This window comes from Hordeum vulgare, chromosome 7H, assembly GCF_904849725.1.
Source record: "Hordeum vulgare subsp. vulgare chromosome 7H, MorexV3_pseudomolecules_assembly, whole genome shotgun sequence".
Lineage (NCBI taxonomy): Eukaryota > Viridiplantae > Streptophyta > Magnoliopsida > Poales > Poaceae > Hordeum > Hordeum vulgare.
Window position 1 is genome coordinate 620,084,212 of NC_058524.1, and position 72,089 is coordinate 620,156,300.

The following is a 72,089-nucleotide window of genomic DNA, read 5'->3' on the forward strand; positions in this document are numbered from 1 at the left end:
AAGTCGGATTGAGGTGATCTTTATATCGTTTTGGTGTAGAATTTCGTGTAGAATACGATTTAGCAACTTGCATATTTATTTGATGTCGTTAACGCAGCGTATGCCGAGAATAGTGTGCTGCCTATATTGTTTTTGCCCGTAGTTTATTTTTTCGTGCGTATCCGGTTTGCCCGAATGCCGTTTTATAAAAGTCCACGTTTTAGGATTCATTTTTGCATGTATCTTAGAACGGTCACTGGTATTTTTGCGTGTAGGGAATTCCCTCTAGTTTATTTTTCCGTATATAGGTTATTTTCCCGCATTAATGTGTGACATTATTTTGTGTTGCAAACCCCACATATTTTATATGTTTCCGGGGTAGAAAAATCCCATGGATTTTTCTGTGCAATTAGTTTTAGCTTTTGAGTAAGTTAATTCACGCGATATTTTGCCGTGATGCCCTTTTGTTTAATTCGTAGGTTTTATTCCGGGCCTCGTTTGAATAAGTTGTCAACTAGGGAATTCTTCTTAGATGTTTTGTTTAGCCCCTGGTATTTTTGGTTGCAATAGAAATGCATGTTTAGGTGTGTTTTGATTGTCCTCAAGTTGCTAGAAATAGTGCTGTTTTGGAGGAGCTGAAATATTTCTAAGTCTGGAATCTATTATTTTGTTGCTGTCTTGTCTTGCTTGCATCTTGTGATCTGTAGCTCTTTTGGGGTTGGTCCAATGGAGTTAGTTGTACCCCTTATGTTTCTCTAGCATGCTGTTAAGTTTCATGTTATTTGGAGACCTTTAGCTTAGGTTTTTGCTTCTGTCAATATAGCTTCAGGCTGAAAACTGCACTTTCAGGAGGTGTTATTTTCACTAAGTCTGAAATAGTGCGTGAGATGTCGTTTTGTGTCTTCTTTTCCTAGTGCTCCTTGCTCCCATGCTAGTTGTTGTTAGTTGTTCGTAGTAGTGCTTCTTGCCCTCTTCCGTGCCATGATTTGCTTGGGCATATCGGAGTTGTGTAGCCGTAGTTGTGGGGCATAGAAGATGCTATGTGGCTGATTTTGGCAGATTGTAGTGTTTTCTTGTTTTGCTTGTAGATGTTGAACCGTAGCTCCGATTTGATCGTGTCCTATATGAAACTTGCTTAGAATCTCGTGTAATTTCATTTTCCCTTGCTGGTTGGATGTTTTGAAGTGCTCGTAGCCGCCGTTGCACGCATTTTGCATTCATGCCATCATATCTTGCGGTGCTTGTATCTTTTGATCCATAGCTCCGTTGGAGATGTTCTTTATGTGTAGATTGCTTGCCTTGACGCGTAGAATCACGTGAACCTATTTGTTTTGCTGTTTAACAACTAATTAAAGGTGTTAATTCAGATCTGGACAGAATTGTAAACTAACATGTGAGGTCGTTTCGGAGGTGCTATATGTCATTTCCGACCTCATTTAAAATGCCTAGATAGGTAGTTTAATTTACGCTTCACCTCTTGCATGTTTGACAACATTAATATTGCCGCGTAGATAACCGGGAGTGAACTAAATAATTAACGTGGAGTTTCGTCAATATGCAACTCGTGCATAATGAACTTCACTTAATGTGTAGTGTTTGATTGTGTGTTTTGCCATGCCGTGACTTGCATGTATTCAGTAGCTCATGCACCATATGTGTTGTGCATTGTGTGGTGAATTTCGTGTGTTGATTTGTGTTTCCGGTTTGCTTCGTCTCGATAGAGTTCCGCAGCGTGCCGGATTGTGAGGACCCGTTCGACTACGTCGGTTCGTCTGCTTCACGGAGGCATTCTTCTTCCATGCGGGATCTCAGGCAAGATGATCATTTCCCCACATACCATTACTATCATTGCCATGCTAGTTTTACCATTGCTACCGTTTATGTCTCGTTGCCTACCACATGTTAAATATCAGCCTCTCAACCATGCCATGTTAACCTTCAACCTGTTCGACCTAGCAAACCACTGATTGGCCATGTTACCGCTTGCTTAACCCCGTGGTAGCGTTGCTAGTTGCAGGTGCATTGCTTCCATGTGAAAACATGGGTTCCTTGTTATATCACCATATTTAATGCTATTTAATTTAATGCACCTATATACTTGGTAAAAGGTGGAAGGCTCGGCCTTTCTAGCCTGGTGTTTTGTTCCACCTTTGCCCCCTTTAGTTACCGGCTACCGGTGTTATGTTCCATAAATGAGCGCTCCTAACACGATCGGGGTTGTTATGGGGACCCCCTTGATAATTCGTTTTAGATTAAAGCTGGTCTGGCAAGGCCCGACTTTGGTACTACATTTGCCTAATAACCTAATTATAATGCATAGGGACCCGCCGGCACCCGCGGACTATTTTTAATCAACCCCCGGGCCAGTGCTCCTCATGAGTGTTGGTCCAAAACAGAGCAGCTTATTAACGGTACCCGGGGCAACTCGGCGTTTGGGGTGGTAACCATAGCTCATCCATCGTGTCCTGAGAACGAGGTACGCGACTCCTATCGGGATCGTCAACACGTCGGGCGGCCTTGCTGGATTAGTTTTACCTTTGACGAGATATCTTGTGCATCGGGATTCCGGTGATGCTTTGGGTAATCTCAGAGTTGAGGTTTTCCACTAGGGAATCCGACGAGATCGCGAGCTTTGTGATTGAGGATTTCTATGCGGCTTGTGGTAATTTGTGATGGACTAGTTGGAGCACCCCTGCAGGGTTAAATCTTTTCGGAAAGCCGTGCCCGCGGTTATGTGGCAACGTGGATACTTTGTTTAACACTGGTTCTAGATAACATGAAGTTAACTTAATTAAAATGTGCCAACTGTGTGCGTAACCGTGACTGTCTCTTTCGTGAGTTCCTTCTCCGATCGAGGACACGGTGGGGTTATGTCTGACGTAGGTAGGTGTTCAGGATCATTCATTTGATCAACAGTAGTTCACGTCCGCTATGCGTAGATCTTCCCCCTCTTATTTCTTGTACTCGTAAGTTAGCCACCAAATATATGCCTAGTCGCTGCTGCAACCTCACCCCTTAACCATACCTCACCCATTAAGCTTTGCTAGTCTTGATACCTTTGGAAATGAGATTGCTGAGTCCCCTGTGGCTCACAGATTACTTCAACACCAGTTGCAGGTGCAGGTAAGGGTTACTTGACGCGAGCGCGTTGATTGTTCATTTGGAGTTGCTTCTTCTTCTTCTTCTTCATCGATCTAGGATGGGTTCCAGGCCGGCAGCCTGGGATAGCAAGGATGGACGTCGTTCTTCTTTTGTCGTTTATTTCCGTCCGTAGTCGGACCCTGCTCTTACTCTTGATGAATATGTAATGTACTGATGTGACTCTGATGTAGCTAGTGGCGAGTGTAAGCCAACTCTTTATATATCTCTTCTTTTCAGTACATGTACTTGTAACGATATCCATTCTTGCGACACGACGAGATGCGCTTCTATCCCGGACGAGGCCTTCGTGCCAAATTGAGGATAGGGTCGCATCTTGGGCGTGACAGAAAACCGTGTCTCCAAAAGCCCAAAAGTGCCCACTATATATAGGGGGAGGGAGGGGTTGCGCCCCCTTGAGGGTTTCCCTCTCCTGGGAGGGGTGGCATCCCTAGATGGGGGGAGGTGCGGCGGCCAAGGGGGGAGGAGGGGTGGCGCACCCTTCTAGTGGGCCTTAGGGCCACCTGCGCTAGGGTTCCCCCCCCCTATCCCTTCTTCATGCGCCATGGGCTGAGTGGGGGGCGCACCAGCCCACCTAGGGGCTGGTTCCCTCCCGCACTTGGCCCATCTAGCCTCCCGGGGTCATTGCCCCCTTCCGGTGGACCCCCAGGGCCACCTCCGGTGGTCCCGGTGGTCCCGGTACGTTACCGGTGACGCCCAAAACACTTCTGGTGTCCGAAACCATCTGTCCTATATATCAATCTTTACCTCCGGACCATTCCGGAGCTCCTCGTGATGTCCGGGATCTCATCCGGGACTCCGAACAACTTTCGATAACCTCGTATAACAATTCCCTATAACCCTAGCGTCATCGAACCTTAAGTGTGTAGACCCTACGGGTTCGGGAGACATGTAGACATGACCGAGACACCTCTCCGGCCAATAACCATCAGCGGGGTCTGGATACCCATGGTGGCTCCCACTTTCTCCACAATGATCTCATCGGATAAACGACGATGTCAAGGATTCAATCAATCCCGTATACAATTCCCTTTGTGTGTCGGTATAGAACTTGCCCGAGATTCGATCGTCGATATACCTATACCTTGTTTAATCTCGTTACCGGTAAGTCTCTTTACTCGTTCCGTAGCACGTCATCGTGTGACTAACTCCTTAGTCACATTGAGCTCATGATGATGTTCTACCGAGTGGGCCCAGAGATACCTCTCCATCACGTGGAGTGACAAATCCCGATCTCGATTCGTACCAACCCAACAGACACTTTCAGAAGTACCCGTAGTGCACCTTTATAGTCACCCAGTTACGTTGTGACGTTTGATACACCCAAAGCACTCCTACGGTATCCGGGAGTTGCACAATCTCACGGTCGAAGGAAAAGACACTTGACATTAGAAAAGCTTTAGCATAGAACAATACGATCTAGTGTTATGCTTAGGATTGGGTCTTGTCCATCACATCATTCTCCCAATGATGTGATCCTGTTATCAATGACATCTAATGCCCATGACCAGGAAACCATGATCATCTATTGACTAACGAGCTAGCCAACTAGAGGCTTGCTAGGGACACATTGTGATCTATTTATTCACACATTTATTACTGTTTTCTGTTAATACAATTATAGCATGAACAATAGACGATTATCATGAACATGGAAATATGATAATAACCATTTTATTATTGCCTCTACGACATATTTCCAACACCCACCTCCAGGACAAACAAAGAGGATCCTGGAACCTGATGAACCTGATAGAGTCACAAGGCAGAAAGCAACTATGGCGGCTGCGACGGACCATGAGGAAAGTCAACTGGGCATGGACTTTGAGAGCTCGGTGGAAATGCGTGATGAGTTTTTGTGAAGTTGTCAATTATTTAAGTGATTAGTCATTCTGGTGATGAAACAATGTCTTGCTCTATTTGACCCTGTGAACCTGATGAAGTATTTTGTGAAGTTGTGCACCTGTGAAGTTGTCAATTATTTAAGTTTTGTTTGGACCATTTTGTTTCTGCACTAAAGTTAGTTTGGACAGCAAAAAGGCCGAGGCCCAAACAAGAAATAGACTAAGAAGGCTTGGTCCTAAAAAAGAGTAGGCCAAGGCCCAAATTAGAATTTGTCTAAAAAGGCTTGGGCCTAAAAAAAGAGTAGGTCAAGGCCCAAAAGAAAAGTGGACTAATAAAAAACCTGTTCAGTAAAAGATTCTATCCCAGAAAATAAAAGGCCAAATTATTGGGCCCGACCCATGTAGACGACCGAAATGGACCGGGTTGAATCTTATTTACGACCTTTTCATTTGGTCATAATTCTGCCACATCAACCTGCCACGGTGGATCTGACGTGGTGCAGGCAAATTGCTAGTGACCAAATCATTTGGTCGTTAAACCTACGACCTTCTGTTTGGTCATAAAATCCTACGATCAATCGAGAAAAAAGGTCGTTATAGTTCATTAAAGACCCTCAGCTTTAGACCTTCTGTTTTTGGTCATAAAAATGTCACAAATGGAAATCAATGACCATTCAGTGACCAATATTGAAGGTCGTTAGTTGACATATTTCTTGTATTGTTACGTCGGATAGATCTCCATGAAGATCATGGAGAACTTTGTATTGAAGATCCAAGAGAGAGAAGAAGCCATCTAGTTACTAGCTATGGACTCGTAGGTCTATGGTGAACTACTCACGCATCATCGGAGAGGTCATGGTGTTGATGAAGAAGCCCTCCGTGTCCGAATCCCCCCTCTAACAGGCCACCAGAACGTGCCCCAGATGGGATCTTGCGGAGATAGAAGCTTGCGGCGGCGGAAAAGTACTTTCGATGATCTCCTGATTTTTTTTGGGAATTTTAGGGAATATATAGGCGCAACCCCTGGGTCAGGGGATGCTCAGGGGGCCCACAATCCTGGATGGCGCGACCTCCCCCCTGGCCGCGGGGTGGGGGCTTGTGGGGCCCCTGGGGCTCCCCTGCCTTGGCTCCCAAGCTCCCCGATCTTCTTCCGTTCCAGAAAAAATCTTTTAGGGGATTTTCTTCCGTTTGGACTCTGTTTCAAAATCTCCTCTAAAAGGGGTCAACAACATGAAAAAAAAACAGGAACTGGCACTTGGTACTGAGTTAATAAGTTAGTCCCAAGAAATAAATAAAGCATGCAAAACATCCAAAGTTTGACAAGATAATAGCATGAAACCATCAAAAATTATAGATACGTTGGAGACGTATCACACTCCTACACTAAAACCCACAAACTACACTACTTCTAGAGCATTTGAAATGAGCTAAACTAGTTGTGCGAGATGAGTATGAAGCTGCTAACTTTTTTAGAACACTTGGATAATTGGTGCACCGTCAAACCTAGACAAATCTTGGGGGAAATGGAGCTTGGAGGTCGACCTTGCAGAAGAGAGAAAGGTTATGTGTAGATCGGGCATTTCATCGAACACCTCATGTGCATAGGAGGTGAGAACAGAGTAGCACACACGTCCCACACGCTGGCCGGCCAAAAAACTAAGGAGTGTGCGGGCAGGGACGAGCATATATATAGGCATTCTCTTAGTCCCGGTTGGTGTCTAGAACCGGGACTGAAGACTGACCTTTAGTCCCGGTTCCAGATACAAATCAGGACTAAAGGGGTTGAGCCAGGAGCCAGGCCCCTTTAGTCCCGATTTGTGGCTGGAACCGGGACTAAAGGTCCCAGAAGAACCGGGACTCGTGCCCGCCGAGGCTCGACCGACGTCCTGGCCGCTCGAACCGGGACTGATGCAAGCATTAGTCTCGGTTCGTAAGTCGACCACGATTGTTGCTCTCATCTAGCAAAAACCAAAGCCCTATTTTCTACTAGTGATATTCTTACATCTATATGCTCTTGCCATGCCTATATATTCATACTATATGCTCTTGCCATGAATACATATTCATACATCTATATGATGGTGATAACCCCTGATATATCAGACTTCACTACAACGGGCAAATATACATTTTTAGAAACGAGGTTAATCCTCACTAAATGTTTACTGGTACTATTTTCAGATCGTAAACCACTTCTTTGGTTGGACGGAAGAAACTCCATTGCTGCTCTTGGTGGTGAGTAATTTAAAGGGCTTCTCTGAGTCTTATTTTATTAGACATGGTATTTTCATATCGACTATCATGATGAAAATGACCCCTTAATCCATTTCTTTATTTACTTTCTTGTAGCAAATGACCCCTTAATCCATTTCTTTATCTATGTGATGGCGATAACCCCTCATATATCATGGTGATAACCCCTGATATATCAGAGTTCACTACAACTAGCAAATATCCATTTTTCAAAATGAGTTTAATCCTCACTAAATGTTTTCTGGTTCTAATTTCAGATCGTAAACCACTTCTTTGGTTGGATGGAAGAAACTCCATTGCTTCTTAGGACTTGGTGGTGAGTAGTTTAAAAGGGCATGCATTGGCTTTCATGTAACTGGTCGCTGCTCTAAGTCTTCTTTTATTAGACATGGTATTTTCATACGACTATCATGGTGAAAATGACCCCTTGATCCATTTCTTTAATTACCTTCCTATAGAAAATGACCCCTTAATCCATTTCTTTATCTATGTGATGGTCATAACCCGTGATATATCAGACTGCACTATGTAACACCCCAAAAATCGGGTTATCGATTTTTGTGCTATTATTCCTTCCTAGCTTTTCTCTCCCGGATTTTTCCTCTGGAATTTGGCAAATGACGAGGTGAACCCAATCTATCCTCAACCTCTCCGTGCTTTTCCCATATCCTTGTGCCAGTTTGACCTTGCTGAGAAAACTCTGAACCTCTTGGAAACCATAGCTCCGAAATATTGGAACTGGGAATCCTGTCTTTTTGTTTTCAAAGGAGCCATCATTTCCCTTGCTCTGTTGAACCTCCAAGTCTTCCCGGAGATCATTATTCCCTCATAGACCCCATATGTGCAAAAATATTGCCAAGTCATATGCAATATTTCCCCTTCGGAATTAATTCTTGTTTCTGCTTGTCTAAGGAATTAAATCCAAGAAAATAGCTATCCTTCTCCAATGCTCACGAAATCTTGTAGAGATATTCTTTGTGATCCCATAAAATATTGGCCATCATAGAATAAAGGGAAATTGCATTTTCCTATTTTATGCCAATATAGCATTTTGGGGCCTTTCCAAAGGAACTACCATTTTGGTAGCTGGGAAAAATCCCAAATAAATTGTGGATCTTATCATATCCATATAGTAATCATTTCCATCAAAATATCAAGTTTGCCAATTCAAAAATTGAGCACAATGTCCCTTTGCAAATTCTGTCCAGATCTTCTGTTTGTAAAGGAAGTGCTTGATTCCTTTTTCCTCTTGAGTTGAAATTTGGCATAGTGGTTCATTATGTTAAATCATCTTTGTCCACGAAAACGTAGCCCATTTCATCATCCCATTCTTCCCCGACAAATTATTTAAGAATCTATCCAGAATGAAGCACTGTGAAGGAAGTACCATTTATATTTGTGAAAATGGTATGAATCTTTGCCATTGCCTTCATATGCCTAACTCATGAGTCTCCTTCAAATTTCAGCCATTTCCACTTAGCCATTTGACCCCAGCATCATCTTCTTCATTCTTGGTAAGTATGCCAAGTTACAAAGGAAGTCCCCCATAGGCTTATTGGATTGTGATGCATTTTGGCCAGTATGGTGACCTTAGTGAGTGGTCAACATCAGCCAAATATCATGCCAAGAGGTGCGCTGTGGTGGTGACACCACAGCACAAACACCTTGCTGTTAGAGACTATTTGACCTTGGTGTAGTCACCTCATTGCTCCTCATGGGTGTGTGTTGTGTCATTTCACCTCAGTACAGTGTGTAGATAAGCTTAGACCAGGTTTGACAGCTTGAGGGGCAAGGCAAGGCCATGGCCACGTGGTGACCATGGGCAGAGCATGCCAAAACAGAGCTTTGTGCGTTCGAGTTGTCGTAAGCTCGATCACAGTGGATTCTATCTTGTCTTGAGGTGTCGGCAAGATCCCCACTGCTCTCCCGCACACTCTAGAGCTTTCTCCCCCTCGATTCCTTGCCAAGGAAATCGCTGCCATGGTCCCGGAGTTTCGGCCGTCGTCGTAGAGCTTCGACCACCACCGCAAATCTTCCTCCTGAGGGTATTTAAGCGTGCCCCGAGCCCCTCCTGTCGAGCAGCAAGTTCCCTCAGTCCTACCCCCCCCCTCCTAATTGAGCTCCTCGAGCTCTCCATCTCCTCAATGGCAGAAACCTCCCGTCGGACCTCCATGGCGATGTCAGCCCCAAGGCCCTTCCCCTCTCCCCTCCCCATGGTCAGAGCCCCTCCTAGCAGTGGTGAAGCCGCCGCCGCCCTCCGCTTCTCCGGGGAAGCCCCGAGACACCGGCGCCACGGGCGCCCGTAGACCATCGCGACTCCTCCCGCCGTGGTGGTGCTGTGGGACGCCTCCGGCCACCCTGAGACCGCCCTCGTGCGTGACGAGGGCGCCCGACCCCCTCAGCCCACCGGCCGGCGCTCCCACGGCCGCCAGTCATTGGCTGGCCAGCGGCCCAATCTCCCCTGGTCCCAGCGGCGAGAGGAGGGAGAAGGCGTCGGGCAGGAGAGAGGAAGGAGAGGAGAGGAGAGGGATAGAGGGGTGGGCCCAAGTGTAAGTGAGAGAGAGGAAGTCAAACCCCGGACCCGCGCATTTTAAGTGGTAGCGCATTTCATAGAATACGTTTTCCCCGTTGGAAAGCGTATTCTGGCCGAGGGCGCGTTCGGTTTCAGCCCCAAGGACCTGTTTGTAGTTATTCTTTTTATAGATTAGTCCCTCGTGCTATAACGAGCGTATCTCCGCAACCGTAGCTCCAATTAAGGTAAAACCAGCGCCCACGTCTTCGCCTCATCGAGCTCGTTTCATAGTATTATTTTCATGATATGTTTGTACCGTAGAAATGACCATTTTTCCCTTGCCTTTGTTTGAGCCTTCCGAGAGGGAAACCCTCTCCGGCAAATCTTTCCGGAGTATTCGTCAACCCCCAGGCAAGCCAACCTCTTACTATGAGCTCTGGACCTGCGTGATAACTTTGCTTGCACTTTGTGTGTTTATCTGTATCACCTATTAGCCTGCATTTGCATATAACTGTGATGACATTAATAATAGTTGCTAGTACTACTTTTCATCCAACATACACCCTCAGATGTTGCTCTTATACATTAAATTTATAATGCTTATATCTGAGTACATAGTGAGGTGTTGTGTGTGACGCTGACGAACCCTTGCTCGCATTGCCTTCAATACTGGCACCATGCCTGAGTCTGTGATGTGTCCGGTCGTCCGGGGTGGATGCCAATTTTATATTTCTTTTGTCAGCAGTTGTCCCGTGTTCTGAGCTGCCTTTCGACCGTCGCGGGAAACTGTTGAATTTCTTTCCGTAGCAGTGACCCTTTGCTCTGCTTCGGCCGTCTTAGGGAACTGCTACATTCTTCTTATCAACACCGTCTCATGCTCTGAGCTGCTTTCCAGCCGTCTTGAGTCAGAGTTGAGTTATTCCGGTAACGCCCCAGATCTTTGTTGTAAAGACTGTTCTGGTGGCTACCGATTTATTTGCTGATTTTGTGCGAGGGTTCCGAAGGTCCCACCTACAGTTATAATCGGTTAGGTAATAGTTTGCTATTTATATTATACTATTGAGATTACTGTTTATGATTACTTTGTGATTTATTCGACAGTTTATGAATGTAGTTTAACAGTAGTGGCTTAATCTTATTAATTATCGGATTGCGGTGACATCGTAGTGTCAGTCATGTCAGACATATTATTCGGAGATAAGATACCTAGTTGGTTGATCAGAGTCACCTGTCCGGGCCCATTCGCACAACCACCTCTTGCCGATATGGGACGACCGTGACTTGAGTTGATCGTGTGATCTCTCACCGGTGCCTCCAAAGAGGGAGGATTATGCACGCGCGCTGACCCTGATCAGGTAGGCGGTGATAATCCAGTGAGCCCAGTAAGTTGAGTTGGGTACCCGTCCCTGGTTGGGACAGTTTTGTTTGGCCACGATGGTGGCAGGTGTCATGAGGACACAGGGCCACCCAGGGTAGGACTCCGGAAGGGAGTGGTTGCCGGTGGTACGTTGAGAGAGTCACGGGTCAGGAAAGTTTCGTTGGAGCAATGCTGGTCCACCCAAATGGGATCATGGGGTCAGTGCTCCAGAGTGTGGGTAAAGTGTGCAACCTCTACAGAGTGTAAAACCTATTCGAATAGCCGAGTCCACGGTAATGGATAGCCCGATCAGACCTCAGTAGATGGTCAACCATATTGATGATAGTAATGATGGAAGAACTCGTCTTGTGTGAACATCAGAGGATGTTGATAACATGATGTGGTAGCCAAGAGAAGGCTACATGATGAGCGGTCAGATGACCGTGTGATGTGATCCATTCAGGTTGGATTACGAGTATGTCAAGGGTTGTGGTACAACCCAGAAGAGAGTAAGTTGATATTCAGTAACAGTAAGTTGGTTAAGTAATTGTTGTGATCTTTGCCATGCTAGTGAGGTAGATTACATGTTTAGTCCATGTCATGCTATGATTATTTATATGTTTTCTGTTAATACCATGCCATGCTTAGAATATCTATTATATATTTATTATGCTTGCTTTGTTATCTACTTGTTTGGATGCCATGTATTTGGTTGTCTTGCGAGTACATTCAAAGTACTCACCTGGCCTTGCACGTGACCAGTTGCAGGAGAAGACTCGTCATGCTAGATCGTAACCAAGCCAGTCCTTCGAGTTATGGAGCCCAGCCAGGGACGTCGATGCCATTGTATCAAGATCTCTGCTCCCATTTAGTTAGCCTTGGAGTTGTGTAATATTGTTGTAAGCAACAGTATTGTAACACTCCATCATATTAATAAAGCCATCTTTGCCTGGAATTTCTGTATCATGCTCTTGACGTGCGTCTGGTCCTATCCTGGGGACGGACGTGTGTCGGCCCTTTATCGGGGTGCCACACACTACAAACTGGCAAATATACATTTTTCGAAATGAGGTTAATCCCCACTAAATGTTTTCTGGTTCTATTTTCAGATCGTAAACCACTTCTTTGGTTGGACGGAAGAAACTCCATTGCTACTTAGGACTTGGTGGTGAGTAATTTAAAAGGGCATGCATTGGCTTTCATGTAACTGGTCGGTGCTCTAAGTCTTATTTTATTAGACATGGTATGTTGATATCGACTATCATGGTAAAAATGACACCTTAATCCATTTATTTATGTAACTGGTCGCTGCTCTTAGTCTTATTTTATTAGACATGGTATTTTCATATCGACTATCATGGTGAAAATGACCCCTTAATCCATTTCTTTATTTACTTTCTTGTAGCAAATTGATTTCCGAATTACAAAAACATTATTTGTATTTTTTAGTCCGTGGCAACGGACGGGCAATCAACTAGCCGTTGGGGATATTTTGACTTTATGTAACACATAGGTTGGATATTTGCTTATTATTACTTGCACTTCTTCTCGCGGTGTGGTATGAAATTTAGAGACGAGGGATCTTGTTGTGATTATTCGAAATTGTTCAAACTTCAGGTGCCCATGCTTGTGCTAATTGATTCTTCTACTTAGCGGTATAGCATATTTTGTTGTAAGTGTAAAATTTGGAGAGATGTGAGGATAATTCCGTGGCACTAGTTCCTCTGATATTTGGCAAGAAATCTTGAAGCCGAGATGTATCAGATTTCAGCGTAAATGAATAGTGTTATAGAAGTTAATCTGAATGTCTGCTCGGTATTACTTATCTGGATGAACATCATGTTGATCCTTGGTCGCTTTTATATAAAATTGGTGACCCCTTACTATACTCTCGAGTTTGATCGGAAAGTTTGAGCCTTTAGCCATTGATTACATGAAAGGCCAAAATTGGCTGTGAAGCCTCAAAACTCAGTTCATATAAATATGTGGCAACAATAGGTAGCATTTCTAAACCTTTATTTTCCTCATTATCTAAATGTTCTGCTCTTACAAACGTATTTCTTTCACACTCATGCTAATGCAATGCCTCTGTGATTGTCTATCAGGCTACAAAAATGTTATTTTCCAAACATTAAATTTTCAATTGTTAATGCTGAATATGATATCTCTAACGTTCTGCACAAATGTTCTTCTAAAAGGAAAACAAATACTGAAGGTCATCTCAGTTCATACACATTATTTGAAGTAATATTGTGAAGGAAGTCAAGCAAGTTTCTGTTGGGAAATTTTACTCGTTATGAGTCATTCAAGGGACAAGTGTGTTTACTGAAATTATATTATAGTGATATTACTTATTTTCGAGAAGGGCATGCTTAGTGATATTACTTAGTGATGCATCAAATGCTTAACGTGAGCTGAATGTAGAAGATTTCAGTTTATCAGTTGTTCAAAAAATACTAACTACAGTTGTCTTCGATAGTCACGACCATTCATCAGATGTGTAAGCTGCAGAAAACAAATGGAGGCAGCAATCCTTTCTACACACCTTCTTATATACTCATCATAGCACTTGTGTGTGTGGGTCTGTCCTTGTATAGAATGCTGATGATGATTTAAATGAATTGGTTTTAGGTACATTCTGAATTATAAATTATGCACTTCCCATCAAATTTTCAAGACTAATATTTTATAATTGGATGAGAATTGATGTGGTTGAAATGGTATCAAAAAATTTCATGCATTATATTATGTTTAACTAAAATATATGTTGGAAAATCCGTGTGTTGCACATGCATGTTTACTAGTTACAAAAATGATTATCGATCTTGTTATCGATTGTCTATGACATTTTTGCACAGCATACCATCATTGTTCCATACTCACTATTTGTAATATATTGTTGTTCTGAATTTCTAAAAGAATCAAGTGAACATTTTCACATTTTACAAAAAAGTTCATGATTTTATTTTTTTGCAAATATAAAAATTTCTTCATCAAATCAAAAAGTAGTTCAAAATTTGTAAAATTATTTGCGGATTTGAAAAAACCATCACGAATTTTAAATGGTGCTTGAATTCAGAAAAGTTGACGATTTGGAAGAAGAGGTGCGGTTTTGAAAAAGAATATTTAAACTATCAGAAGAAACATCAAAGTAAAAGGGAAAAGAAGAAACACAAGGAACCTAAATAAAAAGAAAAAGGAAAAACGGTTTCCAGGAAGCTATCAGCGGGTGGAAAACCATAAATGGCCGGCCTTTCTTGAGGTAGGGATCGCGTCCTGGGTTATGCATTACAGTGATGCTCCAGTTTTGACCCAAAGCCCAAATTCACCTAAACATGAGGGCCCAATCAGGGCCTAAAAACATTGTTACCATGTACGCAAAAGATATTCAATTTGCATTTGACAAAATGTTCAGCATGTAATTTGAAAAAATAATGTTCAACATGTATTTGTAATACAAATCCGCACAGGTATGTAGAACCTTCACAAGCTCCAGTGAGCCGACAACTAACCAAGTGCCAGAGGCAAGACGTCTTGTAATTGGAGAGACATAGCTCCCTACCCCGTAGAGTCGGTTCATATTTTGCGTGGCGTGTGTACCACGCGGAATAGGAGTTGCGGAGGTGGGAGGTCCTATTGGACGCGCTTTGCGGCAAATTACCGCCGCGACGCACACATGGAGTGCTGAGTGGGCCAGCCCATTTACGTGTTGTGGCGACATAAAAATCAATCGAGAGATAGGTTAAGGTGGGATTCAAACTCATTATCTCCAGCTCTAGAGCCAATAACCCTTGCTACTCAGGCTGACGTGCGCTAATGAAAATTATATAATGCGAAACCTAAAAGAAAATGCAGGCGCGGATCCTATTTTTTCAAACTTTTTCGACCATTCTTTTGGAAAATATGAGAAACATTATTAAATATGTGAGCGATGTTTGAAATCATCCAAAGAATTTTGAAATGCTGAAAAATCTGAACACTTAATGAATCATGTGAACACATTTTCGAACTCGAACACAACATAAAAGCATGAACATATTATGGAAAAGGCAGAAAAATCTGATCTTTTCTGAATTTGTATTAAAACTCAAACTTTTATTTTAAAAGAAAACAAAAAAAATAAAAACACGAATAACTTTCCGAAACACAAAACATTGTTTTTGAAACATGAACATTTTATTAAAATAGCAAAAAATTCTAAAACCTGAACAAATTATAAAAATAATGAAAAAAATGAATTACTGAATATGTATTTTTTTTAAATATGAACGATTTTTGAAAAAACATGAAATACAAATTGAATGAAAATTCATCAAAATTTGAACAATTAGTTTTTTTTTATAGAAAATGAGAAATTCCAAAAAAATTTCAAAAGCACAAAAAAATTGTGAACAACTTTGAAAATGGGAACATTATTTGAAACGGGAACATTTTTTAAGTTCCAGAACAGAAGTTGGAAACGGGGACATATTTTGAATTTTCAAACAAAATTTATAAACACAAATATTTTTTAAATTTGTGAATTAGACCTTTTTTTGAAACACCTAAATAATAAGAAACGATGAACAATTTTTGGAATTTATGAACAAGTTTTCAACTTGTGAACAAATTATTAAAAAACAGAAACATTTTTGAAATAGAGGACCAAATTTCCCAAACAATGATCAACCTTTTAAAATGGGAATATTTTTTCAAATTCCAGAAAAAAGGTTGGAAAAGCAAACATATTTTGAAACTTCCAAACAAAATTTGGTAAACCCGAACAAATTTTTAAAGCACGCACACTTTTTGAATCTTGAGAATGAATTTTGAAATCAGAAACAAATTTTGAACAAATTTGGAAGTGCGAACAATTTTTAAAACACAAACATTATTGGAATCTTAGAACAAAATTTTGAAACAGAGAAATTTTTTGAAAAAACCAGAACATATTCCGAAGCGAGAACAATTTTTTAAACACGGGTATTTTTTGAATCTTGAGAACAAATTTTGAACCCGAACAAAGTTGCAAGGGCGAACAATTTTTCAAAACAAGAACCTTTTTTGAATCTTGAAGACAAATTTTTGAAATGGAGAGTAATTTTGAAAAAACCCGAACAAATTTTGAAGCGCGAATAAGTTTTTAAAACATGAACATTTTTTTAATCTTGAGAACAATTTGTGAAACCGAGAACAAAAATCCTGAACAAATTTGGAAGCACGAACAATTTTTTAAAGCACCAAATTTTTTGGAATCTGGAGAATAATTTTGAAAAACTCCGAAAAAATTTGGAAGGGCGAACAATTTTGAACATTTTTTAGAACGGAGAACAATTTTGAAAGCACGAACAAATTTCAAAGCACAAACATTTTTTAAATCTTGAGAACAAATTGTAAAACTAAGAACAATTTTGAAAAAAACATGAACAAATTTGAAAGCGTGGTAATTTTTTAAACATTATTAAATCTAGAATCATTTTGTAAATCCAGAATATTTTTCAACATTTTACGGATTAGAAGAATAATTTTTGAAAATCCAGAACACTTTTTGGAAAACACGATCATTTTTTGAAAATCCAGAACATTTTTTGGAAATCCAGAACATTTGTATAAAAAGCAAAAACATTTTTGAAATAGGAAAGAAAAATTATAAATCCCAACATTTTTCGAAAATACAGAACGATTTTTTGAAAAACAAAAATATTTTCGATTGTTAAAACCTTTTTTTAAATCCAGAACATTTTTTGTGACAGATACAGAAAATAAAAAGAGGAAACAGAAAAGAATAAAAAAAGAAAAAATGATTCCGTTAACCTTTTAGAATTTCTTAAAACCGAAAACATCCGGTTAGAACTGTTCCCAAAACCGGAGCGCTGGAACATGAAACGGGATGGCCTACTCCCGAACGAACGATGGAATTCCTGTGCGAAGCCTCGCTTCGCAACGAACGGCGAATAGGGAATTCCGTGGGGGCGGAGCAACTAGTTAGCGAGTGCTTCCTCGCGAGCCTTACAACGATCGCTCCCGCGCGCCGCCACTTGACGCGTTTCCAGCCGTCGTTATGTGTCGCGCTTCCAGCCGTCGTCACGTGTCGCGCTCTGAACGTTTTCTTTGGATTTTGTTTTTTTATTTTTTCACAAGCGTTTTCGCCTTTTTTGAGTGTTTTTTTTTCGATTTTTTTTTTGCTATGATGGTTTTTCATCGGTCTTTCGTAACTCGTTTTCTGTTTTTTTTGCGAGAGGCATGGTTTTGCTTCAGCAAGAGGCATGATTTTGCCTTCACTAGAGGCACTGCCGTGCATCTCGGAAAGGAAAAAAAATGAGTTTTCTTTTTTTTGCGAAAGACACGGTTTTGCTTTCACAAAAGACGCGGTTTTGTCTTTGAGAGAGGCACGCCCGTGCCTTTTGGAAAGGAAAAAAACGTGTTTTCTATTTTTTTACGAGAGGCACGGTTTTTATTGTGCGAAATGCACGGTTTTGCCTTCGCGAGAGGCACGCCCGCGCCTCTTCCAAAAGGGGAAAATGCGTTTTCTTTTTTTTACGAGAGGCACGGTTTTGTCTTTGCGAGAGACACGCCCGTGCCTCTCCCGAAAAGGGAAAAAACGCGTTTTTTGCTCTCTTTTTTTTCGCAAGAGGCACGTCCCGTGCCTCTCCCGAAAAGGGAAAAACGCGTTTTCTGCTCTCTTTTTTTCCGCGAGAGGCACGGTTTTGCCTTCCCGAAAAGGAGAAAAACGCGTTTTCTGCTCTCTTTTTTTCCGCGAGAGGCACGGTTTTGCCTTCCCGAAAAGGAGAAAAACGCGTTCTCTGCTCTCTTTTTTTCCGCGAGAGGCACGATTTTGCCTTTGCGAGAGGCACGACCGTGACTCTCTCGAAAAAGGATAAAACACTTTTCTGCTCTCTTTTTTCCGCGAGAGGCACGGTTTTGCCTTCGCGAGAGGCACGACCCGTGCCTCTCGGAAAGGGAAAAAGCGTGTTTTCTGTTTTTTCTATCGCGTGAGGCATGGTTTTTCATCTGGTTTTTTTCTTCCGTTTTTTTCATGAAAAAATGTTCGTCAAAACTTATCAACATGGGATATAGTTCTGAAGATCTCGACGCGAGAACGCCAACGGTGAAAACGGTTCGAGATTTGAACGCACGGTTTAGGAGATAAAACGTTTTGAAAATACGGATCTACGAAAAAAGGAAAAAACTTCTAGGTTGCGACAAGTGGCACGCATGCAGTGTGTCACTTGTCACAACCTGTGAACGTAAGAGTAATCGTTGGAAGGTGTATTCGCTAACTAGTGATTTCGTCGTGGGCTGGTCCGTTTTGGTTAGAGTTGTAAGGAGGATGTATCGTGGTGGACGCCAACCTGAGAATGGTTTCATACTTGAACCATACTTAAACCATACCCATTCATTTATTTTTCAAAACCATACTTGAACCATGCCCATTTAATGTCATTTTTAGCCCAACCAAAATCAAACCCACTATTTTTTCCACCCAAACCAATTTAGACCCAAAACATAACCATGGGTTTAAACCCAGTACATAACCATGGGTTTGCTTTAATGTACATATGATTGCACAAATTGACATGTTAAGAAACAAATAAGATAGAAAAGACATAAGTGCATCTACAACAGTTTAGAAACAAAGTAATCCTTGAGATACAGTCAACACACAGTAAGAGGCAAAAAGAACATGCCCATGGATGATAAGCTCACTAACAAGTGTATTAAAACCAAATTTCTCAACGAAAGCACAAGAAAACACTTCCGATTTTCATCTACTGTTTCTCCATAATACATAATTACATAGTGTATTACAACATGCACGCGGATCAAAGATACTTGTTCTCGGCCGTAGTTGATTATTGCATATAACCAATGCCTAGAAACCAGTTTGGACCCATAGTTTATAACCGCTAATAACCAAACCGTTTAAACCCATAACCAACTATATCCAAACTGGTTTCTCCACATACCCAAAACCAAAACCAAACTAAAAAAATCTCAGCCCAATAAAACCTAAACCAATCAAACTCAAAGTAAGAACCGAACCGTTACACGTGGTTTTTTAATAACCATTCTCACGTTTTTGGACGTGTTCCGTTTTAAGCAAGGCCCAAATTCAGCTAAAGATTAGAGCATCAGGGCCCAATTTGGATAGCAAGCCTTCCACCGAACACAAGGAGACCTTCTTCTATCCCAGACGACGAGCGAGCTACAGAAAAGAAAAAGAAGAGAAACGAGGAGCTACTGCAGTGGAATCCCCTTCCCTTGCGTCGGGATGGAGCGCGTGAGAAGGGCGTCGCATGCCGGCTCCTGGTACACCAACAACGGTACTCCCACCCTGATTCCCCTCCCTTTCCCAGTCTGCTGGATCCTGCCCGTCCCTCTCTTCTGATTTCTGGGAGAAAGGTGGGATTTTTTCTGTGCGCTCGATCTGATTTCTTGGCGAGATTAGGGGAGTTTGGTAGGGCTTATTGGTGTCGGCAGAATTTCTACTGGCCCTCCTTGGATCGGATTGGATTGGATCGGATCGGACCGGATCCGTGCGCCCTGTTAGGTTGGGGAAAGTGCGCACTGTTGACTTCGGGTTCAGCAGCGTTTATGGTTTCTCCCTCCTTGGTACTAAGATGACGCAGCAGTGTAGTATCAGGTCCCGAAACTGCCGTAAATGCAGTTGTTTCTGATCAGATTCACGGGAATCAGTCGGGTTGTGTATTTTTACAGAATTCAGTTGCGAACATAGCAACCACCTGCAGTGTGCTCTGTCTTTAGGTTGGATCCGAAGAACAATTTGGAGGGTGTGAATTAATCATGTCTGCATTTTTTTTGTGCTACGTCTTCAGACTGTACTGCCATATGTCATCTCTGATATACCGCTTGCGGCTAAATCATCTACTGCTCCATGTTCACAATTAGCCAGCAAGCTGGAAGAGGAACTCGATGGTTGGCTCTCGGCAGCTGCTCTCACCAAGTCACCTGATGTTAGGGCCGTGATTGCACCGTAAGTTGCTGTTTATTGTATGTATGGAGGTGGAATTCTGTTCACCACCCTTCCATAATAACAGGCTTTTCTTTCGTTGCAGCCATGCTGGCTATTCGTACTCAGGGCGCTGTGCAGCCTATGCTTTTGGCAACATTGATCCAACTAACATGTGAGTTAAGCAATTTGTTGCTACTGTTTTCTTTGCTAAAAAAACAAACAAATATTGTTCTCTCGTCATGTTTACAGTTTTAATAGCAACTTACTGCTCTTGTTGTATTGATTATATTCTGAGTGCTGCCTAACATACGCCAGTCCATATATTTACCATGTTTTTTGTATGTAAATGACTAAATGCCAGTCCATGGGTAACGTGTTAATCGCCATTCATACAAGTGATGACATTTTGTCAACCTGACGTAATGTACTCATTGAGAAAGGTGGGGGTAATATATGTCAGTGACGTATGCATTGATGGCCTTAGTTTTCAAACCATCCTATTTCTAGTTGAGCCCTACATAATTATCCAAATATTTCACTCTACCATGTAGTGCAATTACACCTGGGCATTTGCCGGGCCGGGCTTTGCAAAGCCCGGCAGCAAAATCTCAAGTGAACAGTGCACTTTTTTTGTTTAAAATAATGATTTTCGAGATATTTAAAGAATATAATATACCTATATTTGTAATAAAATACTGATAAACGTCCTGTTCGGGCTCATTTCCGGGCTTTCGGGCGGAAAAGCTGAGCCCGAGCCCGGCCCGGATGTCGGGCTTTCGGGCTGGGCCAGCCGGGCCGGGCTGCCCATGCCCGGGACTAAGTGCAATGATATGGCTATATAGTACTGTATGCTATTTACTTATTTGACATGGCTACATAAGTAGTACTCCCTCTGTTCCTAAATATAAGTCTTTTTAGAGATTCCAATATATAAATCTTTTTAGAGATTCCAATACGGGCTACATACGGAGCAAAATGAGTGAATCTACACTCTAAAATATGTCTATATACCAATGTTTTTAAGGCGGTAAGGCGAGGCAAGGCGCTGGGGGGGGGGGGCACCTCACCGCCTAAGCGGTAAGGCATAAGGCAAGGCGGACGCCTTAGAGAGTTCTAAGCAACAGAATGAAGTAGAATTTGGTAGGCAACCAGGCATGCACACTACACATCTTGCACTTGCTGCTGGTTGTAGAGCCCATATAGCATCCATCCTCTTCTCCCCAACAGTAATCATGCATTATTCTAACCATCCAGGCATCCACTAACTACTATAAGAGAGGCGGTGAGCAACCAGTAAAACAGCTAGCACAAAGCAGCAAGGAATCAGCAAAGCAAGAAGCAATAAACAACTGAAAAGCAACAAGCCATGAACAACTGAACATGGAAGAAACAGATCAGAGGAGGGTGGGGAAGAAGGGGGAGGGAGAAGAGTAGAGGATGGGGCAGGTATATCTTGGCAGTTAGCTCCTTGTTGTTGCCTATTGCTGGTTGCTGCTGTACTGAAGAGGAAGAGGATGAGCTACTGGAGAGGAGGAGGATGAGGAGCTGCTGGAGGAGAGGAGCCAGAGAAGGAGGAGGTGCGTGTGGATTGGGGGCTGTTTCTCTCTCTCTCTCTCTCTCTCTCTCTCTCTCTCTCTCTCTCTCCCCCTCTTACCTGTTGGCGCCAACAGCATCTTTGTTTCCTGCCAGAAGACTGTTTCCCGCCTAAAACTGCTTCCCTGCCTGGCTGGCAAGCTCAAGGCGTCCAATATGGACAAGGGCGCCAACCTGGACGCCTTAGCAGCGCTTCAGACGCCTTAAAGCTTAAGGTGGACACCTTACTCAGGTACCTAAGGCAGGCTGGACGCCTTGAGCTTGCAGGGCGCCCTGATGCCTAAGCGTCGCCTAGGCTTAAAAACAATGCTATATACATCCGTATGTAGTTTATATTGAAATCTCTATAAAGACTTATATTTAGAAACGAAGGGAGTAGAAAGCACTATTATATGCAGGCATATAAGAACCATATGTGTAAAATGTATAATGCGATGCATTGTAGTACAGTATAACATATGATGCATAGTACTTTCCAATAAGAAACTAAAAAAACATAAACATGATTTTTGTTTTCCACAATTCTAAGCTAGAAAATTTATTATGAACTCTTTAGAATTTTAAAAGCTCACTAAAAATGAGATGACATAACATATTTACAAAAGATATAGTACCTTACCTGATAAAGTAACACAAATTAATAGGTAAAATTAATTAATTTATCAGATTTGTATGGTGTACATTATGCATAATTTATGGGCATGGGTCCAACTATAAATCTAAACCAATGCTAACTACATCATTTGTAAGCTACTTTTGTTCTGCCGTGATTCTCGCCCTACATGCTGCAATAGTTCTAGAGCGTTCAAACATTCATCTATTTCCATTCTTATAACTGCCTTCTTTCGTCACGTTTTTCCTTGATCCTGTTTACTATCTAATTCCGAATTTTCTTCATGTGAATCAGTTCTCGGGTGTTTCTGCTCGGCCCATCTCATCACTACTATACTCCAAAATGTGCCCTGACAAGAGCTACTGTTTATAGCACCCCGATTGGGGATTTACCAGTAGACCTGGAAGGTATCATGCTTACAAAATAAAGATGCCTAAGCTATTTCTTTAATATTCATGTCAACCTTTTCGGTATCTTCTAATCTGGAAAAGTCCACTTTTCAACCCTAAACTCGGTCGAAAACTCACTTTTCAATCTGGATTTCAACTTCAATTTGTCTTAACTGTCCAGACTTCAACTTCGATCCAATCATGAGTGGTATTGAGCTGATGTGTTGTGACGTGTATGCCAACCTGAATCTATTTTCCACATCTGTAAAATCAGTGGGAAGAGCTGACAGGTTGAATTGCTGGCAGCCCTTGTCACTGATTTTATTCAGGCCATCATCTCTCCCCCCCTCAGAATTTCGTCAAATAAAAGAAAATATGTGAGGCCCACATATCATACTTACACTTGCTCTCCGCTTTTGTTAGGTTTGTTACCTTAATAACAGTCCCATAATTTTTTGTATTTCATTGCTTGAGGATGTTCAGAAATAACTTTTCATACACTTTATATATGGCTAAACCCAGCTTGGAGGAAGGCATGCAGCAGTGTCTGAACACTTTGTAATCTTACCCCCCTTCCCCTCCCTCCACTGTTTGCCTTCATTGTACATACCATCCTATTTAAAAACTTATAATGGCGCAATAGGGATCCTCCCTACATTTTTTCGTGAAAAAAAGTCTGGTTTGCTTCTTGTGTGATCTGTTTGTTTGTTCGATCTCATTTATTTTACTGAGAAGTACATTTTGATCCACCCACTATCGCCAAATGAAGTTTAGTCCTCAACTTAAATAATACTCCCTTCATTCCTAAATATAAGATGTTTTGGAGTTCAAATTGAACTACCAAAACGTCTTATATTTAGGAACGGAGGGAGTACTAGATAACACGATTACACGCGCCTCAACTTTTTAAACCAGGCGATTTTGGTCCCTTTTCCGACCAGAAGTGGTTTTATGGATGACATGATAGTTTTTCCACACATTTGGTGGCACTGTCAACAATTGTTTTTGAAAGAAAATTATAAGAAAAGAAAGATCAGGAAAAAATATGGAAACAAAAACATGATAAATCATGAAAACTATTATTAATATAAGTTATGGAAAAAATGAGAATGTTGTAGATGGAAAAAATATCAAGAATTTATGAAAAAGAAAAATCATGAATATTCTGAAAATAAAGAAATTACTGGGTGCTCATAAATAATTCTTGTTTCATGGATGGCATGGTAGTTGTTCCAGACATTTGTTCATTGGTGGCACAGCCAACAATTGTTTTTGAAAGAAAAATTACAAGAAAAGAAAAAATAGATAAAATAACAGAAACAAAAAACATGTTAAGTCATGAAAAGTATTATTAATAAGTTATGCAAAAATGAGAGTGTTATAGATGGAAAAAACATCGAGAATTTACGAAATAAAATCTTAAATATTCTGAAAACAAAGAAATTAGGGGGTACTCTACTCATAAATAATATTAGTTTTTCATGAATGCACCCAAAATCTGTTCTATTTCCAATTTTCAATTTTATTTCTTTGGATTTTCAGTCTAGACTCTAGGATTGCATGTCGACCCTAAGCTATCTGACATCTCAACCTGTTGGTAGATCTTAGTTACACACTATGAGATCTCCTTTTCAATCAGATCATTCTGTTTTGCTTGGCTCTTTGTGAACTTTAGACATACATTCTTACATTATTGTTTTTCCAGTTATCGAGGAACTCAAAGCTACAGGAAAATTTGAATTTATGGACCTTAATGTGGATGAGGCTGAACATAGCATGGAAATGCATTTGCCTTACCTTTCTAAAGTATTTCAAGGGTAATTACTTTGTTGATAAAGCTCGTATCCATCTTGTATTTCTTTTTGAGCAAAATACAGATCCTAGTATCCTACACTCATAATTTTTTTTCATGACCTGTCAGACATAATGTAAAAGTTGTACCTATCCTTGTTGGTGCTGTCAACTCCCAAAGTGAAGCCATGTATGGGCAGTTGCTCGCTAAATATGTGGATGATCCAAAGAACTTTTTTTCTGTCTCCTCAGACTTTTGCCACTGGGGATCTCGGTAAGTATTTTAATGTCTGATTATTGTGGTTCTTGTTTATTTTGCAACGAAATGTCAAGTGTTTCATTACAGTATTTACCTCGTCAGAATAGAATATATGAACATAATACAAGGCACATGCTAACCACATAATCTGCAGCTTGAGCAACTTTCCATTATCTTCCTGTATCACCTTTTTTTTTAATAAAGCACATGTATTCCTTTAAAGCATGGCCAAATTGCCGGCTACCAAACGAGCTACATAATTCGGATAGTCCTTTGCCCATAAGATATTTTCATCCAGGATATCTCTGACACCTATTGTCGATTGTTACTAAAGCATGGGCAGGTTTGTTACAGTCCCAAGGACAAAACATTACTCAATAAAGGAATTAGATAATAGAAACTTTGCCTGTCGAAACAGTGTTCCCAGTTTGGAATGGTCATATTTGTGCGAGTCTGAGTGCTTGCTTCAGGTTAAGGCAGTCTCAGGCACTCAGCTAGTGGGTTGTAGCTATTTAAGAATAGAGGATTGCGGGCTCCAAAGGCTTTTGTTAGTCTCCTGCCCTATCTCTTCACCATCTCCCTTCATCCACTTAAATTCTTGGGGGTTCGCTGTGGACTGATTGAGTGACTTCTGCTGTCTACAATATCGGCTTCTTTTCATCGTCTATGTCGATTTCCCTTGTTTTGTCAATTGTCACGTGGCCTTCATCAGCCAAGGTTGAGTGGAGTAGAAGGCCTGAGTGAGGGTGGGGCAACATGGAAAATTCTTGTAAGGGGTGGTTGCCTGCCTATGGAGCAGGCTGACATGGGTTGGATGGTGCAGGAAAGCGAAGACAGAATCCATTTGTTTGGAGTTTTAGAGGAAGGTGGGTTTGTGCAGAAATTATGTGCCTTGTTCCAGAGCATAGAAACATTCTGAGAGCCAGGACTAGGAAAGTTGCATGATTTGATTTGAATGAGTGAGTGCACTTGATATGTCACCTAGTGTACGAGGGTATTATGTACCACACGTTCACTAAATTTTGAACTCTTTCTGTTATGTTTGCTGCTGTCACTTCGGCATTAGATAATGTAAAATGATTGTGTCCGTCTCTTCTGATTGCCACAACAGGTTTAGTTATACATACTATGACAAGAACCATGGTGCCATTCACAAATCAATCGAGGCATTGGACCGCATGGGCATGGAGATCATAGAGACTGGTGACCCCGACGCGTTCAAACAGTATCTTCAGGAGTATGAGAACACCATATGTGGACGCCATCCCATCAGTGTCCTTCTTCATGTAAGCAACTCATTGACGATCTGACTAATATTTATCCCTTTCCTTTTATCAATTTTCGTAATCCTTGACTTTTTGCACATTCTATTTATGTTAGATGTTGAAACACTGCTTGACGAAGATTAAGGTCGGGTTTGTTCGGTACGAGCAGTCGAGCCAATGCAAGAGCATGAGGGACAGCAGCGTCAGCTACGCATCTGCAGCGGCCAAGGTGGACTCACCTGCAGAAGAGGGTAGAGGTTGAGCAAAATGTGGTTTGCTCGGTACACCCTGGTGTAACATGCCATAAGATGGCTGTGGCTTGCATTTACCGGAGCTGCCGGTCAAACTTTGTAATAATAACAAGCTCTGGTTGAAGTTCAGTCATTGTTGCTCTGGCGGCACCAGGATTATGAGACAGGAGAAATGAAAGGGCAAAATAACAATATGTTTCTGAATGTACTTATGTGTATCTTCCTAATGGGCTTCTCCAGCAAAAATAAATGGTAATGCTAAAAATCTGACGTTAGATTTTTAAAAATGGCAAATGCAATGTTTTTATGACAAATTTAGTTGGCGTGAGGATTGTAAATTTAGTTTTCAAGCACGGCAAAAAACGAACTCGCCGGAGTAGCCATGCTTGCCAACTAAACTTGTCATCTTGGGCAAACACAAATTGTCATGAAATATGTTTGATTTGACAGGATTAAAATTCTGACTTTAGATTTATAGTGGAGTACAAAATAAAACACATCCTAACTTTGAGATCCTATGCTAAAAGTTCTAGAAAATTCTGAAAATATTTGAGTACATTAGAACAATATAAATATCTATCATGTTACTCCCTCTGTACCGGAGCATTACGTATCCTAAATGGTGCATCGCGACAAAGGTGAAGAGAAAAACGGAAGAACTTGATGTTTATTTGCTAATTAATACCATTGTTGGTATTAAAATTAAACATTACATGTCATGCTATGTAGTCTCAAATCATTGAAGGTATGAACGTCTCACATCCTGATTCTTATCTCGTGACAAGAAATATGGAACAAGCTGGGGAGTTAATGCATCGCACCTAACCGTTTTGGGATTGTTATCTAAGCATTTTGGGATTATCTGATTTTCATATTGTGTCTAATGTATTGGTACAGGGGAAGTATATATTTAAATTATGAATTTAAGACAATCATTAGTTAGAGATTTTCCTCTTCAGGGGTTTCTTGTATTAGGTTTCTTGTATTACATCAATGGTGCAGTCATCCAACAAACGACATAGTTAAATGGTTTTACGTACAACCTAAGCCGACACGCATGCCATAAACACAGAAGAACCAAAGGATATTGGCAATGATTGAGGCCATGACGTCTTCATCCCCTATTTTAGAGAGAGGTTCCCACTACTGTAATAAGGCAGACATTTTAAAGAGACAACCAGTCAGGCGGTGAGGAAAAACATGGTCAATAGTAAAATTATTCCTGCTAGTCCAAAACTAGCAAGTAAATGTAGCAAATACCAACAACGATCGAAAACATCTCCACCCCAAGCGGGCCAAGACACATTAACAAATGACGCGTTCCTTGTTTCGGGCCTCTGAACGAAAAGAATAATCAGCAGAGGCCAAGACATTTCACTTAATAATTTGGTTGATGGATGGTAGTTTGAGTCTTATGTCCTGCCATCGATCTTTATTATTGATCTTAAGAGGGACTTGTGCCCTACATATATCTTTGAATCTAGAATCCCACCGCCATGAGATAATAGAGAGATTTAACCAATGCTTTTTCATAAAGGGAGTTAGACCAAATAAGCTGACCCGGAGTCTCCGGGAGCATCGTTAGAAGGGCAGTGATCTCCTGCCAATTAGCCAACCCTTCAGCGGACAATACCCGATGTAACGCTTGGTCCCAATTATTAGCAGCAAGCTCCAAAATGGAGATAGAATGGTTAGAGACATACGAGAAAAGACAAGGGGGGAGTAGCAGAGGGGCCCTCCTCCTAGCTAGCACCAGTCAAGCAAGAAATTAGTCCAAGTGCCAGAGCCAACCACAAATTTCAGGGGGCCACAGAACTTATCTTGCACCTTGATTAACAATTTCCAAAATTTGGATCCATTGCAAGCATTGGAAAGAAACGGTGAAGAGTTCGGTAAATATTTCTGTGTTAAGAATTTGAATCCAAAGGGAATCCTCTGGTTTGTTATATTATACACGCGCCACCACCATTTCATGAAAAAGCACTTGTTCATTACTGGAATGTTAATAATTCTCAACACCCAAGGTTTTTGGGTCTACACATGAACTTCCATTTCACCACGTGGTACTATTTCTTATTGTTATCTACGGTGGTCCAATAAAAACACCGTGATCCTTTTCAAAGTTATCATGATTGCTATCAAATAAGTGGTAAAAGCCCATGATGAAGGTAGGGAGGCTGGACAGGGAATAATTAATCAAAGTCACTTTTCCCCTCGAGGATTGTTTGTGTCCTCAATAAGGAGCAACCCAGAACCCAAGTTACGTTTCGTGGGCCAAAATTCGGCAACCAACAACTTTAGAGGTGAAATAGGAACCCCCCAGGTAGGTAGTATTGGAAATGATCCCAACTTGCAATTAAGAATATTAACAATTGAATTTTCTCGAGGTGGAGGCAGCCTAGGACAAACGCCTCACTCTTACTAATGTTGATTTTTAGACCCAACAAAGATTTGAAGCACATGCAGATGAATTAGAGGTTGGCATGTTCTTCTCGACCAGGATGGTCATATCAACATTGGATTGGCGGTGTGTAACCCCACTAGGACACAATTTGGTTGGCACACTGGAGATAAGCCAAGCGACGACAGCACTTGAAAGCATTTGGACCATCCCCATATTTGTGGTGTGTATTTTCCCATGTTCATTGATGTGTATCATTTATACACACCGGTATTTATTGTCCATATGAGCTGACTAGCTAATTTCCCATGTGTTGCAACTCGCTATGATACAACCAACCAACAGCTCTCTCAACACTGCTGCATTTCTAGCATCGTCCTCTTTGGCATCACTGCATGTCATCACTTAGCCTCTGCTCAACAATGATCTCACCACTCCTTCCATAGGATGTGAGAGGTATGAATTTTTTTAATGTGACAATATACATGCAAGGCTTCAAAAAATATTGTTTTACTATTGACTATGTTAGTTTTCACATTTACCTCTTTTTTAAGTGACCGAGTTAATATGAGAATATGAGTTCTTACGTAAATGGCATGCTTGACGTTGTCAATTTCTGTAGTTTCGTATTGGTATCTTCACTTGCCCTATGATCAAGTGTAGGATCACCAAAATGGTTAAAGCTTATCTCGGATAGAAATTACCTAAACTTTATATTACGTTTCTTGAGAATGATGATCACCATTTGTCTGATCTCACCCTAATGGAATTCTAAAAAAAATTCATACCCTATAATGAAGATAAATTCAAATTGCTTTTAACGAATAAGTTAGTAAAAAGGAAAAAACACCCGAAAAAACATGAGTCCATTACACATGAGTTCTTCGCAAAATAATTTATAGAAAGAAAAAGGAAACAAAAAAATACCGAGGAGTGAATGGTGCTCTTGGAAAACAATACAAGTTAATAGAAAGAAAGAAAGAAAGAAAAACAAAATAAAAACAAGGATTCCTCTATAGCCATTGGATTATTCCCGAATCCTATCTATTAATCACAGTCGTCGACCAGAAAAAGGTGATTGGTAAACAAAACAATGCCACATCTGCACTTCGTATCCGTCGAGCCTTGGTGGCTACAATTGGAACTGATATTTGCTAGACACAAAAGGGTAACTAACCAACTGTATGATGTTTTTATTCGCATATAGTAACATGTGACATGTCAAACCACATTAGTGTTAGGATCCAGACTAAACCAGCCATCATCATCTATTGGGCACACACCTCTCCAGTTAACATATGGTCCAAATTAAACAAGACGAGTGAGAATGGTTGGCCCAAAATAGAGATAGTTACCTTGGAGTTACTTTTCGGTTAATTCTGTGTATTTTGAACTTTCACCTATACTCTTTATATTTCCTTGGTTAGCTTGTAATCATATTCGATGCTTATATGTCGATACTTGAAATGAAAGAAGTAAGAAGGGGAACCTAAGTGTGTTTAGTTATTGTACCTAAGGTTATACTCCTTTTGAAGAAATACTCGTCTATCTTGGCGAGAGAAGGCAAAAGATCATAAAGTATACATAGCTATAAAATTAAGCAAAAAATAAACTTCAAGAGAATCAATATAAGTCAATGAACAATCTGATCATAAATCTATAATCCATCGGAACAGAACAAATACACCACAAGAATAACATCAGATTGATCTGAGAGGATCATTATATTGATTGTAATCTTGGAAAGCAATCTCCAACTACTAATATTTGTTAAGGTAAACAACCAATCATAGTCTAACTTCCTCTAGGGTCCCTGTTCACCACTCATATCATAACTTCAAAACTTTGGGAACAATAATTTTTGTCACTTGGAAATTCCATCTGAAAATTATTATGATTACACTACAACATAGGTGAAGTGTTACATAGTTGGCGTTCACGTAAAACCACTATATAATTACACTACAACATGATTAAACTACAATCTTTACTACAAATATTATAAAGTTTGACAACTAGGTTTCTCCCATATCCTCAAGAACACAAGGGAACTACTAACAATGCATCATGGTGAGCATGTTCAGTATGGTAATGATAATTGAAAGAATCTGATATATTGTTGTATTGTAAGAATATTTCACAAATAAAACGCAAGGCATCAACTACTAATATATACAACAATTAACACCAACAAGTTGTATCGGTACACAATTCAAACTTGACTATACACAGATGTATCAGAGGGGAACGGGGGCGATGGTCCTGTTCATGGAGATGGTGAAGATAATTTGTATGAATATGTTCCCCTTGATGCCCCTAATCCGGGGATGACGACAACTTTGAATTTCCCTTGCCGGAGGGTGCGGATTTGTCCAAAAACAGCCTTCTGGAGAAATACTAAGTTACCACCTCGCAGTGGCAGAAAAAAGAATCGAAGAAAAATGAACATGGCCAAAACTCTTACGGAGAGACCGATAGGACGTGCACGTCACCAAGAGGCCACCTGTGGGCCACATGCGTCCTTAGACGCCCATGTAAGGTCTGCGCCTGGGCTTCACAGCCCCCTTGGTTGCCATGTTCTAGCTCATGGGCTCTTCCGGTGCAAATTTTTGGAAACTAATGTTCTTTTATTTTTATAGGGTTCTGGTATAGGGTACTTTATTTTCGATAGTCTGAATTTAACCTCTCACAACATCATAAGGAATTATTTCATGAATTCTCCGCATTAGGAGATAAACCACCTTTAAATCGATGCAAATTAAATTAAAAAGTCACAAAAGTAGATAATTTATCCTACCAAAATGTGTTGCAAAACACATGTATCAAATCTCCCAAGCTTAGCCATTTCTTGCCCTCAAGAAGAACTTGAACTTTTCAAACATGGCTACATGTTAAAAAGTGAGAGGTCGATAATAAAAGAATACATGCATGAAGTAATCATAATTTGTAATAGTATTTTACACATGCTAACACAACAACACTCAAAAATAGAAGTACGTGATGCGGAGGTCATGTAAACTTATAAACAATGGGTATTCTAAATTTGGATGTTATGCAAGCTGTTTGACCATACTCTAGTCCATCTAATGATTTCTTTCATCTTGGTTCTCCAAGATAGGTCTATGAAAGATCTTTGAGTAAGCAAGTTACATATGCCCAATTAACTCTTTTGCCTTCTTTCAATAAAGAGTAATATTCAAGTGATCAAAATTTCAAAACACAAAATTATAGCCAGACATGAGAAGATCAAAGTTTATAGCAAATTGCTTTGCTTTGGCTTATGACATGAATCTCAATGATTATTTCAATTTCAATGAAGACACAATACATATAATCATAGCAACCATCAAACAACGGGCATTACTCTAACAAGCATGGTTCACGCTAAAATAATAGATTTCAAGAAGGAATGACCCAATACAAAAATAAAATAAAGGCTCTTCGCAGAGGGAAGTAGATAATGTCATGCACTTTTCACTAAATGTTCAAGAATTTAGACCATTGAAACAATAATTCCCCATTGCCCCCTGTGATGGTGCAAAATTTCTCTTTGTTTTGGTTTTGTTCTTCCGGTCCTCCGTCACAAGTTTGTGGAAAATTATCATTCCCACACAATGAAAACTTAAACGGGGATTTTTTTAATTGGCAACGTGTTGCGTGCGATGACGAAAGTTGACTTGGAGCGACCTTACTCATGCATAGATGTAGTTATAGTGGATACTTGTGGGATTGACCGGTCTTAAGTTATGGATGCACATGCATAATTCATGCTTAGTAAAATTGGGTTTTGGGTAGGAAGGCTCTAAATAAATGATGTTTGTTGTGTGTGTGTGTGTGTGTGTGTGTGTGTGTGTGTGGAGGGGGGGGGGGCGTAACATTTTTAACCTATGATCACAGATACATGTTCACTTAGTTGTCTTTCATGCCCAACGGTAAAATAGATAGCTCATTTAAGCTTGCGGATTTCTTGCCCAACTGCATATGCACATCCTCTATTTCCAAACTACGTTTCATGAATCCATTATAAGACTAGCTATAGTTTTATTATCAAGTTAACATCCATATTGTAATTCTTATTGTCAGCAAAGTCATATCCTCCCACATCGTATATTTTCTAAGGTATGTGGCAATGCAAGAACATATAATAACAAAACCAAAAAGGAAACCTTGAGCCCTCTATTTATTATATATAACCACACGTCACTAGATACATCGATAATCACTCTGAATGAGCGATATTATACTTTGCAACCTAACTTCAAAAGATCGATATGCCACTCAAAAGATAATCCTAAGGCAAAAAGTTAATATAGATAGATGCGAGGTGAGATACCCGGCACCCACCCGCAAGCTTCAATAGAAGCAAGGAGGGAGAGATGCCTACTACTACTTTTTACTTATTTGTTGGAGGAGAATTGTTGTCTTTTGGCAGGATCTGAAATTCTTTCTGGATAAATTCTAAGGGGGCATTAGTTGCACTACATTTACATCCACATCAACTGGACCATCGGCAATATAATGCTTTAACCTCTAACCATTAACAACTCTCAGTTTCCCGTGATATTAACCCTCAAGTAGGTGGCTCTTGAACAATATGCAGATGATACTCTGCAAAAACTGATCTCGGGGCTTCTCCCTAATGTCATTGAGGGAGGGATCACCAGCTTACAATATGGAGATGATACTCTGCTTTTCCTAGAAAACTCTTGTGAGAAAGCAAGAAATTTTAAATGGATCATGTCTTGCTTTGAAAACTTATCTGGGATGAAAATCAACTTTCATAAGACTGATCTTTTGACTACTAATATTGAGGAAGAGATGACTAAATCTTTCGCCCAGATTTTTAGTTGTGAGGTTGGATCCTTTCCTATTAAATATTTGGGGGTGTCTTTGCACCATGACAAGCTGTGTAGGGAAGATCTCCAACCCATCATCGATAGGATAATTAGTTGCATTTCTGGATGGCTGGGCACACATCTTACATATAAAGGAAAATTGATTCTTCTTTGTGCCTGCATTGTCAGTATCCCAGCTTATCTTATGTCAGTAATGAAATTTCCCAAGTGGGCAACAGATGTTATTAACTCACAAGTGACACATTTTTTCTGGGGAAATACGGGGGATCAACATAAGTATCATCTGGATAACTAGGGGCTGATCACCAGGAATAAATGCTTTGGGGGGCTGGGGATACCCAACCTGAAGGATTTTAATATGGCCTTATTAGCCTCCTGGGGAAGAGGTTTTTTGATACTGAAAAGAAAGAGTGGAAATATGTTATCTCTTTTAAATATAACACTGATTCTCCTAATATATTATGGCCCAAATCTGATAATGGCTCTCCCTTTTGAAAGAGTGTAACCTGGGCTTTAAATGCTTCCAAGAGTTCTTATAGGTGGAAGATAGGTAATGGTAGAAGTATTAAGTTTTGGCATGACCTCTGGGCTGGGGAATGTTCCTTGAAGGTGCAGTTCTGGGAGTTGTTTTACATTTGCAACCAACCTGATTGCACTGTCTCTCAGGTGTGGGATGGAGTACACCTTAAGCTCTCCTTTAGGAGGTGTGTAGATAGTAGGGGTCTTGATAGATGGAACCATTTGCTTGATATTATTCAAGGGTTTCCTCTATCTGATGGCCCTGATGTTCCCATGTGGATGTTGGAGTCCAAAGGAATATATTCCGTTAAGTCCTTTTTATAATACAATTAACTTTGGGGGTGTGGTATCTGCCATTGGTGATAAGATGTGGAAGGTTCTTTGTCCAAAATATATCCATGTTTTTCTCTGGCTGAGTATATATAATAAAATCTTAACCAGTGATAACTTAGCTAAGTGAAGAAATGTTGATGATCCTACTTGCTTGTTTTGTAATGAAATGGAATCTGTACAACATTTGTTTTTTGATTGTGTGGTGGCTAAGTGCATAGGGAAATGATTTGCTGATTCTTTTCAAATTCCCATTATTTCCGGCTTTAAAGATATTTGTGTCTTATGGCAGATTCATAAGAAAAAACCAGTCCAGAATATGATTGCTACTACTTCCTTGTGGAGTATTTGGAGACTAAGGAATGAGTTTTGTTTCCAGGGTTGATCTTGGAGAAGTTTGGACTGCGTGCTTGTGAAACTTTGAAGTTTTCTTTGGCAATGGGGTGTGCTCTGCGATGTCACATAGGAGGGGGTGCTTCAACAATTCATCAATAAGCTGGACAAATACCGAGGGGTGATTCTCTTTGAGGACGTCTTTCATGATGATCGACGCAATTTCATGCTGGATGCAGTAGAATAGAATTCATTTCGGAGTTGATGATCCGGTACGGTTCCTAAGGCTTCGGCAAAGAAGAGCGAAGGAGGAGGGATGTATTGAAGGAAGAAGAAACAAGCAAGTGAAAGAGGGGGGGGGGGAGGGAGGGGGAGGGAGGTGAAGGGAGAAAATGGGGTAGATATTATGGCTAGCGACCATAGCAGTAGCGTTGGGTAGTGAAAAGCGATACTGCTAGTTGCCTTAGCAGCAGCACTCGTAGAAACCCAGTGCTGCTGCTAACAGGGACCCACCAGCTTACCTGTAGACGATAGCGCGTTTTCTCCATGCAATGGGACAACTCCATATGTTCCAGGTGCTTTGTAATGACGAACCAACACGGGGTTGAATTGTTAGAGGAACATTTGTATTCCTAGCCCATCAGGATTCAATTCATGGTGCTTGTATTATTGCTGAATTTAATTCAGGATTTTTGGCAATACATATTCAGTGGGAGGAGATGTTGCCATCGACGACGAGCGTCTATAGTGATTTTGTAAATCTAAATATGATATGTCGGTCCACTCTTTCAAAGGAGCTCATAAGGATATGGTGTGTGTGTGTGTGCGCGTTTATAGAGGTGAGTGTATGCGCGATTATATAAGCGCTTGCATATGTATCGTGTTTAAAAAAAAGTTGCATTGTAGTGAACTTTTGTACTGGTAGATATTTACGGGAGGAGATGTTCCCGTTGACGAAGAGCGCCTATAGTGTTTTTGTAAATCTCAAGATGATATGCCGCATCAGTCTCTCGAAGGTACTCATAGGAATAAAGCGTGTGTGTGCGTGTTTAAAGGAATGTGTGTATGTGCGTTTATATGAATGCCTGCATCTGTACCCTGTTTAAAAACAAGGGCTTTGTAGTGAACTTTTGAACCGGTAGGTATGGTCCCTTTTAACTTGGAAGAAAATAGTGCATATGCTTTCCAACGTGAACGATGCGGGCGAATCGGACTACCGATCGAACCTCCTACGGTCGGCCCAAGGCAACAAACATAAACCCAAGCTGACTCTGCATTTGATCTATGAGTGTACGTACTAGAGTACAGTACTACTACCACATACAGGGAAACGGGGCCAAGTCTACGTACTACACAAGAACGTGGTCGGGTAGGACACGAGTTGAACTAGTTAGCCACTTATATATACATATACACGGCCACACCAATCGATCGATCTACCCGCCTTCCATAGCTATATTATATACGCACCTCACACACGCCAACGCCACCTCGCCTCCTCCGCAGCAATTCTCTGCTTCGTCGCCGGTCGGCCGGCCGAGGAGTGGCAGCCATGAAGCTTCCTCCGGCGGTTGTGTGGCTTCTCCTCGTCGTGCTATTCTTCGATGGTATACTACCTCCTTGCTTCTTTTTGATCGATCGATATATACGTACATTCGTTTGCGGAACCTTCTTCGTCTTCTGCATGCATGCACGCAAAGTGCTGACAAAGATACACGATCCCTATGGCAGCCGCTCGCGTGGAGGCTCGAGGCACACCGTCCGCGGAGGAATCGAAGAACCAGTGGACCAGCATGTTCGTCTTCGGCGACGACTTCGCGGACAACGGCAACCTCCCTAAGCTGCCTGGTGGTCATTCCCAGTCCGATCTCTCGCGTCAGTGGATCTACCCGTACGGCTCTTATATCAACTCCCGTGGGTCTGCGGCTGCCGTTCCAACCGGCCGCTTCTCCAACAACAAGATTCAGTCTGATTTTATCGGTAAGTATTCTTTCAGTGTACAGATCCAATCAGATTTTATCGGTAGGTGTGCTAAAACATTCCTTATTTCAGTGCCTAGTTAGCTATAGAATTTGTTTTCAGAGCGTGGCTAGAAATTTATGTTAGCGCATGTAGAGTGATCGATTATTCTACGCGTGGCTTTGTATTTGCAGCAAGGATCTTGGGCCTCAATGCAGCCCCTCCGGCGTACATGCACACACTAGACCAGTCTTGTGATCCGACTGGCATGACCTTCGCTTCCGGTGGCGCCGGCGTGTTCCAGAAGAAGGTGCCAACTCTTGCCGCACAGGTCAAATCTTTCATGAGGCTAATCAAGAGCGGAATCATCTCGAAAGAACAGCTTCGCCACTCCGTCGCGCTTGTCGCCATCTCCGGCAACGACTACATGAGCGGCGCCGACGTCAAGAACTCTTTCTTGAGCAGCTTCGACGACGTAAGTAGTAGCCGGACTCATGCATGCGTACAAACAATCGAACACTAAGCACGCATGAAATTGATATTGTTCATCTCCACCTTATTAACTTTTCTTGCATGCAGATCGATACTTACATTGGGAACGTGACGACAGAGATTGTGAAGAACGTCGAGCAGCTGCAAAAAATGGGTGTGAAAAAGGTGCTAGTGAACAACATGCTTCCCATCGGTTGCACGCCTTTGAGGACTAGCCCGAACAACTACACCGCATGTGACATTCTCGGCAACTACGCCGCGTCCGTGCATAACAAAAATCTAAAGCAGTTGATGGACAAGAAGAATAACGCCTACATGCTGGACCTCTACACTGCCTTCACCGACATCATCAATCATGCCCCCGGTAAGCACTTGCATATATATGTCCATGCATGCACGTTGTAAATTAAATTTGGTACTTATCAAGCTTGATTCAACACGTCCACTCTATTTATACATACTTCTCTCGTGTGCATCCAGTTGAAGGGTCGGATCAGTCCAACAACAAGTTCAACAACAACCTGGCCCCATGTTGCGAGGGTTTCTATGATACCGGGTTCTGTGGACAGCAGGGCGATACAGGGGAGCCCCTCTACGAATTATGCGAAAATCCCGACCAGCTCTTCTACTGGGACGAGGTGCATCCGACACATGCTGGATGGAAAGCAGTGATGAAGGCGCTAGAACAACCTCTCAAGGAGTTCCTAGATCGGGACTATGTTGCATGATGCCTCGTAGTTTGGACACTATGTAGATACTAAATTGCTAGCTTGTTTGTGCAACTTCTTATAGGTTGGCTGTACATATAGTATGGGTATTTTTGGAAGCTTGCGAGTTTTTCTCTTTCTGACAAACTTTGTAGTCTGGTAGTACTCTTTATATATAAAACATGAACTATATAATGGTTTTTTCCTATTATAAAGTTTGTGGTATGTATGGTGAATCAAGTGTGCATGTACTTGATCTCGAGGATAGTTGCAGCAAACGAGAAGAAAGGAACAACACTACTCGGACGATAGCTGGTTGCACTATGTCCCGAACATGGCAACCCGAGAGACCAGATACATAGCCCATGGGTGTCGAAGGACAATTCCTTTACGCAGACAAAAAGGGGCTGGACATTAGTAGGCTATATCAGCCTGAAAATCGACGGTTGGATCTGACTTCTACCATTCTTCTCTGTTGGCAGTAAATTGCAAAGTAAAAAATGCTCATGGAAAGTCATTGCTTAGGTGCTTGGATCACACCTTTAGGTTCATGATCTTTTAGGCTGGTTGTAATGGATAATACCATATACTAGTATCATGCATATGATATTAATGTATCCGTAATGCATATTATCATATGTTAGTATCATATAGAATAGTTCATTTATTGCCATGCAAGACACATAATAGCACATCATTTAATATGATACGGCATCATGATATGGTACTCCCTCCGTTCCGGTGTGTTAGGCCTATCTCCAAAATCTATTTGTTCCACTTTAGTTAAGATTAAGGCCTGTAAACATTAAATGTCATTTAATTAGCACACAACTGCATGGCTGTCCATCTCTCCCCGATGCTTCTTCTTCTTTGGTTTCACACATGCATGCAATGAACTTTTTACATGCAACTAGTAGTGGTGTAAAACGAATTAGCTTTCACACTCGTTTTCTTCGTCTTCCACCTTTTTCTACTTCATCTCCCCTGTATTCTTCTATAAATCATTTGCACAACACATGGATGAGAGACAAGGGAAGACACGTCTTGAGCATATGGCTGGAGGTGAGGGAAAAAAGTGCATGCAACTCAAGGAGATGGATGGGGCGTTGCTGTCTCCGTGGCGCGACGGCCAGGAGCTGCAACCGGTGGTTATCCCGCCGGTGATGGAAGGGCCCATCAAGCTGCCGGTGGAGGAGGGACAATTGTATCTCGAAGAAGTGAAGATGAAGGCAAAGATGAAGGCCCAAGAGGGTAAGTTGAAGTACGAGGAGGTGATGAAGAAGGCCATGGCAGAATCAGCTTGTGTGGGGTGTGTGCGTCATCCAATATGCCAATACTGCTATGTCGTTGGCGACGTGTCTACATTCGCGTGTCGTGGATGCGGGCTCCCAGTCCCTGAGGTTCTCCCACGTTGCAACATATGCGGGCATAACACTATCCCGTTCATGTTTTGTTGCCGTGATTGCGTCCATGGTTATTCTGTGGACGCATCCGGGGTGTGTTGCTCTTGTGGCCGTAATCAAGTGAATGATGTCGACGAGGACAAAGAAGATGGCATGTTCGTGCCGGAGACGGAGGATAACTAGAGCTACAATTCCCTTCACCAATCATCCTTTTCTCTCAATTATCATCAAAAGTATTTGTTCTAAGTTTGCAATGTCATGAAAGTATTTGTTCGAATTTTGCAATATAATATTGCCCTTCTTTCTAACATATTACTACACAATAGGATCTGCATTGAGCCACTCTATTCCCTCGTCTACGAAGTCCTTGTCAATCGTCAAACGGATTGGCAATCGCCCTTCTTTCTCAAGAACCTTTTTCTTCAAGTGGGGTACATCATAGTGAATCGTTCCCTTTTTGCGTATGATCTCCCTCATGCATGCTTGGTGGCTCAAGAATATCCTACAAGATGACACGCAAAAATTACCAAAAAATGTAATGGAACTTGGACAAGTAAAGAAGATCAAGCGTGACGAACCTATTAAGCTTTTCATGCGGATATTCGGCTAAAGATTGATTGACCTTTGCAAGTATTTCCGCAAGAGTCTTGGGCATTTTTTTTTGAAACAGCGATTGGATCGAAGCAAACCATCCAAGATCTAGAATGTTTGTGTCGGGCGAATTAGGTGGTTGAAAAACCATCTTAATGTCCCAATCTCCTTTAGCGGCCTCCATGACAAATGAAGGATCATTGGGCTGAATATGGGTCATAGCATTATCTTGTTGAATGTACACTGTTTTGTATCTATCACTAGCCGGCCATTTAGCCTTGATAGCCGGAAGCACAAAGTTAATCAAGTACTCTCTGCTTTTAGCCTTGTCTACCTCTGTGGAAGGCTTGATCTCCCACTCTCCCCTCTTCCTATTAGGAAAGAAATTATTTTATATTAGTTCACAAACATAATCAACATAAAATTGTGAAATAATAAGTTTGTGGGCAAGACAAACCTATTAGCGCTTTTCTTTTGTGCTTGAACCCAATCAACATAAGCCCAGACCCCAATTTTCCCATCAAAAATGCAATTTCCTTGAGCATCATAGCGAGGTCTAGACATTGCTGATAGAAACATTATCTTCTGTATATGACCCTTGTTCTTAGTCTCTCTTTGTGGGGCTTCCTCTCTATGGCTTAAATAGACATTTTCTTTCTTCTTGATTCGATAGAACCATTTCTCATCAATATGAACGGTGTTGAACCCGGCCTTGAATGTTGGAGTGTCTTGGAAGGTAGAAGGCTCAATATGTTGAAGGCAATAGAGCACACGTGTCTTTTTGTTTTCTTCTGTCAACATGGGCTTGAGCTCACTACTTACCCTCCTAATTTGCTTCTCCTTTAACCTATACATACATATTAAGTTTGTTAGGATGTGAATTCTGGCATATACTAAACCATGAAAAATATCAGAATATTACCTTTGAAAAACAGTGGTCGTTGGCATGTTGATAGCTTCAGCTAATTGCCGTAGGGTGGTGCGCTTGGAAGTAGGGATAGCCTCCAATGCATCAATGTCCAAATTGATCTTCTTTCTTCCACACTTCATCTTGCGCATGCACTTCACATTATTTATGCCACCTTCTTTTAATCCCTGCTTCCAAATCCTTGTGACTACCCTTCTTAGACATTTTGCCAATTCTGCAACCGCAGCTGAAACTCCATGCTTCAATTTTGTGGAGGTCCCATTGCGTTTCAAAATCCATGAGTATATTAGACGCTTTTCTTCCGTACTATAAAATTTCCTTGTTTTTTTATTTGCTAAGACATCTACATAAATCAAATGAAACCAAATAAAATTTTCCATTCAAATAACACTACTCCAGTCGATGCACCATGAACACAGCTTACTCAAGTCGATAGCCGGCGGCAGATTAGCAGGTTGCACTTGCGGTATGCTTGGAGGATACTCATCGGCATTTTCAAAGCTAGCGTTGTAACCGTCACCGCGGTAGCCGCCACCAGAGGCACTGTCGTCTCCACCTAAACCGTTGCCACTAGCCTGAACATGGCCGAAACCTCTACTGCCGCCGTGTTCACTGCTCTCGCCTTGCGCAAAAATAAAGATTGTTCACTACCATCGATTTAGCCATGACTTGAACCAACACAATGAAATTTCACGTACCAGTATTGCCATTGCTGCTGCCTCGCACGCCCTGGAAGAAGCTGGACGACAGGTCGATGGAGAAGCCGCCGCCAAGGTTCAACGAATGGGTCGTTGTCCCGAGGCTGCTGGCCCGAGATGATGGCTGATGACGACTCAGTCCAACTCGCCGCACGGGCTGAACTGGTTCGTTGGCGCTCCCGCTCGATGTCCCGGCGCCGCTCGCGAAGACGCTCCCGCTCCTGCCGAACTGCTCCTCGTTGCAGACCTGTTGCGCCCTCTGGCTTGCTATCCTGCCGTCGCTCCCGCTCGCTGTCCCAACGCCGGTGGCGAACATGCTGCCAATCCCGCCAACGAGGGAGGAACCATGCGACCGCATAAGCCCGACACGACGTACGGGCACAGACGGCGGCACGACGAACTGCTGCTCGCTGCAGACTTGCTGCGCCCTCTGGTTTGCTATCCCGCCGCCGCTCCCACTAGTTGTCCCGCCGTCGCTCCCGCTCGCTGTCCCAACGCCGGTCGCGAACATGCTGTCGATCCCGCCAACGAGGGACGAACCATGCGGCCGCGTAAGCCCGACACGACGTACGGGCACAGCCGGCGGCACGACGGACAGCGGCACAACTCTCTGCCGGAGCGGCGGCTCAAACGGTGTTATCCGTAGCCCTACTAAACCTAGTGGCGGAGGCCGCCGCGCACCACTTTCTTGGTCTGACGCCATTGATGGAGCACATGGAGAGAAGAGATGAATCGGAGTACTCCTACTTAAGGACGAAACTTGGCGCAATGTTTTCGCTCAAATTTTGGAAAGTTGGCGCTATGTTTGGAAAGTTTGGAGGGAGGAGGAATTAGCGGCGTGTTTTGCAGGGAGGAGGGAGGAGGAATTAGCGCCATATCTGAGCGCGCATGCATGCATACAGGAAATTTTGGAGGGAGGAGGAATTAGCGGCATGTTTTGGAGGGAGGAGGGAGGAGGAATTAGCGCCATATCTAAGCGCATGCATGCATGCTGTGGGCCTGGACGTCTCTTCACTTGCCATAATTAATACCAACTAAATGTTGATTGGAGGAAATGAGCAGATCACTTAGCCAATGAAAAACCACCTTGGTCGTGCTGCGTTTCATAAAAGGCCTAACACACCGGAACGGAGGGAGTACTCAATCTTTTTTTCTTCATTTAATTATATATCACCTCATCAAAATTGTCTAGTTGACATGCATGATACTACCTATGATACTCTCATTACGAACAATCTTAGGGGAGGCCATTACGGGATTATGGGGTTCGCCGGCCCAACTGCAAGAATTTTGGAAAACACTTTTTTTCATCCGGCTGGTTATAGCTCGGGCATCAGCCGCGCGCTCACACGTCTGATTGCATCGATTTAGTTGCGTCACGACGCACAGGGAGCCAAAGTCTGACCGCTTTTAACACGAGTCTCCTTATGACCTATGGACGTAGATTGACTCCCTTCCACTAGCATTGCTCTCGGTTACAGCCAGCTCAAGGTGTCACATGCCAAACAAGCTGGTGCTGGAAAACCATTGTAAAAAAAAAGGATTGTTCATCCTAGGACATGCCTGCCGCCGCCAACGGGCAAATTCAGCGTGTTGCAAAAGGGAGTTGGAAGGATTGTTCATTGCCGCTCGAATTAGTAGACACAATGCTGCCAGGGAGTAGTAATCACCACTTCAAAATGAGATGCGCAGCTCTGCAAAGCCCGGGCCCCACAGCTGCAAGCCGAAACAAGCGACATTGAAACAAGTAGTTGGCGCCATTGCCAAAAAATGGGACGCGCTATGCTGCAAGGGGTGTCTATTTATTGTTGCAAGTGCTGTTTTGAAACACACATGCTACATTAATTGCGGACCGACCAAGTCGAGTGAGTGTTTGAAACACGAGCACAACAAGGGTCATGTTGCAAACCCCAAACACAATATGGATCATGTTGTGATGAAAAAAAAAGAGCTTGGAATGGAGTATTTGCAACGCGAGCACAACATGGGTCCTGTTGCAAATACCTGAGGGCAAAATGGGTCATGTTGCAACCCCCTAAAAACACTTGGACAACCATGACATTTGCAATGCGAGCGCAACACTGGTAAGGTTGTAAACAGTCAGAAAATAGTTGAACTATCAAGGAGTGTTTGTAACACACGCGCACCATTGTTCCTTTTGTAAACGGCCAGAAAAATGGATGGACTACCAAGGATTGTTTGCAACGCGAGCGCAACATGGGTCATGCTACAAACCTCCCGAGTGCAATATGGGCCATGTTACAAATTGTCAATAAATGCTTGGACAGCCGTGGAATACGTGCAATGCAAGCGCAACATGGGACATGTTGCAAAGTCCCGAGCACAAGAAGGGGTCATATGGCAAATGGTCAGAAAATGCTTCGACGATCAAGAAGTGTTTGCAACGCAAGCACAACATGTGTCATGTTGCAAACCCCCGAGCATAATATGGGTCATGCTGGGTCGGAGCTAAACGGCTGGTGGGACACTAACCGAACGGCTGGCACAAAAATGCAAGGGGGATAAGTGATATTGCAAAGTTACTCCGCCCTGCTGCAAGCAAGTGTCACTATTTTATTTACAAAGAGGACCGCCATGTTGCAAATCATGTCACGCCCACAATGAATCTTTTTTCAAATAACATGCAATAAAGGGTGCTTAAAGTTCGCAAGTATCATCCGACTGATTTGTAACAGCCACCTATTCTGTATTAGCTAAACAAAAATCTAGGTGTAGGTAACTCATGATCCACGTCAAACTCGACCTTCTAGCTGTGTCGATGCAATTAATTTACAGCCAGCTGCTAGTAACAACTACCCCTTTTCATCTGGAAGGATTGCCGCAGTTGCACATGTCCTTGTTGGTTCATCCTTTTGTAAAGCTGCGTCAACATGTAATTTTAACATACCACGCTTTCAGGTTTGATCCACCTGCTACGAGCTGGAACGTTGGTTCTTTGCCCTGAACTTGCTACATTTTCCGTGGCTGGCTGCACACGCACACACAACCCAGCTAGCCGTCTCATTCGGCCACTAAATCACACACGCACGCATGACCACCACCACGCTATCCAGCCACTAGCTAAGCCATGCACTAAGGAAGCGGCGATTTGGCTCCCGAGCTCAGCTCCACCCACGTCGACGAAAAAAATCAAAGCAAATAGTAGAAATTTTCAAAAAATTATATTTTTTGTGTGGTAGATAATTTCATACGTGAGGTCCGCTTTAAATTTCAATTTATTTGGACATCTGAGCATCTCTCAGCAAAAAATACAAATCGGGGTATGTAAAAAAGTTAGCTGTTCACGAACTGTTCTGACCCGATTTATTTTTTTGTCGAGAGTTGCTGATATGTCCAAATAAGTTGAAATTTAAAGTGGACCTCACACATCAAATCATGTACCGCACAAAAAAGTAGAATTTGTTGAATTTTTCTACTATTTATTTTGATTTTTTTTGACCGGGAGCAGATGAGCCCGGAAGCAGACTTGGAATTTTGATGCACTAACTACTACTACCTTCTTTTTAATTATAACTTTTTTATTTTTTTTATTACGGGCTACATAGGATGCATTACAAAGTATAGATTCATTTATTTTATTCATTATATAGTGTTTAGTATAATCTCTAAAAGAATTATATTTAAAAAAGGGACGGAGTAGCTATGCACCTGCATCACCATTTGCGCAGCCTCTCAATGATCACGACGCAGCCAACACACATGCATGCAACTACTAACACCGATTCATTCTTTTTTTTTGCTTGGTGAACACCGATTCATTCGGCTAACAACCTTGCCGGAAGTTGGCTCTAGAACTATTTAACATAGGTTGTCATGTTGCATTTCCATGTACGCCGCTTCATACCACGATGTTGCATCGGAGGGCACCATGGCATCTCACCTTGCACACCGCCCGCGTCGCACGATCTGGCCTCTTGTAGCAAGTGAAGCTTCACCTGCTACAACTCCCTAGAACCTAACTAACTGTATGCATGGAGAAAATCAAACTAAAATGCAGATAATGGAATCAAGATTAAGACCAACACCTACCTAAAACCCCTATATGTAACATTGATCCGGTGATGAACTAATATAGATCAGTGTGAGAGGGTTAAGGTTCGTGACACCGCCTCACCAACTCTGAGACGGAGGAGCACTGTTGGAAATATGCCCTAGAGGCAATAATAAATTAGTTATTATTATATTTCTTAGTTCATAATAATCGTTTATTATCCATGCTATAATTGTATTGATTGGAAACACAATACTTGTGTGGATACATAGACAAAACACTGTCCCTAGTAAGCCTCTAGTTGACTAACTCGTCGATCAAAGATGGTCAAGGTTTCCCGGCCATAGGCAAGTGTTGTCACTTGATAACGGGATCACATCATTAGGAGAATCATGTGATGGACTAGACCCAAACTAATAGACGTAGCATGTTGATCGTGTCATTTTGTTGCTACTGTTTTCAGCGTGTCAAGTATTTGTTCCTATGACCATGAGATCATATAACTCACTGACACCGGAGGAATGCTTTGTGTGTATCAAACGTCGCAACGTAACTGGGTGACTATAAAGATGCTCTACAGGTATCTCCGAAGGTGTTAGTTGAGTTAGTATGAATCAAGACTGGGATTTGTCACTCCGTATGACGGAGAGGTATCTCGGGGCCCACTCGGTAATACAACATCACACACAAGCCTTGCAAGCAATGTGACTTAGTGTAAGTTGCGGGATCTTGTATTACAGAACGAGTAAAGAGACTTGCCGGTAAACAAGATTGAAATAGGTATGCGGATACTGACGATCGAATCTCGGGCAAGTAACATACCGAAGGACAAACGGAATGACATACGGGATTATATGAATCCTTGGCACTGAGGTTCAAACGATAAGATCTTCGTAGAATATGTAGGATCCAATATGGGCATCCAGGTCCCGCTATTGGATATTGACCGAGGAGTCTCTCGGGTCATGTCTACATAGTTCTCGAACCCGCAGGGTCTGCACACTTAAGGTTCGACGTTGTTTTATGCGTATTTGAGTTATATGGTTGGTTACCGAATGTTGTTCGGAGTCCCGGATGAGATCACGGACGTCACGAGGGTTTCCCGAATGGTCCGAAAACGAAGATTGATATATAGGATGACCTCATTTGATTACCGGAAGGTTTTCGGAGTTACCGGGAATGTACCGGGAATGACGAATGGGTTCCGGGAGTTCACCGGGGGGGGGGGGGGGGGGCAACCCACCCTGGGGAAGCACATAGGCATTGAGGGTGGCGCACCAGCCCTTAGTGGGCTGGTGGGACAGTCCAAGAGAGCCCTATGCGTCATCGGAAGAAAAATCAAAGAGAAAAGAAAAAAAAGAGGAGGTGAGAAAATGGGGAATGACTCCTCCTTCAAACCTAGTTGGACTCGGTTTGGAAGGGGAGGGTTCCCCCCTTAGGTTCGGCCGACCCCCTTGGGAGTCCTTGGACCCCAAGGCAAGGCTCCCCCCTCCTCCCCCTATATATACAGAGGTTTTAGGGCTGATTTGACACAACTTTGCCACGGCAGCCCGACCACATATCTCCACGGTTTTACCTCTAGATCGCGTTTCTGCGGAGCTCGGGCGGAGCCCTGCTGAGATAAGATCACCACCAACCTTCGGAGCGCCGTCACGCTGTCGGAGAACTCATCTACCTCTCCGTCTCTTTTGCTGGATCAAGAAGGCCGAGATCATCGTCGAGCTGTACGTGTGCTGAACGCGGAGGTGCCGTCCGTTCGGCACTAGATCGTGGGACTGATCACGGGACGGTTCGCGGGGCGGATCGAGGGACGTGAGGACGCTCCACTACATCAACCGCGTTCACTAACACTTCTGCTGTACGGTCTACAAAGGTACGTAGATCACACATCCCCTCTCGTAGATGGACATCACCATGATAGGTCTTCGTGCGCGTAGAAAATTTTTTGTTTCCCATGCGACGTTCTCCAACAAGCACCTCGCGGCGAAATTGCAGTCGAATCCTTTTCTAACAACAAAGTTATGTTTTCCTCAAAACTATACACAAATAGTTTCTGCTTAATGAGGATTGTAACCAAAGAGTGGCAACCAGGCATGCAGACTTAGGTCTAAATACTGCTCAGCATTGACATATACGCATGATCAGAACTACTTATGCGTCATCGCTGCACTATCGATTCACGGAGGAGTTGACGGTGAAGGGCGCCACCATGGACGCCTCTTAAGACTTAAAAAATCTTTAAAGCATCTATAGCCAGATCCTTCATACCAGTCTTAAATATTCGGGCGGGTCACCCGGTTACTGACCAGTCATGAAATTACGATCTAATCAAACGTCTCAAACGGGCCACAAACGTTCGGACTGACTGATACCACTTATATCGAACCCAAATATGAGACGGATATGGAGCGTACGGGCATGTCCGTCACGTCGGCTTGTCCCATGCTGACCGCATTGATTCCACATGTATTCATCCCCATCCGCTTGCCGGATCGAACCCTAGCAATTTCACTTCACTCCCTTCCACTCCCATTCGTCGCACAAGCTCACCTCCGGCGATCTCTCGCCTTCTCCGGCATGACGGGCAGCAGGTCCGAGTCCTTCACCCCAGATCCGTTAAACACGAGCTCATTCCACGCGCCCACGAGGAGGAGATGGCCGTCCGGCTTATGCCCCGCCGCTCCCGGGAGGCTGCCACAGTAGTCGGCCTCGCAACATCAGAAATCCATTGCAGCGGCACAATTAGTGCTTGGATCCGGCGTCGCTGCCTCACCGAAGGCGGTGCGGTCCATCTGACGTCCGAACATCGTGGAAGACGTGCAACACCTCCGTTGGTGCACCGAGGACGCACCATGGTCGTCCTCGGACGCTTAAATGGCGCGGCGTGCCCGCTGTGCGAGGCAGCGGGTGGGAAAGGCAGTGGAAGCCCTCGTGGTGGTGAAAGTTAGAGAGACGGAGTCACACTCTCCGGTGCCCCGTATAATGCACGGGGGCGGGCGCTGCAACTGTGTCGTGGTGGACATCGTCTCCTTCCATGATGGATCCGTCAACGACCTGACGTCCATCGGCATTGTCTGAGTTACGGGCTCCGTTAAGGAAAAGTAGGGCATGGGAGATGGCCGGAGCTCGACTCATGTGAGGAGGCTAGTGTCCCATGTCCTACTCTATCTCGTCGACGACCGGATTGACACTACGAGGGACGCAACCAGCCACCGGATATGAACATGGCGGAGTTGGACGAGCTCCGCTTGTATTAGGTTTACGTTGCATGCAATAATATGAATTTGAGCTTTTTAATTCGAAATATCCGATTGTAGAATGCATTATTTAAGACATGAACGGTCAATGTCTATAGATGCGTCCGTGGACGGTTGAGGGTTGGATTTATGAAGTCCGGTTATAGATGCTCTTCGGATACCAATGAATTGGGGCCATCGAAGAACGTAGCCGGGGGCCACCTCCACACGTCTCGTGTTGGTTGGAAAATGGTGCGACCATCTAGAAGGAACATTCGGTATGAGCAGAGAAAAAAAGACCGGGGTCAATACGTGAGGAGGGGAAGCGAAGCGTAGGGACGGCGGAATCTTGAGGATGCATATGGAACATCTACGAGATTAGGTCGGTGAATGACATGCGCCAGCGCCTTCCCTTCCAAGGTAAAAAGTTGAATGGAAGTTAACAGAAGCAGGACACTAATTAAGGTACCGCATTCTTCCTTATATAAATATACCCCTACGCCAACGCCACGATCCCATCCCCATCTCCATCATCTACTTCCTCTCGCCACGCACCAGGCTTCGCGGCCATGAAGATTCCTCCGGCTTTTGTGTGTCTTCTCCTTCTCATTGTCTATCATGGTATGCACGAATATGATTATATACTACTTGCTGCCATGTCTACTTTTATATCATATCTGTTGCTTGCGATCACTTGAAGTTCAATTTGTCGAGCTCTTCGTGTTCTTCCAGCATGCATGCACGCACGCACATGATCGATCTATTTTGCAGCTGCTCGTGTGGAGGGCCGAGGCACTCCTGCTCGGGGGTCGAGGAACCAATGGTCCAGCATGTTCGTCTTCGGCGACGACTTTGTGGACAACGGCAACCGTCCCAACATCACCGGTGAAAACACATCGCGCCAATGGAGCTACCCATACGGCTCCTATCTCAACTCTCATTATCCCACGTCTCCTGTTTTGTCCGGACGCTTCTCCAACTACAGGATGCAATCGGATTTTATCGGTACGTATACGTCTACTCATATAGCTAGAGTATTATTCAAGTATTTAGCTAGCTTGCAAATTTTAGTTTTAAGCTAGTGCTAGTGTGCTATGTACGTATACATCTATTAGTTGCATCCAAAATAATCGTTCCTATCTACTGCCTTGTCCATGCAGCAAGGATGTTGGGTCTCCATGAAGCCCCTCCAGCCTATGCGCTCACATCAGATCAATCTTGTGACTCATCTGGCATGACATTCGCTTCTGGCGGCGCTGGTGTCTTCAAGGTGACAGCGAAGAGAAAAGTGCCGACCCTTGCTGCACAGGTACAAGCTTTCAAGAGGCTGGTGAACGATGGGGTCATCCCAACACGGCAGCTTCACCACTCCGTCGCGCTCATCGCCATCTCCGGCAATGACTACATGAGCGGCTCTGACGCCAATAATGGCTTCTACTCAAGCTTTGATGATGTGAGTTGTAGCTAGTACTCCCTCCATCACAGTTTATAAGACGTGTACGTGTATCTAGGTCGTCAATTTGACTTATATAAAATATATTGTTTAACATAAAAATTATATCATTAAAAAATAGAACATCTAAAGTTTCTAATGATATATTTTTTGTAATATATGTCTCTTATTAAGTTATTCAAATTGATGACCTAGATACACGTGCAGGCCTTATAAACTGAAACGGAGGGAGTACCATACTCACACATATATATATTAAAGCATCAATTAATATATCAATCTCCACCTTGCTAATTAACTTCTCCTGCGTGCATGCAGCTCGATACTTACGTTGGAAACGTGGCGACTGAGATCCTAGATAATGTGGCGCAACTGCAGAAGCTTGGTGTGAGGAAGGTGCTAGTAAACAACTTGCATCCCATTGGTTGCATGCCTTTGCATACTAGTTCGAGCAACTACACCACATGCGACCTTCTCGGCAATTACGGTGCATCCGTGCACAACAAGTATCTAAAGCAAATGCTCGAAGATAGGGACAACGTTCACATACTCGACCTCTACACTGCCTTCACTGACATCGTCAATCATGCCCCTGGTAAATACACAAGTATCAGTGTGGATGTTGCAAGTCGAATCTGGTTTCTATTATGCTAATTCGGTTATGTAACTATACATACATTTTTATGTGCATGCAGGTGGAGGGTCCAAGGACTTCAAGCTCAAGCTGACCCCGTGCTGTGAGAGTACCTATGATGGAGGGTACTGTGGAGAGCGTAGCCATTCAGGGAAGCGCTTGTACGAGCTATGCGGAAATCCTGACAAGATGTTCTATTGGGACCAGACACACCCGACGGACGCTGGGTGGGAGGCTGTAATGAAGGCGCTGCAACAGCCTTTGATGGAGTTTCTCGATGAGGAATACGTTGCATGATGCAGCACCTTGATGGCTAGCTATGTTTGTGCAATATCTTTTAGGTTAGCTTTATAAATAGCATGCGTGTTTAGGAGGAAGATTGTGAGTTTTTTCCCTTGTGTTTTCATTGAGTTTAATCTAGTACAGTACTCTTTAGTATATATCAATACTCCCTCCGTCGCAAAATAAGTGTCTTAAACTTAGTACAATTTTATACTACAGCTAGTACAAAGTTGAGACAGTTATTTTGGGACGGAGGCAGTATGAAACATGAACAGGTGTTAATTTGCATATTGATTTATCCCCTATATTTTAGGAGAGATTGAAAAGTTGGTTGTCTACCTTTTATTTTCTTTATTTTTGGAAGGATATAGTTGGTCGTATATGTGGGTGAATATCTAGCAGCAAATGAGGACTTGCTTGGGCTTAGGGAGATATAGGCATGGGTTTGAGCTCATGACAGTCAAGTCACTAAGATTAGACTCTAATCATTACGCCCGTCTGCACATGGCGTCGTGCATGTTGGGGTTTTATACCGCACGGTGCACGGGTTAACCAAGAGCATGTTCGTCGAGGCGAAGCCGCCCCACACTTCTCAATGAACCAGAAAAGAAGGCTCATGAAAGGTGTTTGATTGACCAGTTGTGTAGACCTTGCGCACATGGTTTGCTAGCTAGGACGGGTGTTTGCTAGTGCCGGCTTGCACATCCTCACCATGCTCATGAAAGGTTTCAAAGACTGAGAGGTAACGTTTCCAAATGATCGATCTTCGCTCAGGTGTTCGCTAGGGGCCGGCTTGCACATCTTCACCATGCAAATGCTAGATTGAGCTATTTAGTCTATACGTGCAGTAGTGTTGCTTTTCTACGAATTACATCTTGTCTCCATGTTTTTCTTAAATGCGACTTAAATTTTTGTATATCCCACAATTAGGGTGACCCCCTTTCCCAACTGATTGGTATCAAACCCCTCAACCCCACATTGATCGCTTTCTTGCAAGAATATGTACCTACTGATTAAGGATGGTACGATTTCTCCGCTACGAAAAAATATACGTGTATGTTTTTCTGCTCGTCTTTGTATGTTTTCCTTTCGTGAACTCATACATGTATATGCCGTGCCTTGTTTTGTGCCGATGATATAATACAGGGATGGTGGGGAGTAAGCTAGTCGTAACTTTTTGTAGTGAACTCACCCAAATCTTACATCTACTACTATGTTATGTATATTTCCAAACTAACTAACTCTTGCCCCCCCTGATTTTCAGGGGGTGGGCCCCTTCCCACCCCATCTCCAATCACAGTTTGACATCTGCACAATCACGTAAGACTTACTTAGACTCGTTCCTAAGTGTAGCATTGCTCGCGAATTGAGTCATATGGATTCTTGAATTTATTGTGTTTTTTCTAGTTTTTTTTTAGCAATGTTGTTTAGCTGGAGATAAATTTCCTTGGCTACGAGCCTTAGCCGTGACTTCATGTATATTAAGATTTGTTGGCCGGTCCCTTGAAGGTCCTTATAGGGGTATTGTGTGATTCTCGTGCTTTGAGTTAAATCAACCAAGACGGTACGAACGGTTCAACAGAACGTCTCTATAGTTCTAGTTTAACATAATTACTAACATTATATTGCACAAGTTTTTTTGCTATCTACCTAATAAATTACGAGGAACATATATCATAGGTAGTATCATGCATGTCAACTAGGTAATTTCGATGAGGTGACATAGAACTAAATGAAGAAAGAAGGAGTTGAGTATCATATCATGATACCGTATCATATTAAATGATGTGCTACTATGTGTCTTGCATGACAATAAATGAACCATTCTATGATACTACTCCCTCCGTCACGGTTTAGAAGGCACAGTTAGACCTGCGTGCGTTTCCAAAATAGATAAAGATTAAGGCACGTTGCATTTACTCCTAGCAGCTAATTAGTACTTCGTTGTACTACTTCTATATGCATGTGTAGTGTGAATGCTATTTTTTAACTCATTACACAACCAATCAATAACCACCTAGATTCTAGAGAATTTGCATGCACGCCTTCTAAACCGTGACGGAGGGAGTAACATATGATACTATGCATTACGGATGTGGTATCCTACACTAGTATCATATGCATGATACTAATATATGATACTATCCATTACAACCAGCCTCATCAACATGTCTAGCTACAAGTAAAACCGACTTGACTTCATATACTAGAAATCGAAATTTTATTCTGACTTGGATCAGTGATCAAGGAAAAATCTAGTCTATGTACACGTACATATCTTTTTTTTGGATGTGTGTACACATACACATTAGCTTGTCGAATGAAGAAAAAAAATCCATGGCAGTTATACCATGTCTTTACACATAGCCGATTGTGTTGAATATTAACTAAGACATGCTACGTAGATTGACACTCGGAAGACTTGTGATAACTTGGATGCCAAGATCAAGTAGATTAGACAATATCAGACTCTTCTTGTATCACGTTCACATCTTTAGAAGACTCCGTTTACTAAACCAAAAAAAACTATTTGATAGCACTACCAATAATTTTCATCCACTACTAAACACGTGTGCATATGACACATATTCTATTGACTGAGTAGATGATGCCAAAGCAACCTCTACTTCATTTTACTCTGCATATAAGATAAGTCCGAAGTTAAACTTTATAAAGTTTGACCAATTTATATTTTTGAAATATCAATCATAGTACTCCCTTCGTTTTGGTTTATAAATCATCTTACAAAAATCAAATAATTTCAAAACACTTAGGCACGGTGCATTATCTTTTATCTCATTTTTGTTTTGTTTTTTGACATGAATAAAGGAATCAACCAATAAAAGACGTGGGGCGTGTATGTTTTTAATGACTTGAGACTAACTAGCACGACATGCAGTGGCCAGTTCATTGCATGCAATGATATTAATTAGCAAAATCACATTAAATTTTTTGTTTTCCTCTCCGTCTTGGTCACGGTGCATAATCTAAGATGATCTATACACCGAAACGGAGAAAGTACTAAAGATTACCTGGAATCCTAGGCTCGCCTCTCCATGGAAAACGGCATGAATCTACCTCTCCAAGACATCCGACACCACCACAAATGACACCGTTGTGAGGAGGTGAAGGCTCGAAGAACACCAACACAGAAACCACCACGGCCACCTCCAAAACACACACACACACACACACACGACTACACTCCGTATGTACACGCCGAAACGAAGATTTACTCTTGCTGCCACCGTGTGGGAGCCAATCGAGAAGAGGCAATAGAAAGACGTTGTCACCTTGGTGATGCGGAATCTTTTATGGATTGGTAGTCGAGATGGTGATGTCAAATGATGAGGTATGCCTGCATGGCCACGAACATCTGGCCGTGCATGTCGGATCCTCCTCTTATGTACTCCCTCCGTTCCTAAATATAAGTCTTTCTAGAGATTCTATTAGAGAACTACATACGGATGTATATAGACATATTTTACATGTAGATTCATTCATTTTGCTTCGTATGTAGTCATCTAGTGAAATCTCTTAAAAGACTTATATTTAGGAACGGAGGGAGTAGTGCACAATTGCCCTAGCTAGTCTTGCGTGATTCCCGTTGGCCCATGTGATCATAGTACCTACGGGCATGTACAGTGGTTGATACGGTAGTTTTATCTTAAGTCTTGCATTAATTTAAGGACATGTACAATTGTGCTATTTTATGAGTGTCACATAGGATAAATGATGAGGTAGAGGAGAAAGAACTCGATTTTTTTTGCTTTGCCTTCTCTTATTTAAGAGAAGATAAGAGGTGATCTCTTAGCACAATATGACTCGCCATGCTTTTAGGAATAGCTAATTATAGAAGATAAGGCTAAGAGATGATCCATTGTAGATTCTCTTTTTTATCATCTTTAAATTACATGGAAGATTTAAGATAAGACCATCTTATCAATCATTGTACAAATAATGAATCATCTCTTAGCCTTATCTTCAATAACTAGACATTTCTATAAAAATGGTGAGACATATTATCCTAAGAAATAACCTTCTGTCGTCTCTTAAATAAGAAAAGGCAACCCTTTTTTTATGAGTTCTTTCTCCTCCACCTCATCATTGATCCTACGTGACACTCTTAAAATAACATCATTGTACAAGCCTTACGTGCCCAAACAAATGCCGCCCCCTCATGGGTCGTCTCGTCTCATGGCTGGCCTATATAAGAGAGCGGGACATGAACTAGATCCAGAAGAACACTCGCGCACACACGCTACCGCATCTAGCAGGGACACTAGTCACCATTACCGCCACAGCCACAGCCATCATGCTCACCGTGAAGCCGTCCACGACGACCATGGCAACAGCCGCGCTGTTGTTGTTGTTGCTGCTGCTGCTGCTGCTTGTAGTGGCGGCTTCCGCTCATGAGTGCAGGAGGCCCTACTCCACCCGCAAACATGCTATGACCAACCCTGAGATCGCCGTGGCGCATGAGGGGTGCTGCGATTGTTAGGTTGATCTCTTCAGCGTGGGCCCAACGGCCCACCGGGCCCTTGATCTATGCGCCCTGATCGGGGACGCCCAACCCGTTATGGTTGGTGGGCCCCTGTGACCCGCGTTATAAATAAAGTGGTGGGGGCCGGGGCGCACGGTACGAGGTTCACCGCGCCGCCAGACTCCCCACCTAAATCCCCTTCCGATCTAGGGTTAGCGCAGTGCTCACGGGAAGCACCACCCACAACCACACCTCTTCCCTCACGCCACCAACGACTACACCGGCACCGATGGCCGGAGCAGGGAGTTCCTCGGGCTCGGGATTAGGTGAGTACAATGGTAAATCCGGATCTATCTATGCCTAGTTGATCTACGGCTTCAACAGTGATGACCTCTGTCGTACCCGAGGAAACTGCGCCTGCGGCGTCATCCGGAGGCTGTGCACGGAGGGGCTCAACGATCGGACTGTTCTGTGCCTCCGCGACGCTCGCTGCCCGCAGATGCGGAGCACCCTCCGTGCATCCCACAACTCCGCTTCTTCCACCTGATTCCGGCGGCCGATGCTGGAGTTCGTTTGTGTTTTTCAGCGTATGTTTCCTAGCTCAGTTTGTTTGGAATAAAAATAGTGTTGATCTGTCAGCCTAGCTCTAGGCCCCTATCTAGGCCGCCCTTCATCAATTTAAACTTTGTACGAACTCATGTAGCCACGTCGTGTCTCGTCCTTGTACTAATGTAATTGCTCGTTTTCATGTGTTTGCTGGTTTGTTTTTTTTCTTTTTGCGGGGAGGCTGCCCTCGGTTATTGGTAACTTCCATTATCACATTCATCCCGTAGCCGAATGTGCCACATTCTTGAACAAACGAGGCAGTGCATAACCTAACGCTAAATCCGGTGGTAAGCCATGCCCGCCGGTGGTCTCTTTAAGCTTCTCTCTCAAAACATTCTTTTCCATGCCTTATAAATATAAATAAAGCCCAAACGGCTGATTACAAGGTGATGAAGCAAACCTCTTAGGAAGCAGGTCAAAACAAAATCGATAGCCAATAAAGTATTGAAAACGCCACAAAGCTAAAGGCACGCAAGATTGCAAGAGTAACCACATCCAACAAGAAGCACCAACTAGGAATGAAACAGTGTCTCCTTGGACAAAATAACCGGACTCCATTGCCCCACACGAACTGAGCTACCGAGATAGACGACCAGCTGCCCTCTTTCTCCAGGCCATGGAGTGCAAGCTACTAGTGAGGACCGAAAACGGTCAGAACTAGGTCATGTGTAAAAGCAGTGGCTAATGTACAAATAAATGAAGGGGGGAGGGGGCACCCTGTGTGTGCACACATATGCTGGACAGGGCTAGAAAGTTGTTGGGCCGGGCCTTGAGACTAATTGTAAAAATATTTTAGCAGCACCGGAGGGGGGGGGGGGCTTAATCCTGTTAAAGCCCCCATAGTAGATTCACCGCTGTATAAAAGGTAGGAGACAACGGAGACCACCCCACGTTAGAAACAATGAAGCTTCATGCTAGGAATGTCGACGTGTTGCAACCAGAGGATACCTGAGCTCAACGATGATGCCCCCAAGAGCGTGGTGTATGTAACTCATTGTTTTAAATAGCGAGCTATGCTATTTAGTAATGGCTCAGATAGAAGAAAAGCTATAGAAAAGCTAAGCCCCATTTAGCGTTTTCCTTTAATTATAAAAAATTGAAACAATCAATACATAATCAGACATATATATATATACTTGACAAATACACATGTTCGCACATCAAAACGCAAATACCAATCATACATCCTAATTCAATAACCAAGCTTCATATCAATGAATCATATATATCAGAAACAAGAACCGAAGATAATGTAGAAATAGTGTTTTGTATAGCAGCTTAGCGGGCTAAATGGCTCCAAATTTAGCATTATAGCGCGAAATAGCAGACTATCAGCGTCGTTTTCAATTCAGCACTAAAAATGCATATCTTTAACGGGAGATCTCTCAAAAGCTATAGCGAAGCTATAGCCGGCTATTTAAAACATTGATGTAACTTTATCATTCCGATGGAGAATCCCAACACCAATGGCATGGGTGGATTAGTAGCTGGTCTCCTAGTGCCCCTACAATGGAATTAACGGGAGTGAGGGAAGGTGAATTTGGGTTACGGTCTCATGGCACCAACAAGATGTCACATGCCGCATCACTAGATTCAGTTCTAGATCATGCTCTTGACGACACGAGGAGCACATCCATCTACGATCGTAGATGTCAGTGTCTCATGCCGTTTCATGTACGTGACCTTCTCCCACAACGTCTCCCTCGGATAGCGCGCATTAGGGCACCGACGTCCGACAGGAACATGCTTGAGCTGGGGGAGCCTAATGCATTCATTCATGGAGAAGTAGGGGACGCCATTACCCTAGTGCATAAATGTTTATGCGCAGTCTTAAAGTAGTGACGCGAACGTTCAATTCACACCATTGGTATTTAAAAAATAGTACTCGTGGCATGGGTATATGTCATACACCACCAGTTCTAGGCTATTGGTGGCGTGTCAGCATTTCCATATGCCACCATTGTGTGACGTTGTATGTTCAGACTAGGGATCTATTACTAGTGCAGAAAAGCTTAGTTATGGCTTGGCAATTATGGCCTTGCTGGCATGGACATCCGGCATCACCAATATGGCACCACTCTGAAAAAATACTGCTGGCATGGCATCTGACGTCAACAATATATGCCATGTTGCTGGCGTCCATGTGGTCAACATCAGTTATACATCTATACAACCTTTGTCGTCCGTTGTTGTCCAATGCCAGCAATTTATTTTTCGGATAATAAAAAAATACTACTTCTGAAACTAAGATTTTCAACTTGACAAATAATACTGATCAACTAAACATACTCATAAACTTAAGAGTTAAAACTTCAAAAAGGTACTAATCAACTAAACATATTCATAAACTTAAGAGTTTGAAACTTCACAAAAGGTATTGATCAACTAAACATACTCATAAGCTTGAGAGTTTAAAACTTCACAAAAGGTACTGAAATAGTTAAACTACTCTTCATTAAGGATGAGGCTCAACTCGCGAATCTTCATTCAATTGCTCTCTCCATCATTTTTAAAATAAGCAATTGTCATCTTTAGCAAAGTCATCTCTGTCTTGAGTAGTTTCCTTTCCTCCTTCAGTTTATCCCTCTCCTCCATTAATTCATACCTCTCCTCGCTCAGTTAGTTTGACTTATTGAGGGCATCAACATCCTCTATGAGCAGCCATTCCTTTCATTCTTCACAGAGACATTGTGTTCTTTGAGTTATTTGATGAACCACTGTGAATGCTGTTATTCCATTTGTCCACGTCGTACACCAATTCGTTGTTTGTTATAGAATGGTCCATATGTCCTATTTCAAATTATGTACAAAAGCAAATTAAAACGTGTAGTAGAAATTATAAATCAACTACTACCTAAACATTGCAAGACCGAGACATATGAAACTTATCATCATGTGTATTCTATAATTGGATACATGTGTACAAGGATAACTACGAGTATAAAATCAAATAGTACTGAGATCCCTACAAAACATAAACAAACACCACTTATGCACCCATGGCGCACCACCAAATCTTGAATTTGCCGCACGCCCAAACTATAACTATTATTCTCTGAATTCTAAGTACAATATGACCTAGATGTATGTTCTCAAATCCATCTAATATAAAGCACTGAAAAGTAAGTGATCTACGGGCCCAATTGTAAGACAAACAAATGGTCTCTCTAGTGCAGTCTTCGATGAATGCTACTTTATGTCCTTAGATTTTACCCATGTAATGTATGATCAAGTAGCCTATGAATTAGCTAGGTTAGCTAAGATTTCTTATGTCCAGGTACATGAATAAAAGGGGGAGTTTATTGTACAAAAAATGTAGTCTCTATCTAGATTGAACTAAATCAGTTCCCCCACGATGTTTTCTCTATCTATATCCGACACTGGGTGGGGGGAGGGGTGGCATTCAGGTACCTATCAAGGTCGGTGGCATGTAGGGAGGTGACGATGTCAGGCGGGGCGGCGTCGGGGATCGAGAGGACTGGGCAGGGCGGCATCGGGCGGCGCTGAGATGGAGGAGACAAGGGGGCAGTGAGTGTGAATTGAACAGAAAAGTCCACCGGGTTCAGATAAAACGGGCTTGTGCTGGCGTGGGCCTAATGGGCTACGCGAGCACAATCTGTACTAAACAATAATAACCATGATATTCCCTGTGTCGGTAGACAATATTGCAACACCACCACTATGTATATAGCAATAACGCTCAAATTTAGCCAACACCAACACTATTTGAAAATATTAGTGCTAGTGTTGGGAGGAAATGGAGCGCCACCAACAAGAGTTGTGGTTAGTCATTTCTCCAGTAGTGTTTTAGTGGTGACCTGGGTAGTTCCCTCCATGCCACTGGTAAAGTTACTATTGGTAGTGTGGCACTTAACTGGCACGCCACTAGTAACATACGCTTGTGTAGTTTTTTTTAACTGACGAACCGCATTTCGGTGACTTTTCACATGTACAACATGACACTTGTTTGGTGCACCTATAATAGTTGGCAGTCTCTCTTTGTCCTTCTCTCACTTCATTTTCCCTTAGCTTTTCAACCTCCTTTCACTTCACTTCTTCCTCCATATCCCCATTATTCACAAGCTAGCAAGATCTCTATGTTTTATTTGGACTCCACACGTATTTTTGTCTCCTAGCTATGTGTCCAGGAATGGACCTACCGAAGCTTGGAGAACAAGCACAAACACCGCTCTCGTTGGCTCGGCCATAAGCTCCTTGTAGCGATCAATCCAGGCATTGTTTGTCGAATCATCGTGCTGCACGAACGCATCTGTCGGATCAGATGGTAGACTATACACTACCGGCAGCAAAGCCCCTGAAATATGGGGTGGCCAACCACTTTGCTTTGCGAGCATATACACTCTATTGTCCAGAGAACATCGCACACACCATGGAATCATAATAAAAGATTCTTCAAGTGTGAAGGCAAGGGAACTAAGGTATAATAGGTCTCGTCCTCTTAGCAATTCGGTATGCACATGCATATCTAGCATTACTATCCCCCATAGAAGTATCATAGAGGATCACAATCAATATGTGATTGAACATAATAATGAGGTATACCATTAGGAACCACTTTCTCATTATTCACTACAACCACACTAGGCAGTAGGATGTATAGCGGTACTCAAGAGCCATCAGAGTAGCAACAATTCTAGGGGTGTGCTTATTAGGACACATGACATCAACAATTTTATCTCCCAAACGAATATGAGAACAAGGATCAACCAATTTGTAGGTGTAGTAAGAAGATCATTATTTGTTGCATCATTTTTCATAGAAATATTATCAATTAGTAATTTTCCATCATCATCATTTTCTTCTAGTGGATTGTATTCAAGAGATAAGGTGTCGAAGCTGGACAATTTATTATATGTTCCCAGAACATGATTAACTGACAGGAAATCGACCTTCAGGAGACGTGTGCATCATTATAGTTAGTATCATTGCTATTGAAACACACACATAGAGTCAAGTCTAAGCAGAGTTGACAAGTGAATATCTAAAGACAGAAAAATATGAGATGTTAACATAGGCTACAATCCTCTCAATTCGTTCATCTAGGGAAATGTGGCAATTTACTAACTTTCACCTAGGCCTTTCAGAAATCATTGTTTTGCACCCACAAAATAAGTCTCCAACAAGGTCTTCCCTGCTCCGGCGACGAAGAGCAATGACATTGGCATACTTTCTGCTCGCTCCCGTGCTTATAGTTGTCGCTATGTGGTCCATGGATCAGGTTATTATTTCTGTTACTTCTGACGCGCTTTGTAGTGCCATGACGAATTATAAATAGATCATAAGTTTTACCTAAAAAGAAGTCCAGTGAGAAAGATCTTATGGAGGCGTCAGCAGTTTCATCCGTGTAGAACCATAGTGATGGGCCTTGTCCACCTCTATCATATTATGGAAGCGCACTTTGCAAAACACACTGCTCTACTGCCGACATCCTACGAGGGAAATAGAATATTAATCCAAAATATAGAGTTAAAATTCAGAGGCAAGAGCCTTGATACAAGGCGGTCCTCTATGAAGTCGTGTAGCCACACAACAGTTCTACAATCAGTACGACTATAACATGCTAGATAAACTGCAACATATTTAGTTCACAGTGAAGCTTGTGCGGAATAAACTCCCTGTCAACCATGAATGACGTAACTACATAAACAATATGTCCATAAGCTGAGAGATCTAGGACATATCTAGAGACGATGGAACGAACAAGTGAAATGTTGGACTTCACCACTACATGAAGATCGGTATTTTTGGTAGCTAGTGCACACAGAGCATTACCGCATGTACCCTCCGCTTCCAACACGCGTCCCGAGGATCATATCGAACGCTGCAGTACCATCTGATGCAAAACAACTTGTACACCGCAAGGGTAGTCATGTTTTTTGGCGCCGGTGGCAAGAACAGCGCCGGGGCATCATTTTTTTGGTTTTACTCTAGGAATTATGCAGCGGCATCTTCCGATTGATGATATCTTTGGTTGTGGAGGATCTTAATATGCCTGAAATGGTTTGCCTTCCTGAGAAGGTGGTAGCTAATGTTGGTTCTGCTAAGAGTTCTTTAATGGAATCTTTGGAGCTGGTGGAGGTGGAGAAGAAGCTAAAAGGATATTCCAACAAGATGAAGGGTTGGGGGCCTGTGCTCTCTACTAGACCTATTACAAGGCAACATGGCAATATCAAGATTATGGAAAAAGCTACAGCTTACCTGCAGAAAAAGAATCTGGAGATTCCTTCTTCTTTTTAAGGTAACTCCTTTACTAATACTGCAATTAATGTTCTTGCTGATCAAATTTGTAGCATTGATCTATGTGTGGGTGAGGATGGTGAGGAACAAAATAAAATTGTCCAAGATTTAGTGCTTAGAGAACAAGTTAGATGCTTAGATTTTGTTGATAACAACCCTGAGACTGTTTTACCTACTGATCTTTATACTCCTATTCATGGTGATGAGAGGGGATCTACACGGGATGATACCACTAGATCTAATGGCGCTGGTGATCTAGATGATGTCTGCCCAAGCCCAAGACAACCCACAAGGCTTTGTAGCCTATCCCACCCTTTTAAGATCTCATGATAGGGGCTTTTTGGAATGTTAGAGGTTTTGGACAACCTGGTAAAATCCAGCGCCTGAGGGATTTTATTAGAAGTAATTCAGTGGACTTTGTGGGTTTCTTTGAAACCAAGAGAGAAAACATTAATATGAATACATTAGGTTCTATTGCTGGTAGTAAAAGTTTTTCGTGGCATCAACTACCTGCACTGAAAACTGCGGGGGGTGTCCTTGTGGGCATGAATGCGGATGTTTTTGAAATCATTGGCTTTGTCAATAGGAGATATAGTGTGACTGCTACGGTTAAGAACAAGCATGATAAGAATGTTTGGCAATTCGTCGCGATTTATGGTAGTTCTTATAATGAACACAAATTGGAATTTATTGCTGAGCTGCATGAGGTGATGAGTGGTGCAACATATCCCATCCTCCTGGGTGGTGATTTTAACTTAGTCAGATCTGATTCACATAAGAGCAATGGTACTGTGAATCAAACAACTACTTTCCTCTTTAATGATTGGGTCAATAAATGGGGTCTGATGGAGATTAGTGTCGCCAACAGAAAGTATACTTGGTGTAATAATCAGGAAAAACCACTTTATGCTACTATTGATAGAGTTTTTGTTTCATCTTCCTGGGATGCTCTTTGTCCTTTGTTAGTACTGAGAGCCCTAACTAGGATTGGTAGTGATCATAACCCCTTGTTACTTGACACTATGGCTCGGAGAGTTGTCTCTCCTAGGATGTTTAGATTTGAGAAGTGGTGGATGGATCAGCCTGGTTTTAGAGATATGGTGGAAAAAGTTTGGAATGATCCTAGCGTAGGCGGAGAGGCCATTGATGTTTGGGTTCTTAAAACCAAACGTCTTAGGAAGAAGACTAAAGGTTGGAGTGGAAATATAGAAGCTGCCATTAAAAAAAGAAAAGAGACCTGATTCAGGAATTTGACATACTGGATGTTTTTGCGGAAACAGACAGAGTTACGGAGGAGGATAAGAAATGTATGAAGGATATTAAAGTTGAGTTGGAGGATATTATGAGAAAGGAGGAAACTGCCTTGTGGCAGCGGTCTAGAGATCGGAGGATTAAAGAGGGAGACAAAAATAATGCACATTTTCATGCTTTAGCTAATCATAGGCACCGTAAGAACCATCTTTCCGAACTAGTGGGGGACCATGGCCCTGATTCTACTACGGAAGAGATGTTGGACATTGCGACCTCTTTTTACGAAAACTTGTTTGGCCAAGAAGAAAAGCATAATATACATCTCGGTCCTGCTTTTTGGCGGGAGGATGAATTGATCACTGACTCTGAGAATGATGACCTGCAAAAGAATTTTTCAGAGGAAGAAATTAAAAGTGCAATTTTTGGCTCGTATGCCAATGGTGCTACTGGGCCTGATGGTCTTTCATTTTTATTTTATCAAACTTTTTGGACCCTGATCAAATCCGACCTTATGGCACTGGTAGAAGATTTAGAGGATGGGAAATTAGAGCTAGAGAAGTTAAACTTTGCTTTAATCATTCTTATTCCTAAAGAACCAGATGCCAATATCATGAGGAAATTTCGACCTATCAGTCTTAGTAACTGTGTGGTTAAGATATTTTCAAAGGTGTTAACTAATAGATTATCTCCTATTAGTAATAGATTGATTTCCCCAAATAAAACTGCTTTTATTAAAGGCAGGTATATTTTGGAGAGTCTGGTCCTTGCTCATGAAGTGATTCATGAGGTGAAAAAGTCTAACAGTCCAGGGCTTGTGCTTAAGTTGGATTATGAGAAGGCATATGATAGAGTTAGTTGGGATTTTCTGTTTGAGATGTTAGAATCTAGGGGTTTCTGCCCTAAGTGGATTTCTTGGATCAAATGCCTACTATATAATAACACTTTTAGTGTTAGAATAAATGATACTACGGGCCCTTATTTTATGAGTGGGAAAGGTCTCAAGCAGGGGGTCCTATATCTCCTATTCTCTTTAATTTAGTGGCGGATGCCTTTTCTAAGATGCTAAATAAAGCTGCTGATCAAGGTTTAATTTCTAGATTGCTGGCTAATGCAGTCCCGGGGGGGACCATTAGTCTTGAGTATGCGGATGACATGCTGTTGTTTTTAGAGGATTCGAATGCTAAAGCAAGGAATTTTAAATGGATTTTGTCCTGTTTTGAGAACCTCTCAGGTATGAAGATCAACTTTCATAAAAGTGATCTCATCACTATTAATATTGATGAAACCAGGGCTAATCTTTTTGCCCATATTTTCTGCTGCAATATAGGATCTTTTCCTATTAAGTATCTGGGTGTTCCTCTTCATCATGGCAAGTTGAGGAGGGAAGATTTACAGCCTTTGATTGATAGAATTATCAAGGGTATCTCAGGTTGGCTGGGTAGGTATCTTACTTTTAGGGGCAAAATTATTTTACTCTGTGCTTGTATTGTGAGCATTCCAGCTTACCTTATGGCAATTGTGAAATTTCCTAAGTGGGTTGTCAATGCCATCAACTCACAGTTGGCCCATTTTTTGTGGGGTAACATGGGGTATCAACACAAATTCCATTTGGCTAACTGGGGTTTGGTGTCTAGGAAGAAGGAATTTGGTGGTTTGGGGATTCCCAATATTAGAGAGTATAATATGGTCCTGCTAGCTTCCCGGGGGAAAAGATTTTTCCTTAGTAGCTCTGGGGATTGGAAGAGAGTGATTACCTATAAGTATGATGTGTCCAGTCCAAATATTTTCTGGGCCAGACAACATATAGGCTCTCCTTTTTGGAAGGGTGTGTCCTGGGCTCTGCAAGCCACCAGGAACTTTTACCATTGGAAGATTGGTAATGGTGTTAATGTGAGTTTTTGGCATGACACTTGGGCTGGGGATTGTTCCCTTAAGGTAAAATTTTGTGATTTGTTTGATATTAGTAACCAACAGGACTGCACTGTGTCTCAGGTTTGGGATGGGGTGGTGCTGAGGCTATCTTTTAGAAGATGTGTAGATGGTAGGGTCATGAATGAATGGGAAAATCTTATTGGCCATATTAGAGATTACCCTCTATCTGACTCTCCTGATACACCTATATGGACTTTGGAAGCCAATGGTACCTACTCTGTTAAATCTTTCTATAAATGTATTAATTTTGGTGGTGTGGTTTCCCCTTTTGGAGATTCTTTATGAAAAACACTCTGTCCGAGAAGATTCATGTGTTTTTATGGCTTTGTCTTTATAACAAGGCATTGACTAGGGATAATGTTGCTAAAAGAAAGACTGTGGAGGATAGTACTTGCTTATTTTGTAGGGAAGCTGAATCTATTCAACATTTATTCTTTGATTGTGTGAATGCTAAACTCATTTGGGATGTTATTTCTGAGTTCTTTAAAATCAGTATAAAACTTGTATTACTGAGGTTTAACATGTGGCCTGGATGAATGTAATGCCGGAAATCCTAGATGAGCACAATGACCATGTTGTGTGATGTTTCACGTCCTCATATATTTTTTACACTGGACGAGAGATCGCAAGCTTATCAAGAAAGATAGAGGAATAAAAACTCAGTGCAAGGGAGAAGCTTGAGATAGTACACACCATGGCATCCATGAACAGCCTATCCCAGGTCAAGCGTCTCTCAGGCCCGGCCGGCAGGTTCACCATGAGGGTGTCATCGGCAGCCGGACGGATGTATGGGGTGCGTGTGCGAGTGTGCGTCTTTGTCACATCAAACTAGCTGGCTTGGCACACATCATGTTGTTTCAAACACCCGTGCTACAGCCATGCCCTGCAACGGCAAACCAAACATGCGCGGGGCAATGGCGGCAGCGTGGGGAACACAATGGTGCACCAGGTGGGGCGTATCGACTAAGCCGTAGTCTTTGAGACAAACGATCGCACATGCATATCTACTCTTTACTTAAATAGAACCCATCATCCATGCACGCTAGATTCACCAAATATAGTACGACCAACTTTCTCAAACCATTATAAGGCAACTACACCAAAGTTTCATGGAACACAAGGCAATAAAAACTCTTTACTATATGTATAAAGCTAACCTAGCTAAAATATATTGCACCAAAAAAACAAGCAACCGATCTAGCTAAACCTAAACTACAAAGGCATCATGGAACATAGTCCCGGTCTAGGAACTCCCTCAAAGGTTCCTCTAGCGCCTCTGTAACAGCTTCCCAACCAGCGGTTGTCGGGTAAGTCTCGTCCCAGTAGAATTTCTTGTCAGGATTCTTGCATAGCTCGTAGAGGCGCTCCCCTGAAGGGCTAACCTGTCCACAATACCCCAGCTCACTGGAAGCTTCGCAGCAAGGCGTCAGCTTGCGGTTGAAATTGTCTGACCGCTCCGACCCTTCACCTGCATACACATAGTTTCAGTAGATGTAGAATAAAATGCATGCATACATGTGCAACCAGATCTAATTCACATCATGCGCGCGCAGACATATAAAGTACTTACCGGGGGCATGATTGACGATGTCGGTAAAGGCAGTGTAGAGGTCCAATATGTGGGCATTATTCTTGTTGCCCATCAGTTGTTCTATATTGTTGTTGTGCACAGTTGCCGCATAGTTGGCCAGAAGATCGCATGCCGTGTAGTTGTTCGAACTAGTCCGCAAAGGCGTGCAGCCAATGGGATGCAAGTTGTTAACCAGTACCTTTCTCACACCTAGCCTCTGAAGCCTCCCCACGTTCTTGGCAATCTCGGTCGTCACATTCCCAATATAACTATCGATCTGCAGGCAAGAGAAGTTAGTAGAGTAAGAGAATGGATATATAGTAATTGCAGACTGGATAGTGTTTGCGAGTTTGAGTCTGCTAACTACTACTCACATCATCGAAGCTACTCAAGAAGGCATTCTCAACGTCGGCACCAGTCATGTAGTCACTGCCGGAGATGGAGACGAGAGCGACGGAGCTGCGAAGCTGTTGTCTTGAGATGACCCCGGCATCGAGTAGCCTCGCAAAAGCATTGACCTGTGTGGCAAGGGTCGGCACCTTCTTGTCCGGCACCTCGTAGACGCCAGCGCCGCCGAAAGCAAAGGTCATGCCGGATGAATCACAAGATAGGCGTGGCGTGAGCCTGTATGATGGAGGGGCTTCATGGAGGCCCAAGATCCTCGCTGCAAGGGGAAACAATGGATAGATATGATGGATTATTTGCAGTACAATTACACATATAAGATTCTAAGGGTGAGAACTAAATTATCTAGAGAGTTGATACGATGGATTATTTTGAATGGTCTTAGATATAAGTTTGTACGTGCTCAAAATTAAATTCTCTATCTAGCTAGGTACTGGAACAATAGCATACCTCTGTAGCGAAATATTGAAAGATTCGAGTAGTTCTTAATACGTACCGATGAAGTCAGATTGAATCCAATAGTTGGAAAGGCGTCCAGTTGGAACAGGAGTCGCAGATCCACGGGAGTTTAGATAGGAGCCGTAGGGATAGGTCCATTGACGCCATGTGTCGGCCTGTGGGATGTTGCCGTTGTCGACGAAGCCGTCGCCGAAAACGAACATGCTGGTCCATTGGTTGTTTGACCCCTGATCGGACGAAGGTGTGCCTCGTGCATCCACACCAGCCGCTGTGAGGAAGAGCAATCATGTTTCAGTCCATGCATGAAGGACTTGACGAGATCAAAGTATGACATATATATATATATATATATATATATATATATATATATATATATATATATATATATATATATAGCTAAGAACGAATATCATGCATACCATCCAATGCAAGGACGACGAGGAGAAGGCAGAAGACGGTCGGCATGAGCTTCATGGTTGCGGCCGTCGCCCGGCGAGGAAGCAGATGACCAGGAGGCGGATTGGAGATGGTTGTGGCCGTACGTGAGCCTATACAGCCATATTTATAGCAGATTCTTGTGATCGCGGTAGATAGGTACGTTACGTATGGCACATGGAGTCACTAATCCCATGTACGTACGCTTGATGAATGCATGCACATCGTGGAGACGAAGGCACGTCTTGGGAGACAGATAGATAGAAGAATCGTGTGTAGCGACCTTTAAACCACAGATAGATGGAATGGTGCGTCCTACCCGTACCTGTTAACTTGAACGTCCTACCCGGCCACCTAGATTCAGCAATCCTTCTACCTGTCAAGTTGAAGGAAAATGCGTCTCTCCAGCATCGTCCCCATACCTTATCTTGCAATTGGCATTTTGTGCACTTGCTGGTACTTTTTTGTATTCTTTTACCGAGCTCATTTGAGCTTAGTAAACAGTAAATTCTAAAACAAATCCAAAAATATTCAAAAAATTCTGAATTTTTTTTGTGAGCAACATTGTCAAAAGTTCTAACTGCATGTAAAATTTGGTCTGAAATAACATTTATGTAAGGCGCGAAAAAAACGAAATCGGTACGCGCATTTTCAGAGTTTTTTTTTGTCGCGCCTTATAGGAATGTTATTTCAGGCCAATTGTTTGCATGCACTTAGAACTTTTGTGAGTGTTTCTCACAAAAAAATCAGAATTATTTGGAGTTTTTTGATTTCACTGTTCACCGAGCTCATTTGAGCTCGGGAATCAGAATGGCACTTTTCCTTAAAATGTTGCATCTTCCAAATAACGATGTTTTCCTTTTGGAGCTAGCTAGCACAGTTAAGTTATGATGCTTTTTGTTGGATTATTTCTAGAAAAATGCAAAATTTGGTGAAAAAGACACTATATTTAATCAGAAGAGACTATATATCTACACATTTGGAGTAGGAGAGTAAGAATGGATCAAAGAACTGGTAACTAAACAGAACAAAACATTACAAGTTAAATGAAACATGCTTTAAAATCAACTAGCATGCTATAGTGTATCTGCCAACATTGATCGGCGATACACACAATTCAGTTATAAACACAGTATTGTTACTGTTAGTTTATTTTTAATTGCAATCAAACATATCAAAAGTAAATAAGCCACATGAATATTTAGTGCTCCTAAATCACAAGGTAGAGGCACCAGATGGTAGTTATTTGTTGACAAAAAATCTAAAAGCAAAGAACCTACATTGAACAAATCATGCCTAATTGTTGAAACATGATTCTTCTACCCACACAACTCTGCCAGCATGTAAGTGGGATAGATATGAACACTAGGTGATTTCCTGAACACAACACGTAAGTGTGCTAGATACATACCTCAACACCAATACAGTAACATAACCAACCTGATTATATACACGACCAATGGCTCAATTATGAGACAACTATTGACATGAAGCCTAGCACATCACACCAACGAGCGCACCATGGTTGTCTTTGTTTCCGATGCTGAACAACACCTCCTCGGTTGAACGGAGACAGCGCATGCACGCACGATGAACACCTTGTCCCCTGCACTAGTCAATGACTAAATCAACCCTGTTGCTGCACAAGGACAAGCCAAATAAAAAATATTTACAAAGGTCAGATCGAAAATCATGGGAAAGGGTCAAGAAAGAAAGAAAGGCGTCTGTCCTTAACACATGGAGTCGAGCTTGGATTTCAGGTGTACCACCACTCTGTATGTACAAATATGTGATCCAAACAAGTATGTATTAGGAATGGAAAAAAGAGGGGCATAATAAGGAAACGTTGGAAAAGTGCAATTAAAGTACTTTTTGCATGTATAAAACATGCTGGAACACAGGTCATCGAGACATTGGGTCGAAACCAAAACTATCAGCAATTCCAATAGTTTTTTATTATTATAATGCTAAATTCTAACAACATTTGGATTTTATGTGCACCACAAGTGACACGGGGAAGCTACTTTTAAGGCTCGCGCACCTTAAAATCACCACTCAAACTTCTTGAATGCATCAAGTTGAGGTAAGTGGCTCTTCCCATCCATTCGCTAGACTATTGAGGTATTCCATGGTTATAAAAGACATCTACATGATGGTCCTGAGTGTGTGCTTTATTGACACAAAACCATTGGATCATTATCCTGACATGAGTTTCAAGCAAATCGAATGGATAACATTACATAATTCGCCTTGAGTGCCTTCTCTATGGCCCTTGGATTGAAATTTAGCAATTTGTCCTAACGTCGAGAGTCAAAATGGTTTGGTAGAAACATTTATCCAAAGAGTTAAGCTCACTGCATTATCTTTACTTTGGAATTGCAACTTACCAAGTTTAAGTTGGAGTCATGCAGTTTTACACGCTCATGACGAAACTGCATAATATTATTCCCCTCTATCTTTGATACATGGAAACCTACCAAGTTTATCCATCTGCGGTAATTCGGTTGCATACCGATATCAACACCCGGCATACATCATTGGCTCCTCAACATATAGTTGGGATTTATGTGAGGAATAATTGTATTTCCGTTAATACCTCATGGAATTATGTTAATTCAATGAGGAATATTTCCATGTATTAGGGGGGATAATTCAAGTACCATAAAGACTGCAAGGAAATTAGTGAAATGTTCAAAACATTTATGTCTTAAATCCACGTACTCAAAGATCTGAACCATGCGTTCAGAAGATTTCCTACTCATTGCAAATAACCTGCCAGATTCATTTACGACTATAAAGGTGTTACCCAACCCTACAATCCTGCAAAAGTATGCCTGAAGGATTCAGCTTATCGAAAGCAAGGAGGTGCCAACAAAAAACACTCCACTCCCTATTCGAAGCAACGCGGGGGATGTATGGCAAAAGTACATCAGGATTCAGCTTCTAGGAATCAAGGATATCAAGGCCTATGAATCAGTAAATGTAAGTCAACTACACGTTGACAGACACCTAATGGGTATCATACCCAGTTGAAGGGAAAACTCCACCAACCCAGGTCATAGTGCACATAATGACCTGGACATCGGAATACCCGACTCAATCGCATAGGAAAATCATGAGTTGTTTCTGCTTCAGTGGTGTTCTTACCGGATCGTAAATCAATCAGGTAATACGAACCGTTGTTGACATTTTTGCTGACAATAAACGGTCCTTCCCATGGTGGAGAAAGTGTATGCATCCCTGTTTGATCTTGGATGAGCCAGAGCACCAAGTCGCCTTCTTGAAAGGTTCGGCTTTTAACCCTACGGTTGTGGTAGCGACGCAGGTCTTGTTGGTATATTGCTGACCTAGCTGCCACTAAGTCTCGTTCCTCCTCCAAAGCATCCAAAGAATCTTGCCCTCCCTCTTCATTGTCAGCCTCAACATCAGCGGCGACTCTAGGGGAGTCAAGTCGAATGTCACTTGGGAGTACCGCCTCAGCATCGTAGACTAGGAAAAAAGGCGTATACCCAATGGATCTATTTGGAGTAGTATTAATGCTCCAAAGAACTGAAGGAAGCTCCTCCACCCAACATCCTGGAGTTCGCATCAACGACACCATAAGCCGGGGTTTAATCACTCTCAAAATTTCTTGATTT

General features: G+C 42.4%; 3 protein-coding genes across 3 annotated transcripts; all 3 read left to right on the forward strand.

Annotated features, from left to right (window-relative positions):
- The first annotated feature begins 19,261 nt into the window (after positions 1-19,261).
- On the forward strand, positions 19,262-26,422 carry LOC123409676 (protein MEMO1). Its single transcript, XM_045102545.1, has 8 exons — positions 19,262-19,407; positions 19,994-20,078; positions 20,161-20,229; positions 22,558-22,670; positions 24,358-24,469; positions 24,574-24,717; positions 25,814-25,988; positions 26,083-26,422. The coding sequence occupies exons 1-8, from the start codon at positions 19,356-19,358 to the stop codon at positions 26,227-26,229; spliced, it is 897 nt and encodes a 298-aa protein (XP_044958480.1). The 5' UTR covers positions 19,262-19,355; the 3' UTR covers positions 26,230-26,422.
- Positions 26,423-36,209: 9,787 nt separating this feature from the next.
- Positions 36,210-37,836, forward strand: LOC123407203 (GDSL esterase/lipase At3g09930-like). Its single transcript, XM_045100284.1, has 5 exons — positions 36,210-36,264; positions 36,389-36,637; positions 36,811-37,091; positions 37,196-37,472; positions 37,589-37,836. The coding sequence occupies exons 1-5, from the start codon at positions 36,210-36,212 to the stop codon at positions 37,834-37,836; spliced, it is 1,110 nt and encodes a 369-aa protein (XP_044956219.1).
- An 11,416-nt stretch (positions 37,837-49,252) lies between these two features.
- On the forward strand, positions 49,253-51,067 carry LOC123407004 (GDSL esterase/lipase At5g03600-like). The gene is made up of 5 exons (XM_045100033.1): positions 49,253-49,304; positions 49,455-49,688; positions 49,844-50,136; positions 50,455-50,731; positions 50,832-51,067. Exons 1-5 carry the CDS (start codon positions 49,253-49,255, stop codon positions 51,065-51,067), a joined length of 1,092 nt encoding a protein of 363 aa, XP_044955968.1.
- The last annotated feature ends 21,022 nt before the right edge of the window (positions 51,068-72,089 follow it).

What these genes read in the sequence shown, in the direction of transcription:
- LOC123407203 (XM_045100284.1), top strand. Translation starts at nt 36,210, where the DNA reads ATGAAGCTTCCTCCGGCGGTTGTGTGGCTTCTCCTCGTCGTGCTATTC. An exon ending in CGTCGTGCTATTCTTCGATG is followed by an intron (nt 36,265 to 36,388) that starts GTATACTACCTC and finishes TCCCTATGGCAG; the next exon opens with CCGCTCGCGTGGAGGCTCGA. An exon ending in GATTCAGTCTGATTTTATCG is followed by an intron (nt 36,638 to 36,810) that starts GTAAGTATTCTT and finishes TTGTATTTGCAG; the next exon opens with CAAGGATCTTGGGCCTCAAT.
- LOC123409676 (XM_045102545.1), top strand. Translation starts at nt 19,356, where the DNA reads ATGGAGCGCGTGAGAAGGGCGTCGCATGCCGGCTCCTGGTACACCAAC. An exon ending in TTTACCAGTAGACCTGGAAG is followed by an intron (nt 22,671 to 24,357) that starts GTATCATGCTTA and finishes TTGTTTTTCCAG; the next exon opens with TTATCGAGGAACTCAAAGCT. An exon ending in TTTTGCCACTGGGGATCTCG is followed by an intron (nt 24,718 to 25,813) that starts GTAAGTATTTTA and finishes TTGCCACAACAG; the next exon opens with GTTTAGTTATACATACTATG.
- LOC123407004 (XM_045100033.1), top strand. Translation starts at nt 49,253, where the DNA reads ATGAAGATTCCTCCGGCTTTTGTGTGTCTTCTCCTTCTCATTGTCTAT. An exon ending in GATGCAATCGGATTTTATCG is followed by an intron (nt 49,689 to 49,843) that starts GTACGTATACGT and finishes TTGTCCATGCAG; the next exon opens with CAAGGATGTTGGGTCTCCAT. An exon ending in TCTACTCAAGCTTTGATGAT is followed by an intron (nt 50,137 to 50,454) that starts GTGAGTTGTAGC and finishes GCGTGCATGCAG; the next exon opens with CTCGATACTTACGTTGGAAA.